Source organism: Amblyomma americanum, chromosome 3 (genome assembly GCF_052857255.1).
Source record: "Amblyomma americanum isolate KBUSLIRL-KWMA chromosome 3, ASM5285725v1, whole genome shotgun sequence".
In the NCBI taxonomy this organism is placed as follows: Eukaryota; Metazoa; Arthropoda; class Arachnida; order Ixodida; family Ixodidae; genus Amblyomma; species Amblyomma americanum.
In genome coordinates, this window is record NC_135499.1 from 138,739,005 (window position 1) to 138,811,093 (window position 72,089).

Below are 72,089 nucleotides of genomic sequence, written 5' to 3' on the forward strand. Positions count from 1 at the left end.
TCGTCTGCAATATTCGCCAGACGCATTCCTGCGCCTTCACCAATTGCTTGTCCGGGGGCGGATAAATTCTCCGCTCAAGTTCGTAGTGGTTAGTAATGTCGTGAAAGAACACCAGCCCATCTCTCGTGGACCTCCCCGGAACGTCCGGCTCACCTGCTCGGCTGACGAAACCTCGAGCATTCATGTGAGCCTCCTCATTCCCAGTGTTCCCAGAGTGTGCCGGTACCCAGACAATTTCCACCTCCGTAGTGCCTCGCCCTGTGGCCCGATTTAGCAATCGTGTCGCTGTGACAGATATTCTGCCCCTCGCCAAATTTCGGATGGCTGTTCTAGAGTCGCTGAAAATCAGGTCAGCTTTAGTACTAGCTATAGCTAGCGCTATCGCCGCCTCCTCTGCAGTTTCTTAGGAGCGGGTTTCGACTGATCCAGAGTTGACCAAGCGTCCCTATCCGTCCACCACCGCAACTGCAAATGCGCCCTTGTCCTTATACTCGGCGACATCTACGTAGACTGCCCAGTTGTACTTCCCGTACTTAGCATGTAAAGCGCTGGCTCTTGCCTTCCTGCGGTTCTCGTGATGTATCGGATGCATATTTCTGGGCAAGGGTTTTATGTACAAGCCCTTGTGCATTTCTCGCTTCACCACGAAGCCCACGAAAGAAGCTTCGCCGGAAAAAAAGAAGCATTATACTTTGACGCAACCACATGCAGAGAACGATACGGCTCGGTAGCCAGCGTGGTGAATCACCAGCTCAGGGAAATCAACTGCGCTTTGATCAAAACCAACAACATCCTCGAGGCTGAGGAAGCAGCAATCGCACTCGCCATCACCAACCAGGGCAAGGAGCCCCATGCACACATAATTACAGACTCGCAAGAGGCGTGCAGAAGGTACAGCAGTGGACGCATATCCACTGCGGCCATCCTCATACTCAAGGCGAGAACAATCACCATTAAAGGTCTCCTCCTCCTCCTCCTCCTCACCTTTACGAAATGCTTCATCACGTGGACACCAGGCCATGAGGCTGCCAAAGGGAACCAACGTGAGGACGCCAACGCCCGAGCATACACCCACCGGGAGGCGCACACCGAATGGGAACTAGATGCAGTCACTAGATGGTATGGAGCCATCTTGGAACACCAACGAGCCCTCAGGAGTACCTACCCCCTCTCCACAAAAACCTTAATAAAGAGCGGTCGGTTGCCTGGAGACAACTGCAGACTAATACATACCCCAATCTCAGTTTACTAAGCAAAATCTATCCTTCAACATATATGACAGCAAATGCCCGCTCTGCGGGGAACACTCAACGCTTTATCACGTTACATGGGCTTGTCAGAAAACGCAGGCAGCGCCAATAAACAACACGCCAACACCAGTCGTTTACACTTCTGAACAACAGCTCTAATTATACCCGCCACCGTGCTCCTCCATCAACTCCGGACCTTACATGGTGGCTGGGTCCCGGCAATCCTCACTGGTCTTGTGACGCAGACACCTGGGGCAGTGATCACTCCCCCATCCTAATTGACTTTGCTTCAAGTATATTGCGTAAAATTCGCCGGAAGGTCCATGTAACTTCTTGGGACAGTCTTCGCAAGGATGGTCGCCTCACCTCAATAACTCCTGCCTCAGCACTTTCTACATTTATGCTTGTCTTAACTCAGAACACAGTTTCTTCCACTGTGAACGAAGACCAACCAAATCCTGACTTTCACCACCTTAATCTCTGGGCAAGGCGCAAACAGCTGGGCGTGTACATCACTCAGCATCCTTCAGACCAGTATGCACGAACGGAACTTCATAGAGTCACCGCTAAAGCCCGTCGGTATTCTGAACGCCTTCTGCACAAGCGCTGGACAGAGTGGTGTTCTCAACTCAGTACTACTGTCGGCAATCGTCACTTGTGGCGTGTATTTCATTCCATGGAACGCAAGCCATCCGTCAAAGACTATGCCGAGAGTATTCGTCTTGCCCTTCGTCTTTCTCCAGATGAATTTGCTTCGCAAGCTGCCCTTCAGTTTTTTCCGAATTATGACTGTTCACCTGCACCTGTTCCGGTCAGTTACAAACATGAGCCAGAGGATAAGATAACATGCCCGTTCACCATGGCTGAGCTTATAGCTGCAATTGAAGACATCCGCCCTAACACTGCACCTGGTCATGACGGTGTACCTTATGCCCTTTTCCGGAATCTGGATGGTGAAGCATTGACTTCACTTCTCAGAATTTTTAACGAAATCTGGACATCCAGTGAGATGCCACCAGATTGGAAACATTCAGGGGTAGTTCCAATACCAAAGCCTGGAAAATCACCCACAACTCTTGGGGCCCCACGACCGATTTCTCTTACCCCAACTATTTGCAAGTTGTATGAAAAACTGCTTGCCACTCGACTCTCCTGGTGGCTCGACCATCATCAGAAATATTCGTCTTCCCAAATTGGTTTCCGACCAGGATACGGAGCTGAAGATGGTCTTGACCACTTTGCCAACGACGTGATACGTCGTTCACCTTACAGCCGTCTCGTTCGCACAGTCCTGGCAACAGATATAACGAAGGCCTACGACAACATTCTCCACGAAGCCATTCTCAACACTATGTCATCACTTGGCATGCCCTTGCAGATACTTCGAGCAATTCATGCTTTTCTCTCACAAAGGACATTTGCTATCCGTGTTAATGGTAAACCTACAGGCCGCTTCATTTCTAATCGCGGAGTACCGCAGGGCTCAGTTTTAGCCCCAGTTCTATTTAACATCGCATTCATTCCTCTGATACACAGTCTTTCCACCCTTCCTAATGTTCAAGTTCTGGCATATGCAGACGATATCACTCTCTGGTCCACAAATCGCTCAGCTCAGGTGCAGCAAGATTCTCTGCAAAATGCCCTCAATCTTCTACACAGCTTTCTTGCCAGCACTGGCCTCTCCCTCAACCTCTCCAAATCCTGTTACGTTCATGTGGGCAATAAAGCTGGCCGCCGTATTTTCAAAACCACTCCGTTCGTGCTCACTATTGACAACGCACCTCTTCCTGAAGTGGAACATACCAATGTATTGGGCCTGCATGTTCATTCTTCAGGCAAAGGCACGGCTTGGTTATCAGCTATGCGCAAGAGTACTATAAACACACTTGGCCTCATCCGCAGAATAGCCAATCGCTCTGGAGGTGCCCGCTCCGATACAGCTCGTCAACTTGTTCGTGCTGTCTTTCAACCTCGGCTCCTATACCAGGCTCAGTTTCACCAACTTACGAAACGACAGTGGTCTACACTCGAAGCACTCAACCACGAAGCCATGCGAGTCATTACTGGCCTACCCTGAGCAACTCCTATTTGTCTGCTGCAGGAGTATGCGCAGCTCAACACACTGGAAGATTTAATTACCCAGCGACAAACCAACAGAGCACGGAAAGTTTCTCCTCGTCCAATGTTCGAGCCTCAACCACCTCCATGGGACTACTGTCACATTACATCAAACAAGCCAGCTTGTCATAAGAAGTCGGAGTTCTCTCCGCCATTGCCATCAACTTTTTCTACCCAACATGATGACTGCATCCTGTACACAGATGTCGCCATAACCTCAACGGGGGATCAACTGTTTTTATAAGCCCGACACACCCTCAACTCTACAGCCGCCAGACCTACTGTACTGAAAATTCATCACCTCTTCTCTTGGAGCTCCAAGCGATCCCGACACACCCTCAACTCTACAGCCGCCAGACCTACTGTACTGAAAATTCATCACCTCTTCCCTTGGAGCTCCAAGCGATCTTAAATGCCATAGCAGCTTTACCTGACGACCCTCCTTATAAGCAGGTACACCTATTCACTCATTCCCAAGAAGCTCTCAAGCACCTAAAGAAAGTGCGTGGTACCCTTCGGGTTTCCCAGGACATACATGCTGCTTGCAAATCTTACCCGGTCCCTATACTCATACACTGGCTTCAAGCACGCACAGATGTCGATAGCATCGCATCTGACATGTCATCTCGTCTAGCGGACGTACTGCAAACACCTCCTGCCTCTTTGCCACCAGATCCACTTCTGACACATTTAACATCTTCAGCCTCCCTCAGGCGGCGTACACGTGCTCTTATTCCCCCGTGTACCCAACCTCTTCCTCCCAACTTATCACGGATGGAGGAGGTCTCTCTGAGGCGGCTGCGTGTCGGAGTGGCCGTTACGCCTGCAGTTCGCCACCAGTGGCAAAGTGAGAAGATTTCTGCGCCAGAAAAATGCCCTCACTGCGACACACCCGCTTCTGACACCAATGTTCACCACCTATTGTGGACTTGCCCAGGAACTTCGCTGGTGGGCGCTCGCGTTCTGCAAGAGGCAGGCCTGTCCTCAAACAATGACTCCAATTTCAACTTGTGGATAACGAAAAACATTTATGCCCGAGGATTATGTGACTTTTTACATCTTACTAGACTCCATGCCTTTTTGTAACGTATTAACTTAATAACGTACATTAATGGCATCACCTTTTATGCCGTGTGGCACATTTAGCGTCCTAAATAAATAAATAACACCGGAGCAGCGGGAAGCTGCGCTGTCCTGCTCGAAGCCTGAAGAACAGCTCAAGCTGATCGACAGGGCCCGCAAGACTGCAAAGGCCACTGGGGCTCTGTACTAAGTGAGCGTAGTGGGTGGATACGAAGTATATCACATGGTGACAAGGCCCCGCTCAATGAGTATAATCGCGAGCAAGGGTATCGGCCCTGATGTTTCCAGCCAGGCCCTCGTGGCCGGGGACACTAGTAATGTCATGATCTTGTTGGAGAGTATGCCCCAGGATGCGGAGTGCTTGCTTTGGGACGCGACCGCTGCCGATACATGAATGCCGTCTTTTGTACTGCTTGCACGTCAGTTTTGCTAAAAATGCCCATGCGAACATAATGCCTTCGGCTGTGCACCATACAAGGTGTTTCAGGGAAGCCCGCCACTAATTTTTAATAATTGGTTTCTTGAGGTAAAGAGACGTTTTTTGCGGCCTAGAAATGCCAATTTGGTGGGCACGATAATAGAAGTGAATCATGTTAACTTGTAAAGTGATTAACTAAATTCCAATTGTTCACTTTTTAAGTATTACATATAAATGTCTGGTTGAAATTAGAGATTATATAGATGGCCATTAGAAGGACTCTGGTTTATAATTTTTTAAACGCCGAGCCGCGCATTGCAGAATGCGTCGCCGTGAAGTGAAGCACATGAATAGGCACGCCTTCAGATATGTCCGCTCGCAAAGACCGGCGGGGGGCATAGTAGATTTACGATAGTGGACGGAGCGTCTGCTTCGAGACGCCGCCAACACCACGAAAACTGTGACACGGGAGAAAAGCGGTCCCAGTCCAGACGCTAAGCTAGTACACGTGATGGAAGCACAACGAAGTATGCACGCTCGATGGCGTAAAAATACTGGCGTAAAAAAGTAATTACTCCCTTATTAAAAATAAGCATAACCAACGCTTAAAAATTTGACTAATCCGACTTGAAAAGCATATCGAGGCATACACGTGGGAACTTCGCTTAGAGCAGTGGCATCAGACTTGCGACCGCTTTAATGCGCAACTGGGCAATAAGAACACGTGGTTTCTACTCAAGCATTTACTCGATCCTACGAAAACTAAAACCGAACCTCACAAGACCCTACGGAGGATCGCGCAAGTTTTCTGTTTTCTTGGGCAGCGACGAAGAGCTCATATGACCACATTAAAAGATCAGTTCGTAAGTACCTCCCAGGAAAAACCCACGCCAGATGGGTATTCAGGGCGGATAATCCTCATATGGATAGGGTCTTTACCAAGCGGAGGTCAGAGCTGCTCTTCATGTAATTAACCCTACCTCGGCAGCCAGGGAAGATCGCATCACCAATAAGATGTTGCGCAACAAAGAGGACATATCAGTAGAGGCCCTTACGGACCTCTTCAACAGATACGTGGACAGAAGGCAGCATCCCCGATGAATGGAAGCACGCTAAAATCATTTTCATTCCTAAACCGGGCAAAAGACTCGAGACAGGGAACCTCCGCCCAATTTCGCTATCGTCATGTCTAGTAAAGGTAATGGAGCACGTTGTCTTAAACAGGTTCCAAATGCATGCACACCGGCGGGAAAGACAAGTTTCCCCCGTCCATGTTTGGGGTTCGAGCAGGTCTCTCGACTTAGGACATCACGAGGCAGATACAGCAAGACATTCTAGATCCAAGTCGCATAAGAGCCACGCGTACCATCCTGGGACTCCATGTGAGTAAGGCCTTTGACAATGTGTCACACGCTGCCATCCGCTCTCACCTGCCACTGGTGAACGTAGGCAAACGGACATACGACTACATCACCACCTTTCTGAACCAGCGCACGGCTACGCTGCAGTTCTTGGACAATTGTAGCGACAAAATTACACTATAGGCACCAGAGGAACCCCGCAAGGCGCTGTACTTTCACCTTTTCTCTCCAACATTACTATGAGTGGCCTCCTGCGTCTTTTAGATGCTATCCCACATTTAGATCATTCTGTATACGCCGACGACATCACCATATGGACCAACCATCACCATATGGACCACCATATGGACGCTATGGCTTCAGTGGGCTTGGCAGCACGGGCGCGATGACATCGCCTCACCGCACACCGCTGTTTGCGCAGCTACTGGTCCTGGCCTACTGTTCCTGTGGAGCAGACAACTGGGCTACCGGAGACGCACATGTGCTCGGTGTTTACCGGGAGGACGGCGTGGCTGGACCGTGGCGATGCCACCCTGATGCCTTGGCTCCGACGCTTGGTTTATCCGCCCACCGGCTTCTACCTCAGCGATGCCCGCGGCTCCCTACGTCGCAGCGTCCCCCTGCCTACTGCGCACCCTCAGATCATGGCCATGCTCTTCCGGTTTATCTTCTCTGCCCAACCAGCCCTACATAAATCACCGCGACATCGTCATGGCCTTCAGTGGGCTTGGCAGCACGGGCGCGATGACATCGCCTCACTGTACACCGCTGTTGTTCCTTATTAACTAAGCGCGCGCGCTGCCGCGGTCTTTTAGTGCTGCCAAGCCCACACGAAGCTTTTGTCATTCTTAGTGACTGTGCACATGTCTTACAGGCGCTTCTGCAACTGTCCGGGGATGTCGAGCAAAAGCCGAGTCCCATTACTCGTACCTCTGCTGGCGACGAGCTATCCGCTTTATTAGAAGCTCTAACTGGACGAACTGAAGAATGGACAGGCGACGTTATTAGACGAAGTCAGAAATATTCGTGAAAAGAAGACTGAGAACGATAAAATGCTGCAAGATATCAAAGAAAGAATAACAAATTAAAGAAGAGTGCCAATTTCTAACGACAATCAAGGCAGACATAAAAAGTGTTCAGACGCTCGCAGAGGCAAACGCTTACCAGATTGAGCATTTAACTGCTCGAGCAAACGATGCCGAAGATAGGGCGCGGCGAAACAACCTGGTCTTCTGCGGGGTGGATGATGAGTGCGACGAAAGTTGGGCGAGCTCTGAGGAAAAGGTAATCGCCTTTTCCAAGGAACACTTGAAATTGTGCTTTGAAGCGAGGGACACAGAGCGTGCCCATAGGTTTGGGTCCTTTGCTCCGAATAAAACTAGACCAGTTCTAGTGAACTTTTCCCATTTTAAGGATAAAGAAAAATGCAGCACCCGACCCCCGGGAATCCATCGAGTTGCACACTGACAGCCATGCGACAACCCCGTTAGCCCCGAACAGAGTTCTAGGTATGTTGATGCAGAATAGTACTCACAACACGGAAGCGATCCGCCGGCTACGCGTCATGGCGCACCAAACAGGCGGGCTGGTGAGGCGCATTGCCACCCGTCGCAGGTGTATGAGAGAAGCCAACCTGTGCAGGATCATGCAATCCTTCATGATAAGTCGAATCACGTGCGCCTGCCCGTACTATCATCTGGCGTCGCAGGGACGTAGAGTCACTTAATAGTATCATTAGAACAGCATACAAGGCGGCCCTTGGCATGCCGGCATATGCCAACTCAGATCGACTGCTGCAGTTGGTAATTTTTAACACGCCCGCTGAGCTAATCGAAGCCCATAAGATGGCACAAGTGACCCGCTTGTCGCGCACTGTTGCGGGACGCGTAATTCTCGACTAACTCCACATCCACCCCTCTGAGGAGGTGTGTGCAACATCGCATTTATCGGTCGACATTACTAGTAGACTAGTTAAACCTGTAGCCAAGAACATTCTGCCAGGCAGACACGACGCCCGCTGGAAAGCAAGGGCGCAGGCCCCTGAGAAACAGTACGAGAACAAACCACGAGCAGTGTACGTGGATGAAGCTCAACACATCAAAGGCGGAACATACGTGGCATGTATGGCCACTCCAAAGGCAGTCCTCGTTAATGCCACAACCTTTCACGCTAGCTCTATACGCGAGGCAGAGGAAGTAGCTATCGCACTGGCCATCGCGGATCCCCGCACCAAAACTATTCTAAGCGACTATAAGAGCGCCGTTCAAAATTTCGCCAAAAACTCGGTAAGTGCGCTCCCAATGCGAATTCTGCGCAAACGAACTCTCGATCACAACATCAATCTCGTATGGGTTCCGGCTCACGCGGGTAACTCCGGAAACGAGGGGTCGACCGTCTAGCCCGAGGTTAACCAACCGGGAGACGGCCGGGACCTCTCGGGAACGGACGAACCCGCCGAGGCGCCTCGCTCGTACGCGGAGATTAAAACCTTTTATCTCGAGCTAAGATGCAGGTACCCCGCCCCCCACCCCGACCTGGACAGGGTGCAAGCCACGACACTCAGACGCCTACAAAGAAAGGCAATTCTTAGCCCCTACCGATTATGTTTAATTACAAACGGTGAATACAAACCTGCATGCCCGCACTGCGATGACTGGACCCACGCGCCCCAAGACCGTATATTAGGTTCGGTTTGGTTTACGGGAGTTTAACGTCCCAAAGCGACATAGGCTATGAGGGACGCCGTAGTGAAGGGCTCCGGAAATTTCGACCACCTGAGGTGCTTTAACGTGCACTGACATTGCACAGTACACGGGCCTATAGCATTTCGCCTCCATCGAAATTCGACCGCCGCGGCCGGGATCGAACCCGCGTCTTTCGGGTCAGCAGCCTGACGCCATAACCACTGAGCCACCGCAGCATATATTATCGGAATACGCTAGCAAACCCCCTGGAATACGTTAGCAAACCCCCGACGACGACACACTTTCCAGCTTCCTCGGCGGAGGAATGGGACAAACTCTTAGCCAGTTCAAGATAAAAAACGTAGCTGGCCCTCATCACGCGAGCTCAAGAGGTCGCCCCCGACTGCAGGCCACCCTGGACTCACCCAAGCCCCAACTAATCCCTCCCCTTTTGTGGCAATAAAGTTGTAACCACCCACCACCTTGTGTGGATGCGGCCTGCCCGTTCAAATTTAGCGCACTCTTAAAGCTAAACTAGTGCTGCTCCTTAGCGGTTATAGCAAATATTACCTGGCCGTCCCAATCAAAACATAACTGACATGACCAATTCAAATTTGAGATGCCAAATGCATAGCTAATTTTGTTGTCAAAGCAAGGACAGTGATTCCAAAGGACACCTTCAAGCGACTTTCCGGATTTGGTGAATGACGACCTACTACTCTGGCAACACATGCAAGCGCCATGTGTTTTTTTGCAAAATGGCCACAAAAATACTAACGAAGCGGCGCGTATGCGCCCTCAGGAATTTAAGGTTCACGAGCCACTACCCAAAGCTGCTTAACCCGGACATTGAAGCAGAATATGCGTACACTGAAGAGCCCAAGTACCCGCCGATTCTCGACACTTCTTACCCGGCCACCAAGTTGCGCGAGAGGGAAGAATGGCGAGACAGCATCAAGGCTATGCCCACCGTTCAGCAGAAACTGCATGCAATTGCCGAGAAGGGTCGTCAGTTTTGCTACGTAGTAAACCCAGATATTTTGTACTACAACTCTCTCCCAGCGTACCAGTACGCGACGCGCACGCACCTGATCAATGGGTTGCCCGATACATACGGGCAGGTGGATGTTGAAGATGCGTACGCTCGACTGAAGCCGCACTTGGTCGATGCCATCGCCACAGAGCTGGAGGCGCATGAAAGCGGCGGAAAGTTTCGGCGGGAATGCAGCGAGTCAACCAAGCAGAAGAATATCATCACAAGCGTCTTGTCTGTGCTTTTGAAGGGCCTAGCGAAGGACGCACCTCACCTCCAGTCGGCGCAGGTCAGTAAGGCGGAAACCAACTCAAGATGTGAAATTGTGAGCGTAATGTGAGTAGCTGTCTGCTCTCATGAAGTGCGCTCACGTTCGTGCTGCTGCTAGTCACAACTATTGAACAAATAGGGGTAAAATGCGTATAAAATTTATCGGCATTCGTGAACAGTACTTACTTGCATACGCCGCGCCTTGTTGCATGTACGGTAAAAAGCAAGAGAGCACTTGATAAAATTCGTCTTTCGCCAGCGTTGAGTGCCTACAGTAGACATAAAGCCGCGTAGTACCAACAGCTGAGATGGAAACGCGGAGAAATTTGATACAGTAAGCGGTGTGGTGTCCAAAAACCAACCCTGCTTAAAAAAAAAAAATGCTTAAGTTCAGCGAAGGTACAGTAAAAGCGTTCATGAGCCTGAGTGAATGGTAAACTAAGCTACATCTAGAGTTCTTAACGAGCAGTGTTCACTTCAGCGCACATTACTTTGATGGCTGGAGCTGCTGCCACTCTTTGAAATTATGTGATGCACCCATGACAAGAAAGCAGAATATTCTAGTTATGCCTGACCATGTTGTGTGTTCCATTGTGGCAAAGTTCATGGATCATTTCTTTTTCAGGTGGACTTGACGCCACGTTGCGATTCTTTCTGGGAGCATGGCCGATACTATCCCAATGAGCGGAGATTATACAAGGGCAAGGAAACTATAACCATGAATTTGCAATACATGGACAAACCCGATGCTCAAGTCAGGATCTCAGAACCACTTGTGCCTGTGAGCAAACTAACTTCATGTGTCTTGGCTAATTACTGCACCGTCATTATGAATTTTATTTGTCTAAGCAGTCCTTAAATTGAGCTAACCTTAACCTTTCCTTTTTTTGGGCAGCACACTAGGTGTGGGTCATGCAATTATAATGTGCGCTGGGTTGAACATTTTACTACTGTTGCACAATATATGGCCCCATGTACTAAGCTGAGTTTCTCAGCTAAAGAAACAGCTGTCCGCACTGAAAAAATTGGGAAATAATTTGAAGGTGCTTGATTATTTGACAAAATTAGATGGAAAGTTGAATTTGAGAGCCATAACCACTTTTCTCAGTCGTTTCCTGTGCTTCTGTGATAACACTTTGCTTCTATTGTGTTGAGACCGGCATCGTTGCATTATTGCATAATGAAATACAGCCTTTGGCTGGCCTCCTTATGCCAGAACCCCCAAATTGATTTGCCTTTGGCTGCTTTGCTAAATAGCACCTTCTTTGCTGTCGTAGCGCTCTGCTGGAGGCAGTTTCCACTTCTGCAGTGTGCTCTTCCTTTGCGAGAGTGAGAAACGAAGGGAATGCTGACTTGGAGGGCATGTGTTGGCAGCACTTAACTTGGCACTGCTGAATTTGACTTGTTAAATTTGTCACCTTCAATAATATTATGTGCTTGTATTTGCACAAGGACAATTTACATTATTATACCTGCTGAGAAAGTGGTTTTTTACCATAAACAATATTACTTTGCATGAGAGCATTAAGGAATGTGCTTCAGAGCAGACTGATGAAAAAGAGGCTGTGAGAGATAACATAGTGATACATGGTTAAGCACTATAGCTTTGTGATTGCTGTTGCCATGCACCTACACACGTGCCTTTCACGACAGTCTCTAGAGCCAAGCAACAGAGGTGAACTGCATTTCATGTCCACGAAACTTACTGTCTAAACTGGATTGGAAAGACAAGCTGTGATTCTGGCCACTTTGTGTTCAGTACCACAATGCATTACTGATACGGCTCATGTTTGATGCACATCACACTGTGCCGTTTTTAGATGCTGACAATTTGTGCCGCAGAGGAACTGCTTGTGTTCATAGAGTAACATGCAGTGTCCTTGCGTTTTTTGCTCGTTTTTTTTTTTTCGAGGACTTGCTTAAATCTGTTTTGCGGATCCTACCATTCATACTTAAGAAAAAACCAATACTAATGGTATGCTTAAAAAGTAGCATAGTGCTTATTTCCCATTATCTTTTTTTTTCCATACAGATAGTGAGTCTGAATGACCCTCTTGTGTGCAGTAAAGAAGTTCCGGATTTTCCTTACCATCCATCATACATGAAGTTCAAGTGGAAATATAAGATGCAAACCAGCTTGCCTGGTAAATTTCCTTGAGTGATTCCGTTCTCTGTTGCCTCAACGTACAGTGTCCGGGGCAGTAACGAATGCCATTGCGTTGCCTCTGCTCTTGTATCAATGAGCCTGGTAATGGTTCATGTAGGTGCATTTTGCTTACTCTTAAATGTTTGGCAGTGGAACAGATGCTATTTTTGTACCTGGGTTAGTTGGCTAGAATTTGGCTGATCAGTTTGCTGTAATGGTTCACCAGCTTGAGAGCATGTGTCCATATTGCTTCTGGACTAACCCATTTTGTAATGTAAACAAAAGCATGTGCCTTGAACTATGTATAATCAAAGTTGGCACAGAGCCCACATATGTTTAAGCAACTATGTATACTGTGTTTCATGAGGTCTGTACATCATGGAGGAGGGTGACATGCTGTCTGCCTACGGCGTCACGCAAGCTTAGGTACCAGATCTGATGATGGCTTGTACGCTAGCTAGCAAAGCAGAACTGGAAACAAATGGCAGGCTGGTGTGGCTGTCAGTTTGGGAAGGGGATTTCATTAAGCTTTGTCGTGCAAGTTGAGTGGCAGTTTTGTTTATGGAAATATTGAAGTATTTGTTTACTACAAAAATTTAGCCAAATTGAAACCACTTAAGTATTGGTCGTCTCCATCTCTGCCGTAAAGTACATGCCTTATTGTCTGTAGTTGGGAAGCCATTTGGTGTATTTAGCCTACTATGATGTCCCAGTGGTTATGGCACAATGCTGTCTAGCACAAGTTTGTGAGTCTGATCCCTAGCGCTGCATTTCCACACAGGGAAAATGTGAAAAAAAAAAAAAGTTTTTAGTGCGTTAAAAAAAAACTACAGTTCATACAAATCGACATGGATCTTTACGCTGCAATGTGCTTTGTATTCTGGGTGCAGTTCTGGCTTGTAAAAATTGTCTAAAGGAACACCAAGTACAACGCCACCCACTTAATGTTGTCTGTGAAATTTGATTCTCTGGTTGTTTCTGGGTATATCAATGTTTGTCCGGCTGCAAAAAGCCCATTTATGGTAGAGAAAATTGAGTTTTAAAAATTTCCTCGACACATGATTCAAACTTATCATGTCCATACTGAGGAGGACTGGTTGCTGCCATTTTAGAGTGAATCACGACATAGTATAGCCTCTGGGATCCGTTGCAGAAATTCAAGGTCGAAGCACACAGTTTGCTTGCAAAATTGGCTATTGATGGCACCTGTATTTTGTAATTGGTCTTTTCTATTTTATAAAAGCTCCATTTTCTGTGAGACCAGTCTCTATGTCATTAGAATGCTGTAGTCGATCGATAAAGGCTGTCTTTTATTTGTCCTCGGCGTCCATTTAATGTAAATATACCTAGTTAGTTTCATATGTTTAGCCATATGGCCTGGTAATCAAACTGCAGACAGAATTCGTGCGCCTGGCACCAGCGTCTGCTTACTAGAGTTCGAAACAGCTGGCCACATATTCGTTTCTTGACTGGTATGGTCTGTTTATCTAATTTGCCTGCTGGCCAATTCAGTGCCAGTTTAATGTCTTGAAAGTGGCCCTGAGCTGAATACAGGGATCCGAGGTGTGCTCAACCACAAAGTTTTACACTATATTTTTAAAGCTCTGCTTCAGCAGTCACGCAGTATCAGTGTGAAGTGATATTTCATTACATACCTGTAAACCTGAAACCTGCTATGAAGCATTAAGTAAACTCGAGGAGTATTGCCAGGTCAGTTCATACAAAGTCTGCAGCTGTATTTCATGCTCAAACGATTGCTCCTCAAATCCACTACAGTGCTGTGAGAAATTAACATTGTGTCCACTTTCACTACTGCAACTTAAGAAGTTTTTGTTGAACACAGCTTATATTATTTAAGCCCAGTTGAGACTTGCATAATTGCCCCCTTTTGTTTGTAGCTGCTGACCGCAGAGCCAAGTTCTTAGCTCTGTCAAAATTATGTGGTGGTAATTAAAGGGTTAAATGTGCGTAAACATCCAAAGAAGCTTCTGTTTTGTGCGTGCTTATCTAAACCTTCTTCCAGGCACTTGGCCGCTTCACAACTGCAACTTTCCCTTGCTGAGCATACGGCAGCGCGACATGCTGACCAACCACCATGACTCCCCATTCAGAACAGCCGAGGAGGTGCAAGACGCAACGAATGCCGCAGCTCTGCTCACAGGTTTTGGCTGGCTCAATGGTGTGGCAACGCAGCTGGGTATGCAAGCACTAATTATGCGACTTTTGACTTATGGTTGCCGCTAGGCCAGTAAATAGTGCCCATGCTTGTTACTGTTGCTGAGGCGAGGTTTGACCGAGTAGAACTTGCATTTTGGTACCACAGTTGCATCAGTGACCACTAACGAGAGCTCACTAATGAGCCGGTGACTAGTGAAGGATTACAGTTTGTTGCTGCATTATGATAAAGGATGTCAAGTCTGCAGATACCGACACACTGCACATAATAATAATTGGTTTTTGGGGGGGGAAAGGAAATGGCGCAGTATCTGTCTCATATATCGTTGGACACCTGAACCGCGCCGTAAGGGAAGGGTAAAGGAGGGAGTTAAAGAAGAAAGGAAGAGAGAGGTGCCATAGTGGAGGGCTCTGGAATAATTTCGACTGCACAGCTAACTGACGTTATTTTAGTAAACCAGTAACAAAAGCAGGGGCATGTGGGGGTGTCCTCCAATCCCCCAAGCAAAAAATTTTACACAGGAAAACCATTCCGAAGTGCATGTTTTGGACCAAAGCATTTGAAAAAATACACCCCCTTCCCCTCTCGTCTGCCCCCTCTAAGAGAGACCCATAAATCTGCCCCTGAGAAACATTATAGTGTTTCTTGAATTGATATGAGAATAAGCTGTATGGCAAAAGGATGGGTACATTGTGAATGTTATGTTGTGTTCTTGCAGGATTCACCATATACCACGATCCCACCTACCCTCTGGTTACCCAGATCATCAACACAGATGGGCAGCACTGGACATTTGCAGTATACCAGCTCAACACGCTTCGTTTCCACAAAGACTATTATGAAAGCAACCCACTTCGCAACCTTTGCTGGACATCTGGCAACCTACGGCTTTTTGAAGCCTATGAAAATGGGGAGCTGAAGGGCGTAGATGATAGCGTGTTCAAACATCTGCTCCGGTTCATGCTTTGTCAGCCCAAGGTGCCTGAAGGGGTGGAGCTTCGTCCATACTTGGGCACAGATGACCGGCCTGAAGAAGAGATGCTAGAGCAATGGTCGAGATGGATGAAACGCTATGACTGTCGGTTCAACTTGGGAGAAGCTATCAAAAAGGAAGTGCCCCTTTGGGTCAAGATCTACAAGTGGCACCCAGATGCTCCACCTTCGCCACATATCAAGCTAAAATAACCTCTGCAACAGTGGGGATACATAGCTGTATTTTCTTTTTCCTAGTAGTGACCTTGATGAATTAAAATCTGAGTTTAGTATACATTGACCCTTTACAGCACAGGTCATGTTGTGATCATAGCTTTTTGGCTTTGTTTTTTGCAGTTGTTGGCACCAAGAAAAAGCAGCTTACTCTGGGCCTCGCAGTAGATAATGAGCTGTGAAAGGAGGGATATGTTAGTGCTACAAAGGGCTCGGTCATGGCTAGATTATGCCCGTTTGTCTGCATTGATGCACGCATCAATAATTTTTTTACTCACTGAATGCTGTTTCTTTTTCTCTCATGCTAAATTTGTGAGCTTTATAAACATTTGTGGCATTTGTGGGTAGCTAACATCCATCACCCTTCGAGTATGGAGAGTACGGGGTTGGTCAAAAGTTCCCAGGCCACAGGGTCTGCTTTTCATACTTATATCCTGGCACTTATGACGCCGATAAAGCTTTCAAGGCTCTCAGAGGTTAGAATGATACTACTTCTACCCTGTAGAGATATTTTGAGCTTCGGTGGTGTCGTAACATCCCGACTATGCTGCTCAAAAGCAGACCCTGCATTGACCTACCCTGTACATTCGGTGGATAGAGCTTGAGAGAGTGAGAGTAATATGTTTATTATGAACCTTCTCTGCTCTTGTCATTTGACGTGATTTATGGAGGAGAACAGAAGGGCACCAGGAAAAGGTAGAGAATGTTGTTTTGAGCATAGGGTTTCACCTAAAGGGAAAGGTTGCTTCATGATCGTTAACCAATACAGCAATCATTCATGTGTGCATTTAGTATTTGATTTGGCAAGTAACTGGATGAAAATCTGTTTTATTTTCCGAGACATACATTCATGAAGTGCTGTTCAGAAGCTCGGAAGCCTGCACGAACATTTTAGAGGGGCACTAGTTTATTTTGTTTTTGAATTAATGTATTTTGGATAAAGTAACCTTCATCACGGCACTGCTGTGATTCCACAGCTGAACCTACTCTTCTGGCCAAACACCAGCCGAGCCAAAAGCCAAGTTTTTACTTTGCAGCATTGCTGTAATGAATGAAGCACAACTGTCTAAGAAACTTGCATAGGTGGTGTCGACCTTTTTTTCCTCGGAAAATTTTCACAAACTGGTCTGAAGTGGTACGTAGCCCTCACAAATAAAATGCAAAGTCAACCCGTTAACTTTTTTTTTTGTTCAAGCCTGAGCTGAGAGAACAGTTAGGAGATGTTTAAATAGAGGGAAATCAGAAAGAGAAACTACACACTCTACCTTTAATTTATATGCTCATTCAGAGCATTTGGGGAAAGCTCCTTCGAGATAACTTTTCAGAAGCACTCTCTTCAGGAGCATTTGTGTGAACCACTACAAGAGGAATTAAGCAGCTGTTATAATCATTACAAGCATTCCAAGCCATTTACAGTCAGTCACTCTGTACATTGCAGTCTTCCTGTACACTTAACATTGGAAGCTGATGTGCGATCAGCTTAACATCTGAAGCTTCCAGCAGAAGTTTCTTCGAAGTGTAGGTGGTTGCCGGAGAGCTGGATCTGAAACAAGTTTCAAAAAGTGTTTTCAGCACTTGGATCCAGAAGACAGGCCATCTGATACATACCTGAAATTACATGCTCCACAATCTTCTGCTTCTGCACTGCTTCGGCAATCAAAGTGGAAGATGAGTGCGGGCCGAGAGGCTGGGTTTCAAAAGAAACGTAGTGATAATTATGCATGAACCACTGTGACAGCACAGTAAGGTGCAAGTAGCAGTTTACCTGTACAGGATACATGTTGTGTGAAAGCTATTTGGAGAGTCTCAAGCAAATCTATGAACTGTGCTTTGCAGTAGTACACTTTAGCAGCATTTACAAATTGCATAATGGTTTCCTCTCCACAGTGCAGTGTCTAGTACTCTCAGCAAATCTAAAAGCTGCATGACAAAAAAATGTTTGTGGTACTCTTGGAGCTACATTCTCAGCACCTACATCTTCTAGCATGTAAAAATCACTGCTCCTTTCACACAGCACTGTAGACATTTTATTGCAGTTTGAGTCCACAAATAAGGCAACTACGTTTACGTTTTCCTCAGAGCTACCTTAACGTTGTGAAACTGTCTACAGCTGCTTCAGTCACAGTGCCCTCATATGGAGTGCTTTCTACTTGATTTAAGATCGCACACGAGGAAGGAGAAAAAAACTGGAGGGGACACTTAAGCTCTGCCTTAAGGGTATGACGCGATAGCGTTAATGAGTGAATGCCCATATATGCAGAATTGGTCATTCTCTATTTTACGTTCCTAGATCGCTGGGAGTCCTCATTCCACTTCTGGAGCAGTGGTGCAGCGGCAATGTGCCACTGTCCCGGCAGGTGGCTGTTTCAAGCACAGCCACCGGTGGGGCTTGTGAGTTGTTCTTCCCGAGTAACCTCTCACGATTAATCACTGACAGTTTGTTCACGGTCCGGTGGGCAAGTTGTGACGACGTCACAAGGTCATGTGACCCATTTGGCAGGCACCACATTCCATCTGCTTTTTCCGACATGAGGGTACTAACGCTATCACGTTAAAAGAGTTGCACATTGCCTGCATCAAGCCCCCTAAGTAATCAATGGCCATTTGGCAGAGCATACCCGTCCACTCTAAAAAGGTGAACATAGTACATGCAATTAGCACTCTGAGAACTAACCTCTTAAAATGTTGACACTACCAAAACATAGCCAAAGAAACTGCAGATGAAAAATTTGTCTATACTTCTGTTACCCATCGCCGATATGCTAATCCTAGTGCGGAACTGCTCTAATAACCAAAAAATTATCCGCATGCCTCTCTTTGCAACCAAATGCATTTGCACATCTGTGTGCAACTGTCTGACTTGCGACATTCTTACGAGGTGCGAGTAAAGGACTTGCCAGGGAGCTTTCAGCTGTCTCTGGTGGCCAAACAGAGGGAATGCTTTTTTCTATGGTGTCCAGCAATGCTGCAAACCCATATTGCAGGCTCCTGGCATCTTCGTCCAGGCCACAGAGCACCAAGGCACGCAGAAGGTCTCTGCACTCCTCTGGAAATCATAGCAAAATTTTGTGCGGATGAAAATTTCATGTTCAAAAGACGTTTTATCAAATATAAGTAGGGTTGCATATTTCGGTTGAAACAAAAAAAAAAAATAATAAAATACGCCGAATTTAATTTTTTAAACCCTGTTTTAACAAGAAATTTAGTATTCTTGACATATGCGACACTGCTAACTGCTATTTAGTTCTAAAGTTCGCTCTCAAAGAAGAGCAATAACGTACGGAAGCCAGGGGCGTGGTGACATGGTGTACCGTTCGATTGAATAGAGCAGTTGTCCATTTATTGTTCCACTAACCTTACACGTCTCTGCAGCTCCACCTCGTCCCCAAACGTCATCCACTAGTGTAGCACTGTTCACTGTGGTCTCTCACTTAAGGCAGCCACTTGGTTAAGGACGTTTCTACACTGAATTTAAGTTTGCTCAAAACCCTGCATAAGTGTCATGAAAAGGTGCTTCAGCTGCAGTTCTATCGCTGTCAACACACAAGCCACGCGATTCCCTGCGCTCTTGCCCAACAGCCCAGTGATACGATGGCATCCCACTTGTCGAACTAAAGTTTCACTTGCATTTTTGTTCAATGGTTCTATCATTCGACTTACATCACCGATTTCTTTTTTGATACTTCCTTCTGCAATTAAGCACCGCTATAAGTGCGTTTCTGGTAATTATGAACATTAGTGCATTAATTACTAACAAATTGAATGTTCATGCTGACAAAAAAGCCTAGGCAAGCTGCAAGTGACTTGACCACACCTAAAAAATAAAAATGGTAATCCATCTGTAGCAAAGCAATATTTGCCAAAAAAAAACTGCATTCTGAAATTAACACTGATAACAGTCCCCCCAATTTTCAGAAAATAAAAACCGAAAAGTCCAACCCCTTAAATATAAGCAACAGCTGCATGCAACCAATCGCTCCAAGCATAGAAAAACATCAGTTGGGTGTATTTTTAACAGGCTTAAGAAAACAGCGATTTTCTGGTTCGAAGCAAATTTAAAGTGAGTAGTAATTTCCTTCGAACAACTTAAATAATTTTGGCACATAGAAGAGGCCGAATGGCACAATCATGAAAAAAGAAATTAGCTGTGGTTTAACTACTGTTGAACCTGGTTAGACAGCGAAAGCTGTGGTGTATCGGGCAACTATATGCGGCTTGGCATCTGTAACATTGAGTTCCGGAAAACTTCACTACTAGCTTAATTCACTCATAATTAAATTATTCACAAACGCCTCGGTACATAACTCAAAGATACATTTCTAAGACATCTGCACATTCATTAGACACACGCCATCTGCTGGACCATCGCCGTACATCGCGTGTTGAGGTTTTAGTGGGTGCAGCATGATGGCACTACGACTGCACATCATGCATGAAGGAAATTCACCGGAAACGTACTTCGCTATTCGCCTAATTGGGATGTCTGTAATTTACATGCTCGTAATTAAATTATTCATGCACGTCTCGGTACATATCTCAAAGATACATTTCTTAGACACCTGTGCGCCTTCATTTACTTCCAATAGTCAAACAGTTGTGGCGGAGTGGAAGTGTCCCAGTCTGATATGCCGGAGGCCCAAGTTCGATTCCCACCTACACCACAATTTTTGTTTTTTTGTAATTGAGGCCGCTTCAAAGTCATATCTGGGTCGTAACATGACCTTCAAGGTTTGTATGTGAGAAGTGGAGCTTTCGCTGCAAAACAAGGAGCACTGCACTGAAGCAGCGTCGGAGTCACTGAAATTATGACATATCAGCATTGAGGCTATGTCGACCTTTAATGCAAACTGCATTCCAAAATTGGGGAACACGTGGAACCGACCTATTTGCGGGGTTTGAGTAAGTGTAGCCAAGTAGTGGGTATTACGCCGCTCGAGCTGGTGCCGTTACCGCCATGACCCGTTGAGCTCCAAGTGAAAAAAAAATGGTTAATTCGTATACAAATTGGTCACATTAAGGAAAAGTTAACTGTGTGCCATATAACCGGATTGCTAGCGCTAGCGGGAAGGTAACACAAGAGCAGACTTCCAGTTAAGGCTTCCTGTAATCTCCAGAGTATGTATTGCGTCGGGATTTGAAACTAAAGGACTGCTGGCAGTATAGTCAGTTCAATTTCCCGCATGGTCAGGGTGGCCGGACACAAGTGGAAGGTATGGAAGTGCCCTGTTTTATCGTTTTTAATCACCACTTGCCTCCGACTGCCGATTTTAATTGCAACTGCATCACTGCACCGCTGTTGCTTTTAACCGTGCACGCACTCTGCAATGCCATCCTGCAAAAAGTATGTGGAACCGCAACCATATGAAACAAGCGTTCCAGAAAAGTTATTCGTTTGAGATGAATCAATAATTAGGATCGAATCGAATATCAAATACTTTACAATTCGACCTAATATTCGAAATTATCAAATATGTGTTCACACAAGCCTAACTTTTAAACGCACTGTAGGAGCTGGCTTATGCCCTGCATACTTTATACAGGTCAGTGGACAGTACCTGCATCTCCAAGTTTCATACATATGTAGTCTTCACACCATTACCAAAATGAGATATCAGTCTGTGTAGTAAAAATGAATGTGCATAGGGCAAGATGAATTATACTTGGGCGCCGCTCTTAAAGGTGTGGTAGGCAACAAAATTGTCAGTATTATTTACAACAACACATAAAAACATGCTTTCCCTAATAAGGGCTCCAAATGGATTTAAAACAAGGTTTAATAATTTAACATGCATAGAAATCTTTGTATTATGGCATGAATTAGAGTTGCAATGGCTGCTGTTGGCTGTCGTACCACTGTTTGCAGTGCTGCTGCCAGAACAACATATAACGCCGTTTTTTTTTTATCTTAAAGGGCAACTGCACCACTTTTCGAGAATTCCATGCTATTCAAGGATTCAAATCTAAATAGGTTGTAGGTAAAGCATGCAAAGAGTTCTGGCGCTAGCATTTAAAATAGTGACGTAATCGACGATTAAATTTCGGGCTTCTCCTCACAGCACCAGAGGAGTGTGGAGAAGCTTGGTACGACATCGCGGAAGGTAAGATTTCAAATTTCTGCTGCCGCCAACCACACCCTGCCATGCATAGTTCGATGCTGCCAAACAATGCTCGGAGGCCTTTGCCTTCGGTGGCGGTTTTTTTTACTCGAAAGCAAGCATTTATGCGTTGGAAAACATATGCAGTTACCCTTTAAAGGGATACTGAAGACAAATTGACGTTGGTCTGCATAGGCAGATTAGACAGACACTGCTTTCACTGAGAACTGAGCTTATATAAGCTAAAAAAAGGCCAAAATATGAAATACATCGTCATCGCCACAGGCCAATTTCGCAAGTAGACTGCGGTGCATCAACATAGATTTTTGGCATGAATCCCAGAGGCTAGGCTAACCACCATTCACTTCAGTCCATTGATATCAAAGTCCCTTTCGGTGTGGACATCACGAGTTTGAATTGAGTGGCGGAAAAATTTTCACATGCAACTTTCTAAGCAATAAATGTGTTTTTTGCTGTCGGGCAAACATCAATACACCCAGAAAGAATTTCAGAACAGATTTTTTACAAAGAGCGAAAATTGGATGGAGTTTTCTTCAGTGCCTCTAGAAAATCTGCCTCCAAAGTCCTCGCAATGACCGCTCGGCACACTTGCCTTGCAGTTTGTCAGTCGATGAAGCCACTTCTGCAAGTGCGATGACGAGCGCCAAGTCCTCGTAACGAGAGCCCTCTTTCAACATGTACTTCTTCCGCTCCTGTTTTTTACGATTCCTTGATGTCCTCATGGTGGCAATCGACCTGAAGGAGTACACATGTGAAACCGGTGCTACACAGACACCGTGACAAGCGCAGTTCCTTACCCTGAGAGAGAGCTGCCACCAGCCACACTTCCGCCAACAGTCCTGGATGTCACACTCGCGACGTCGGAGAATGCGCCATCGTCAACGTCTCCTTCCCCTTGACCGTGCCAAAATATCAAAACACAAGCTTATGAGGGAAGGCAACATTTTCAGCAGAGATCTGCCTGGCTAGGTAAGACACAGTACTATGCACTGGAGCGACTCTAGCCAACCTAGAAAAAAAGAAAAGCCATGCTAAGCCAAGCCAGGGTAATTAACACTCAATCTGACGCATTAAAAAGGCTTTCCTGAGAACTGCAGCACATTCAAACTGTCCATGAAACTATCAACAGGCCAGTGAATGCACCAGTGGCTTATATCATGTGACTGGCCAAACAAACCACTGTGCTTGGAGGCCATTCAGTCACCTCAAGAAAGAGGTTGGCTAGAGTCACTCAATCTTTACAATTTATGACTGAACAAAGATACTGATGATGTTGCAAATCCCTGGTACAGTAAACTAAAATGTCATTCCTAGGCACGAATTGTGTCGTGTAGTAACACTACCCGCAGTTGAATAAGCCGCCAGTTCAGTGCTAAAGCAGTAAAAAAACAAGTAAATATAAAATACGAAAAACACTGCAGAGAAGGTCTAGAGCCCTCTTTTACATCGTAACCCAACTATGTAAACAATACCAGCCATGCGGACCACATAGTAAAGTTTTGTACTTGCATCGAACCCTAGCTTCGAACCCCATCTTTGTAGCTTGCATCGAAGCTAGCGTCAAAATAAACTTCACTGTCCATGGGTGAGAAGCTTACAGTCATAATTATGGGCAGGGGTAAGCTTGACCGGGAAGGACTTTTTCAGGGCGCAGTGACATCATTACTGGATCAAAGAAGTGCACTAGAGAGGCTGACTGGACAGGATATGACATGCGTTTGCTCACAGTTGAAAAACAAAAGAAACTTGCTTGTGCACTGCTAAAAGATATTGATAAAATTTAAAACACTTATGCACATTTTCAACTTCCACACTGCACACTAAATGTGCAACATGCCAGTGAAGGCTTTGTAAGCAGTACTGCATTTTACTGTGTGTGAGAAGTATACCTTCACAAAGGAGGCACCTGGCACTTAAACAAAAATGTCAGTGGTCTCAGTGCCATGCCCTTTCTCTGAGTGATGATCTCCGAGATAATGCATAAGAAGTGCACGTTCCAAAATGTACAATAACAACAACAAAAACTGCCATGCCATAGCAAAAGCATATTACTGTTCCTGGCAACACAACTGTATCCCTTTGAAAAAATGACATTCAGGGAAGCATTGATTCTCCGATGACATTATTTTCACGAGCTTGAAACATGCAATGCCATTTATTGCAATCCCCTTGCTGAATACTTTGAAGCATTTACAGCGATGCGCAGTGCCTGAGCAAATAAAATAGCCAGCAAGGTATATGCAATTTGCATAGCTAAACAACATTTTTTCACTAAATCATAATCTTTGCATTTACCATTTATCAGAATTCTTGCGTTACAATTGAGTGGAATTGCCCAAGATGGTATCTGAAACTAAAATGTGGCTGTTCTACACCAGGCAACATGCCTAATTGAGAACAAGTTCACTTTGTTTAACAGGGTAGCTCTGTACCATATCCCATGCTTTAGTGTAGATTCATGTCAGTACTTGTATTAGGTCAACAAAATAATGAAATATGTTTAAAAAATCCTAATTCAGAAATTCTATGGGAGCTGTGCTTCTACTAACAGGAGGAACATCTAGACTAATGTCAGAGTACTGATGGGACGACAGAATCTTCGTAACTATAATGTGTCACCTTGTTCCTCATTGGCCTTGAGCTGACGAACTAATGCCAGCCTTGTCGCATGTTTGGACCATGTGCTCTTCAGGGAGTCCACAGTTTCTAGCATACTTTCCGCCTCACTCTTGACAGCTGGCTTCCACAACTGCTCTCTAATCTCCGGACGGCCAAAGTGGTAAATCTGAAAAGGTGAAAAGAGAATGAACCTTTTTCTTTAGGTCACTTAAAGCATGTGCTAGACAATCTAACACAAGCATTCTCAAGCTAGGCTGCACAGAACAATTGTGTTCCGTAGAGTGCTTTTTAGGTTCCCCAAGCCCCTTGATCCATGTGTGCCTCAGACCCCATCTTTCCTTTACCTACTTTATTCTGGGACTGATCATCCTCTAACTGCTTACAGCAAATTGTTTCACTCTAAAGCCAGTCACCGTTACCAAATTTGGCCCTCATTTTGAGGGGAAGTACGTCTTCATGCCTTTTTTTGTATACATGTCAGACAGTAAGTGGTGGGTGGGGGGGGACCACGACACATGGTTTCCTCATTCCCTTTTGAAAGCCATCAGGGTTCCCTAAGGCTAAAAATTATGAGAACCCCTGCTCTAGAGCACACATATGAATCTAGAACAGTTGCTCATGTTTTAACTCAGCCAGAAACTTTCGCATTTTTTGTCTCTGTAAGCATTGCCAGTGTTAACTGCACTCGAAGATTTAATAGATCAAATGTAAAGTTTTTGTGATTTACAGAGCTAACACTTGTGCTAACTCTGCCTCCTAGGCACAAAGGATGGCACCATACTACACATTTGAACTTTTCAGGATTCACGCTTTTATTGTACCCATTAGTGGGCAACCCCAAACAAAAATGTTACTAAACAAAACTCTCGAATCTTCGTTATAACAGCGTTATAACGGCTGCCTGTGACGTTTTTCTAAAGTGCACAGTACATATTTAATTAGGCATTTACTACAGTGCAGACACAAACCTTAGCCAGTGCAGCATCCCACATATGTGCTTCAAGCAAGATGTGAATGGTTTGCTCTTCATCCTGAGTAGAGGAAAGGAAAAGTGCATCATCACTGTCATCATCAGCAGCAGCAGTTGGTCTATGAACATTGGCCTCTCCCAACAATCGGCAATGATCGCTGTCCTGCACGAGCCACCAGCTGTCCTATCCCCCCCTAGCAAAGTTTCTCCTAACCTCATCTCTCAACCTGATTTTCAGTTGTCCCCGGTTATGTTTTCTTTCCCTTGGAACCACACTGTTACCATAACAGCTCACCAGTTATCTGTTCGCAACATGAAGCATCTATCCCAGATTCATTTTTTCTTGTTGATTTCCAGTGAAACATCATTAACTTGAGTTTATTTTCAAAGGAAAAATAAAGCATGAAGTTCTACAGCAATAAATGGCCTTCAATATTCAAGCTACACCTACCTTTTGCATGTGAAATATAAGACTCTCAGAAAACTATCAAGCCTGGAATGACCTGCACAGCTTCCTCATTTAGTGCTGAGGCTACTATGGTTTTTATACCTGTATATAACGTATAAAATACCACAGTTTTGTTATCACTCCTCATACCTTCAGGCAATTCTCAATCTCTGGCTCACACAGAGAATGCCCCAATAGAAGTGTTTTGAAACAAATACATACAAACCCGATAGCACTTGTCTAGAGCGCTCGAGCGGTATGCTACTGAGCAGATAAAGTGAAATTTTAACACAGCTGCTCTGCTAGGGGCACGGCACTTGTGTCTGTGTGGTCCACATGTCTGTTCAGCTGCGCTTGAGTGCAAGTATTAAAAGTGAGAGTCAGTATTTGCTTTAGAATTTCGCTTTATTTCCTCCACACAGCACTACTCGAGCGCTCTAGATGTGTGAGTGGGTGTGTGTACGTGCTCTCCAATACAAACAAATACAGACCTTTAAAAAGGCCTCGGAAATCTCGGCAGCCTCCGCATGACGTCTGGCAAGCAGCAAAGCATCTGCAAACACAATTACCATTTGGTTTGAAGGCATGAAGTCAAAACAACAGGTACTAAAATAATGTCACCCTTGAGGGCAGAAAAACTTGGCGCAATATTACTGGGAAAGTAATATGTACAGGGTATTGCCCAGCGCACAGTCATAAGTTAAAAACAGCAAAGAATTACAACCATGTTTTTGCACTGAAATTACGATAGCCTAAATGTATGAAAAAAATTGATGGCTCCATTTACTCTCCAAAATTATGTGCAAAACAGTCAGAAAAAAGATTCAATTGGCGCACCAAGTTCTTTAACCATGTTAAAATACCTTTATGAAGTGAGCTTATAACTGTATGCACCCCAAAACATTAAAAATACAAAAGTCAAAGCACACTAGAATTAAATGAAAATTAACTAAAAGTTGTTCCATACTCAACATAGGATGGCTTTATCGATCAAAAACTCACTGAACTCAGAACAGAGCCAGGGGCAGGAAACTTCCATTTATACCATTGCCCAGCCAATCTAGACGTCAGCACCAATTCCTCCCATAGCGGCCAAAGGAAAGCTAAGTCGAGAGTTGTAACGTTGTCATGGCAACGATATCCAACAGGAAAAAAGTACATCCCGGAGTAGGATTTGAACCACCACCAACGAAAACAAAGCCGCTTCGTTTCTCAGCACCTCAGACAATTAGGCCACCGCCGCAGTCTGACACGCTACGTACATGATCATAATTTATTAATTTTTTAAGCATCGGGTCTCTTTTAACCACTAGATGCTCTGAAGTAGTTGAATCAAAACTAACTGAAGTTTCCTGCCCCCTGACAAAGATTCTAAACACATGCTTTAAAAATGGAAGGCCAACTCAGAATTGAGGTGCTTCTCTAACGGAGCACCAACTGAATTACAGCTTGCAGCTTTTACTGAACTTTTGAAGCTTTTAATTACCAAATGCTTAACTTAGCTTTTCGACTGAGTAGAATGGAGCAAAGTAGGAGCCCTATTTAATTAACTGAAGACTCCTTTGCATGTAGCTTTATTGTGGTGGAGCAGCCTGATTTCCAGCGAGGTTTTTGGAAGCTTGCGCTTGAAAGTAACTTTAACGTTTTTATGCCTGCCAACTGTGCACCAATGTTCATCTATTCATCTCAGCTGAATTATTTCAGCTGAATGATCATCAAGAAGATCTATTTTTCCCAACACACACGCGTACACGTGCATGCACACATGCAAATCAGCATGTGTTCATAGGCTACTAGAGGACTGAGATCTGAATTCAGCAGTCAACATAATAGCAAGCAAAGATCACAGACACCATTAAAGTAATCCTAAATCAATTCTGAAAATCGGTTATTCATGATCTAGCAGGTTTGGCAGGAATTTGGCAGGAGAACCACTGTTGAGTCAAAAGTGGCATCCCAAGCGCTGCCAAGCCGAACACACAGCCAAAACACAAGCCACTGGAACTTGCCAGTCATCCGGCTTGCAAGGGCTCGCAGGCTCTCGCCATCATACTGCAGCTGATATGCTGTTGAGAGCAGCAGGTTCCAGTAGAGGCAGATTTCAAAGGCTCTCATGGCCTTTTCCAGTTTTCCACAACGCCTGTAGACAAGTCCAGCTTCCTCGTAATGCTTCTTTTCGAAGAGGTAATCACCATAGATTCCCCACACTTCCTGCAACAGTGAGTGCCGCAGTTGTTGCTCAAGCAACCACATAAAAAATTAAATCGCTCTTAGTTATCGAAGGATGGGTACAGAAATAGAAAGTGGATTGGAACCTGGTTGTCTTCAGCTAATCGTGTGATGTACATAGTTTCTAACAAAGTGGATATGCACTGCAGGCACTTCAATGCCACTGACACCAGAAAATACACTGTGGTGATTAACAAAAAAAAATAACAGGCATCATACATGCAGCTTTGCTCAGATACCAGACACAGCTTCTGTAGTGAAACTCTGTAATGATCAATTGTAAGACTGCTGATTTGCCAGCAGCCAACTGCCAGCCCCCTAGTTTTAGAGAACATGTGGTGCAGGAAAACAGAGTTGGCTAACCTTTCAATACATTTCAAAGAGTGAAAAAAAGAAAAAGAAAACAGAAGCTCTAATGTCCCTAGCATGTGCTGTTATAAACTGAAGAGGGGAGGCCATCACACATTCCGTATTAGTCTGCTGACATCTCCACAATGCACACCTATAATAGCACTTTCAAACATTCATTACAGGAAAATGCTAGCACTTTTTAACATAAATGAATATAAATTCATTACATTAAATTCATCACTTGCATTTGTTCTCTTACCCATTTTTCTCTCTTCCTGTCTCTAAACATTACACCTGCCATGTTCCTCTCCTTAGCTTACTGTGCTCTCCTCAATTTAAGTTCTACCCATTTCGTTAGCCACCACACTCCTGCCCCATAGCTTAGTACTAACAAGACACAGCTGTTATATACTCCCCTCTTAATTAATATCTGTAAGCTGCTATGCACCACCTAGAGTGCCTGCCGAATGCACTCCACCTCATTCTTATTCTCCTATTTATTTCGCTCTAGTTGTCCAGACCTGCGGTCACTACCTGCACTAAGCAGATAAATTTCCTGATAGCTTCCAATGCTTCCCTGCCTATCATGAGCTGTTGTGCTCTGCCAAGACTATCAAACATTACTTTAGATGTCTTCGTACTAATTTTTAGACCCACCGTTCTCCTCTGCCTGCCTAGGTCCTTGACCATACTCAGCAATTCAGCCCTTGAGTTACTTAGCAAGACAATGTCATCAGTAAATCGGGGACTGCTAAGGTATTCTCCATTAGCTTTTGTTCCCAACTCTTCGCAATCCAGTTCCTTGCATACCTCCTACAAACATGCGGTGAATAGTACTGGAGATGCGTCTCATTGCCTGACACCCTTCCTGATTGGCTTTTTATCACTTTCCGTTGAAGGGCTATGGTCACTCTGCAACTGCTATAGATATTTACCAGTACCTTTACATATGCCTCTTCTACACCGTCATTATGCAATGCCTGCATGACTGTCAAGGTTTTGACTGCAACAAATGCTTTTTTTTAATCTATAAAGGCTATACATATATAGTGGCCAGTTATATTTTGTGCATTTCTCTAACACCTGATTGATGGTGTAATATGGCCCACTGTTGAGTAGCTTTCCTGACTGCCAGTCTGGTCCTTTGGTTGACTGAAGTCTAAGGTCGATATAAATTGATTAGAGATTACCTTAGTAAATACATTGTAAACAATGAACAGATTTTTCAAGTCTTTGATGTCCTTCTTTTTTTGGGTTAAGGTGATGCCAATGTAATCCACTTCCATCTTAAAATACCCACCGATCTTAAAGTTTACTATATTTCACTTAGTAAAGTTTAAAACGATCTTACGACAGACTTATCAGGAACAAAGGGAGCATTACTTTGAACACATCTTATTTAAATGCTAACTACAGCCTTGTTAAGCACTTTTGGCTGATACTGCTTGGTTTATTCTGTCACTTCATATAAGAGGCATGCATACATCTTGTGACAGTCAGGTATTATACTGACCGAGCAAGGAAGCCATGAAAAAAGTGGATTTCTTAAAAATCAACAACCTAAAAGAGGCCCACTATTATATTTGTTGCACGTATAACTGCAGATTGGGCCTTAAAGAACTTGGCTCCATGCCCGAACTGCAAAAAATTGTCTTCTTCACAATCCCCACGACCGAAAAAGTTTTGTGCTCAAGAGTACACGCATACATAACATAATGCACACAAAACGCCTTCCAGTCAAATATGCAAGTCGATTAACACAAACATGGCAGCTGAACCACAAAGGCTAACAAAGAAGCCATGCATCAGCAAAAATATAAGAAATTTGTTAATACGATAATTTTTTTCTAATCTCACAGCTTTTAAAATTTTAACAGCGGTAAAATGCTGCGGTAATGCGGTACCTTGCATTCATGAGATCCTTCGGGAAAGAGATTAAGTGCTGTGGTGTACAGCCTCTGAGACTTGATGAGGTTGAGGCACTCGCTGAAGTGTGCTTCACCTAGGTGGCAGGAAAGAAACATATAAACAATAGGCAATAGTAGACAATGCTAAAAAAAAGAAACAATGGGCTAGCAATGAAGTTAACACAACTACTTTGACAATTTACTGCAATCCAACACTAGGAAATTTCACCAGAAACCAATTGCAGAACTTATGACGATGATGAATTTTTATGGCACTAGGGCAGCTTCGGCCAAGAAGTGCCATGGTACAAGGTATTTTCTTCTACACAAAGTGGGGTCAAAGACCCATTTCCCAAGCATTTCCCCCCATATAAGCAGAGCACCAGATTAGAGGAAAGCTTGTACCCACTGTATATCACCGGTGGGAACGCGGCGGCACTGGGTATCGAACCCCGCACCTCACACATGCGAGATGAATGCTGAAATCACTCTAAACTATCACTGTGCCAGCTTGCAAAACTGAAGCACTGATTCCAGTGTAAGCATGGCAGTAACAACAAAACTTTGGCACTAGCTGTGAGGCAACAAAAACCATATAGTAAACAAGGGGTTGAGAAACTTGAATACTGCTCTTTAGTGCAATGATCAACAACATCTAGAAGTTCTTGCATGAAATGCTCAGTAAGTGCATTTTCTTTTCACAGACACTAGACTTTTGTGATTCTACATGTAGTGAACTGAAGAAAGGAAACAACGAATCATGAGTGGAAAATAAGCTTCATGGAAAACAGCTACTTGCCACAAAGGCTAATATTCTTGAGGGCCTTCTTGTAACGTTCCAAGTGCATGTCTATCTTGAAACGGCGATAATTCGGCTCAAGCTTGTTAAGCTGGTTTAGGAAAGGAACATATTCCTTGGGGTCCTGGAATGAGCACGGCACACGTTACACACCACCATGCAGTGCTTCCGAGTTTTCCCGAGCGAGCAAACAAGATTTTGAAAAACACGGGCTCCTAAGCACACAAAGGTGCAATGGTTTTGCACTAAGCCCGTCTTTATATGGTCATCGAAAACAAATCCACCCATTTATTGCTCTCAGTAAAAAATTGATTCTTGCTTTTTCAGGCTCTGCCGACATTTGTCCAGCAGCAAAAGATGCATTTATAGGCAAAAAAATCAGGATTTGAAAATTGCCCCGCCACATACCAAATTCAAATTCGTGACGTCCTGGCCGAAAAGGAAAAGGTTAATGGTTTAACGCATCATTTGAAAGAAGAAAACATGCACACAAATATTTGGAGTCTACAGCACCTTTAAGTATATATGCTTGCACCAGACATCAGAAAGCAACAACATGTAGGGTGCTCTACCTAATGGATTTTGGCTATACTGTAGTGGGACAGTGTTCAAAAGCACTCATGAGTGGCAGAACTGCTGAATGTTTGACACATCTTCGAACTAAATTTTGCAAGCTGACATTCAAAACACAATTCAGCATTATGCTTCCTGGCAGATTATTTGCCAATATTAGTTTTTAAATAAGGTAATATATGATATCCTCACACTCCTAGCATGAATACAATGTAATGAATGCAACTAAAGAGACTGGCAGACATACAAATATCCATGCAAGCATATAAAGGCAGATAAGTAAGAGATTCAACAAACTGGGACTCCTCCTACATTATGCTGCTTCTAAGCCGGAGCTAGCTAGCATTTCATTAAGAGGAATACCTTTTGAGATTTTTCTGCAACCATGAGAACAATGTCAAAGTTGTAGGTCCCCAGGGCCACGCCAAACAGGTCTTTTCTGTCCACAAGGTAAAAGAGGTACTTGAGTGCTGCTTCACATGTTATGCCCGCTTTGTTTGCAGAGCCTGCATAAAAAGGATAATAAGTATTGTACTGTGGCATTACTGCACGACAGGCTGTGCTTCTGACAAGAAAATGAGAATCTCACTTTTCCAATACTTACTGCATTTGTTTCAAGCTACCAGAGACTTTCTTGAATGAGAAACGACAGAAAGTGAATGCTATAAAATAGTTCTGCACGTACCTTTGAGGTCATATATCTTGGATAGTGCCTCATCCAGTTCTGGTTCTGTTTTCTTAGCATGACATGTCAATATGGACAACAGGTACCTGTTAAAAGGAAAAACTTTCTCTGTAAAAGTGAAGCAATCCAACATGCAAAATGGCTCATTACCATAAATACTGTGTCACTGATTGAAATGTTACTTTATTGTAATCCACCTTTTCATAGGATGTGGTGCCCTCTGGGGAGTTTGCGAAAATCTGTTTTCTACAGAGAAAAGTGGTTGAAAACAAGTGCACGTGAGCGATGCAGGTGCAATTCGGTGCCACTAGTCGCAGTGAAGTGGTAGTTGCGCACTTGGCACCTGCCGCCATTTATAGTTTGCAGCAGTCGCTAGCATGAATAGCACGTGCGCAGTAAAAGCTCGTGATTTGTTTTTAACCAGTGCAGCACGGGAGAGAGCCAAGAAGAAGAGGCATGCACGTGGGGAGTGGTGTGGAAAAACACAAAGCAGGCAAGCACATGGTGTGACACTTACGGGACACAGCTTTATGAGCAGAATATGAATAAACACAAAAAAGTATGATTATTTTATTTGTTCACCATGCTGTGTCAAAGTAGCATGCGCAGGCCTCTCCATGCAAGCAAAAACACAAAACGAAATCAGACAGAGCACTGTGCTGATAACAGCCAGCACTGTGCACGCTGGCTGGTCCCTATTGTGTGTAAATTGAGGCTCAGCAAATTCTTTTCATCTGCAAGAAAAGGATGCGGTGCAAGAGATTTGAGCGTTACCTGTCACGGTCCAGATGCTCAAGGACACCTCTCAAAGCATCACAAACCTCATCTCTTTTGCTCTTTTTGAACGCAAAGGGCACTCGATTTCGGGCTCGATATGCTGATGCATACATTGTGACTGAGATGTCTTTGTCTCTGGAATTAAATGCAAGGAAGAGTTGATGGCAGAGTATGTATTCCTTCTACTTGTGCAAGACTGCATCAAAGAAAGCAGGTTTACGTCAGTGCTGTTAGGAAGAGGTTGAGGTCTGCTGGCTCCTTTACTTGCTTTGCAAACTCTGACAGGTTGCTCAAGAAAGCCTGAAAAGAAAGCAAGAAAAATCACAGAGTTAACTTATGCACATGGCATATATATTGTTGCAGTCTAATGTGCACATCCTCAAAAATATGAGAAACACACAAGTCTGTAAAATGCAGCAGAAATAGTTTTGTCGAACATGTGTTACAACTTTTGTTTATGGGCAAAATTTTATCTCTACCCTTTACGCAACCATTTCATTTAGGCAACCAACTTCACCAATGGCACGGATCTTTAACATATAAAAAATGAGGCTTCAGTTAACTGCATCTCAATGGCACTATCGTATTGCCCACTCATAATGTTCATGTGTGCCAGAATTGCTGCGATGTTTCAAATACCAGCACTTTTGCAGATGTATAATTTTGTAGCACAATTAAGGTTGCGAAAAAACATGCTACTGTGTCAACTTTGGTAGCTGCAAACTCTGTCAAGGCAAACAAAGCTTGGGAGGAGTAACAACTGCTCATTAATACTATTAATTGAATTTGTAAAAAGTGGAGCACCCTTTGTTAAGCATGGACCAATCATTGTTAAGTCACAATGATAAATATTTTTGATGCATCAACTCAGCTTAAGGGGTCTATATACAAATATGAATTCAGAAAACGTACCGATGGGTCATGGTCACAAAGGAGGTTCAGGTCAATGCGATTAACCTTCATCAAAAGGAATGCATCGCCATATTCCCTTCTGTAACAAAAAAGATGACGTCATGGAAAGATGGCCAATAATGAAACTCACTAGGCCTGCACAGAAAACAGGAGCCCAAAGGACTTCACCAACCTGTCCAGATGATCACACACCCTGTCCAGCACAAGTGCTCTTGGCGATATGGTCTCAAGGTTTCCTCGTGGAAGCTGCATAACAACGCGACCGTTGACTGGGACACTCGTCACCAGCAGGGAACCGCTCTCCAACTCACGTGGGGCATCATTCAGAGACTCCACCGATTTGCCATTCAAAAGGTCTGCAAAGGACATGGTGTAGCTCAGGGGTGCTCACTGCCAAGAACAAACCACACGCTGCAATTACATAGCACTAACTGGGTTCCGCTCACAGCAATTAACACGTCTTGCTCTTGAAACCTTGCAAATGTTTCATGCTTCTTATGAAGCATCGCAGTGAAAACAGTGGCTGTGGTGGCTTTTAATATGCTTAAAAAAATTAAAAGAGAGCAATAATGCTCCACAATTTAAGGGAATAGGATTCCTTGTCATAAATTTTCTTGCAACAGCAAAATTTAGGTGAAGCAGAACAGTAAGGTGCTGCAGACAAATTGTAATACATAAGAGGCAGTGCTGTAGCCTGAAATTCCTTTAGGAGTAGGGGCTAAAGATGTGCCCAGTGGTTTGGAGAGAAGGCTAGAGCTAGGCGCCCACAGAAAATATGCTGTATATAGAGATGGTCAACACTAAATGGGAGCCTTAGCGGTCTTCAGATCAATCAAAATTCCAGTTTGGACTAGTTGGTCCATGCTACAAAGTCTTCTAAGAACGGCACGAAATGGACACATATATAGGTAGTACCTGTCCTGTCTTTATGTGTTCCTTCTTCATTGTCCCATCGACTTCACGCTGTTCTTACAAGACCAACAGCTAAATTAACCACTCTCGTGCTACACCTTTGATAAAAAAAAGGAGGAATAATTGTTCCCACAATCTCTGAGCCTTCAGCATTCCATTACTAAAAGCCAGTTTGCATAGAAGCACCTAGTACATCTGCTTTCTTATACTTTGAAGATGAGCAGAAGGAGGTAATGAGGAAAGGAGAGGCATGGTTACTGCCTCACCACAGTTGGGTATGCGAACCATGGAAGGGATGAGAAGGGTGAAATAATAGAGGACAGGAAGAAGTACAAGGTTTGAAAATTTTAAAACCTTTCAAAGTTTTGATAGGGCCACAGTTATTAGCATTACCCAAGGGGCCCTGAAACTTTAAGGCTGCATGCATAAAAGCAATTTCTTTACTCTTGAAGGGCTGGAAGTTGCCACTTGGAAGATGCGAGTCTGAAAGAATGTACACAGGCAGCCTTTGTAACTGCCAGCTTGATGCTTTTATGAGGAACACACAGGAAAAAGGAGGGGAGAAAGGGGAAAAAACGGGAGACCCAAGAAACAGCCATCAAGACAGTGTTACACAAGAGGAGCCGGCAACTAAGGTGCTGATCCCAGTCATGTCAATTTCATCAACATACTTGCAAGGTCGAAATCCAGCAGCAGACAGCGCAGTGTATGATGGTGCGTTGTGAGGAGAAGGAACTTCCCATGAAGCTTGAATGAAGTGCAATCATCGCATACCTTCACATCATCGCAGAAAAGTTCAAAACGATCTGACAGCGCTATCACCTTTGGCTGCAAAAAAAAGGGGGGGAGGGGGGGGGAGAAATTCAAAGACATGCTGTTTACTGCCTCAAAAATTTATAGCGGTCATGATGCAATCATAGTTTTCTAAAACCAGTTACCTAAATATCATACAAACATTCAAACCAAAGATATTTCTAAAGATTTTATAAAATTTCCAGGCTTTCAAAGTTATGTAATAGTATGCCATTAATACAAACTCACCTGTTTCAGGACCTCGCCAACAGCAGCTGTAGTGCATGGCCTCGGAAGCTCAAGCTGAATTCCATCAGAGCGAAGCCATGGAGCCAATGTTCCCTCTGCCACAAGTGTCACTGATAAGTATGGTATGTAACACTGTCGCCAATTATACAGCAGCAGGGAGCAGAAAGAATTACAACAATAAAGGTTTCCTTTTTTTTTTTTTTGAGTACACAGCCATATGGTTCAACTGAATGTTCAGTTAATTATACAGCCAAGTCCACCTACAGCGAACCCACTTATAAAATCAACACTTCCTTAGTACGAAAAAAAAACCGACACGACCATCCCTATGTACATTAGGGCCATGGCGCTGAACCAGTTGCAGTGAACTCATAGGTGCAGAAAATTTGTAGAAATTTCCGGAAATCTGTGGAAATCTGTGGAAAATTTGTTTGCTTATGTCTTATGGTTCCCAAGAAAAGGTACATAAACCTCCAAAAATTCTGTTTTGAGAAAAATGAAAATAATGCTTCTGAATACTACTCCCATTTTTCTGCTTGACGTGGCAGTGAAAAAGGATAAAAAAAAATTTTGAAGTCTCGAATACCCAAGTGTAATTTATTTTCTGAAACCTAAAGAAATGCTCTATCAGAAGGTTGCAAAACCTAAAAATCAATTTTTTTTTGACAAAACAAGCTGTCACTCCACCCGTTTCGGAAAATGATCTCGTGGCAGAGAAGCAGCAGCACACTCATGTGTTGTCAACGGTACCTGTCTTCCCTTTCAAACGAGAGACTCTAAGAATCTTTATAAGCGGGGTCATAAAAAGAGAGATTTGCAATGCCTAAACAGATGTAGCGGAAGACGCTGATCTCATACTACACTGGAGAAGATTCATCAATTGCACCAGTTATCGCCCGCACCACACACACTGATCACCAATATCTTAGAAGCCAGGTTAAACGTTGCAAGCTGAGAAGCTCAAGCGTCTGCGTCATCAAATCTACATGCTTGTATGGTTTCTGGCCAAGAACATGTAGGTCGTTGCGCCTTGCGGACATCAGCACTGCATTCAAGCTTCTGACACAGGCCCGTTCTCCTGTATTGAGCCCGTGCTAACCTCACCAAGCCTCGCTACGCTTTATTTGGCCCCAAAATTAACCCCAGCTAAGACTAAAGCTGTAAGGTTTGAAACATTCTCTGCATGCGAAAACCAACCAATACTGCCGTTACACCCACAAGCAGCATCGACGCATTCTTCCACAAGATGCTGTCACCGGTTTGACCTGTATTATACTTAGCACTCAATTTGCAAAATGAATTTGAGCATATGATGCTTAATGATATGCCAAAAGATCACATTTATCACATGTTTTCACTGACCTGGAGTGAGAGTGGAGCAGCTGCCATCCTGGTACTGAAGGCAAACAACCGTTCCATCCAAATTTGTAGACAGGGTCAGCACAGAGTCTTCTAAAACGCAGAGTGACCTGAAATGCCATTAAAGACATGCAGTGATTGCCTTACGAGTTCCAACTCCGCATGTTAAACCACACTGTTATAAATCTAACATTCAGGATGCTTTATTTGTCAATATTTTTAATAAAACCTCCCCAAGTTAAAGCTAAATGGGACAGTAAAGACAATATCGATAGACTATGGTATTCTACCAACAAACAGACCACTCTCAATGAAAAAAAAGCTTTTATAAGCTTGAAAAGACAAAAAAAAGTGGAGCACAGGTGTCATCAGCATTGGCTGATTTTGCAAGTAAAAAAAAAAGAAACAGCAAAAACTGAAAGGTGTTGTCCTCGGATGACGACCTCAGCTCGTCACGAGTGATCGCCACTTTCTTGCTTACGACAAGCTCACCTCGTCATGGGTGTTTCGCTGCTTTCTAAATGGCTTTTGACGAGCTGTGCTTGTCAAATGGTGTTTTTACATTTAAAACATAAATGGCAACACCTGTTCATTCATCCGTGGTTTTATTGAATGCGAGTTTCCGCACTAGATGGCAGAAGGCGTTCCTTGTATGCTGAGGCTCACCCTGTTAGCATGAGATTTTCCCGCGCTATCAAACAAACATGGCATCATTCCTAAGGCGTTATAATGCGGAAGAGTGTTATCCATCGGGTTACGTTAACACAGGCGATGAGGATATCGACTGCAAGTTTTCTTCTTCGAGTGAAGAAGATAGTGATGAAACTTCAAAAGAAACAGCAATAGCAAGAACATCTGCAAGGAAACAAGGATTTGGTGTAAGTAGTACAAAAAGGCCCTCTGCAAAGTGCCATGTTTTGAGCACTACCACACTATTGGTTGTCTCCAGTAGTTGGGAGGGAATCAGTGCAAGCATATTTCCAGTACAGCTATTCAAAACCAAGCCTTTCTTTTTGAAGTCCCAAAAATGGACACTACATGATGGCAAATAAAACATGAATCTTTACCATAAAATGTTTTCACAGTTATTTTTGTGTTTTAAACATGTTCCTGGAGCATTTCACGTCATTAAAAAAATAAGCCATTTTGGTACTTTTTTTTTTTAATAAGCCCTTAAGAGGTTAAAGGGGCCAAACACTGAATTTTAAACACTCAATTTTTTTCGCAGAAATGGAAAGCTTACAGTCTTAGGCACTCTATCCTCACTGGTTTTGTCAGAAACACTGCAGAAGATACCAAGATTTTTTCAATCATTTTTATGTATCCTGATGCTGGAAAACATGATCAGGAAACAAGATGACAATTGCACGCCAGCAAAAGTGATGTAATGAAAACTGAAAAAGTCTCACCCACCAGATAGTAATTAGTCTGTTTTAATATACAGAATAACGTCCATTTGAGTTTCCACACCCAAAGCTGTAACGGCCCAGTGACGTTTGCCTCGTCGATGAAAGTATTAGTGGATAGTTGTTACCACTTAATCCATGAAATGCAGAACACTGTGGCGCCATCTAGTGAAAAAGCTAAGCGCACTTCATCGGCGATGCAAAGAGAGTGTTGCTTTTTATCAAAGGGCACACTAGAGAGGGCGTAAACTATAATATAACATGCCGAACACTCCTGGAAGAAAAAGACACTATGCACTTAAGAACAAATGAGCAATATTTTACCGAGATATGGCCACGTGGGGGGATACACCGATAATGACAAGGTTCAATCACAAGACGGCACTTCAGTTTGTTTTATGAGATTTGCAATGCTACATTGAAATAATAAACTGTCGTTGCTTCAACACTGCAAAGCTCAATTGTTACAATATGATGCAAGATTGTTACCTTTCCACCATAAGCTCATGAAACATTTGGTCAGTGGTCGGTGCCTTTAAGTTAAGCTTTTACGCCATTCTGTTCAAACAAAACATGACCTGGCAGGAATGGTTTCGTTTCTAAACAATACAGCTTTTATGCAAGGCAACATTCTAGGCCACAAGCTGCTTACAGTTCAAGAAAAAGAGCACATGCTATTGAAATGGAAACAATCTTTGTAGCGTATCTAACTGAGTACCAGAAATGACTTTTTAGACGAATGCGTATAAACACAAGTGGCAGTGCCGCTGACCTGGTCTGGACTCATGGTCTAATGTTATGAATCTGCAATCTAATGTCTAAGAGAGTAGAGAAACAAGCACTAACTCTCAATCGAAGATTTATTTTAAAAAAAACATTCAATATACATACTGTACATATTAGCAACCCAGATGAGCTTGTATCTTAAGCAGTAAAAAAAATAACTTCTTCAAATAATTATGAAAATGTATATATTCCATGTTTTTCGCAAGCAAACCTTATCCTTTCGCCGATCAAAAATTCAGAGATCTGATTAGCTGGACTTTTTCACAGCACCAAGACATGCCCTGTAGAGCCAATATAAAGAGCACCTGAAAATCTGGATGCATCGCAACTATTGCTCGATTTTTTGGTTCCCATTTGCACTCGCCAAAGTACTGCCACAAGAAGCCAAGCCACAATATAATGTGCATAGTGAAATCTCATTAATTCAGACTTCATGAGGGATCGAAAACTTGAATGAATAAAGAGGAATTTACACTAAAAGAAGGATGTTTAAGCCGGGCTAATATTCTGTGCAGGTTGGCTCATTGTGCATGCATGGTTGCGAGCTCGTATCGTTCTTACACATCATCCGTTGCTCAAACTTGGATTGTAGTCACAGTTTGCATACTGATATGTTCTGATTGAATCCTTTTGCCCCGAACGCAAAAGGCAGCAGTGACGAGTGCAAGAAGCGTATGGCTTCACAGAGACAGCGAGCAGAAGAAAATGGAAGTGCTGTCATTCAAAACTGCCATTCTGATGACAATCAAAATGCAATTATTATGTGCAAGCAACCGTAGAGTGCACACAATAATGTGCTGCAACCTCTGAGACTGGTGCTCGCCTCTGGCCTTATCGAGGAAAATGCCGAATGACCGCTTGCTTCAGCCATCTGTTGATTCTTTCTTTTCTATACCACCATCTTCGCTTTTTCATTTTGGCCCCTTCATTTCATTTTGGACCCTGTGTGGCGCGTTATGCGCTTATCTGGGCTACAGAGTAAGAGGTCTGGACATTAGAGAGATTTAGCAGAGTGGTGATGTAATACCGCTAACGGATGCATACTGAACATTTCTGCACACCCCGAGAACATGGACAGAATTGGACAGCATCGCTCACGCAGTGTTCCCTGAAGGTCCGCAAACTAACAGGTACACGGTAGTGAAGCTACTTTTGAAATTCTTAGTGGCCATGTCTCTCCTTTCTGCTTGTCGCGCATCATAACCCTCTTTCTTCTCTTTTTTCCCAGGGTTAAGTAGCGTGCCAGATAATGATCCTTCAGGCTGAATTCCCAGCCTTTTTCTCTCTTTTAGAGGACACTAGCCTTCTGGAGCAGTGGTTGGGAGTTATTTTGTTTAGACTACGTGACACAGACAGACCAGTTGTCGGCATATTCAATGCAAGGCTAATCCCATTTGCTGCTTCACCCTGCCACCACCACCATCATGCATTCGGTGATTTATTTATTTAGTCACGTTTTCCTGAAGGCACTCACAAGGAGGGATCATCATGCTTCCAGCCATTTAGACTTGTTGCCACAAAAAAAAGTACATCTTTCTCAAACAAAAGTTTGCAACTGATGCCAAAAGAGACAGTAATGCAGTTATTGTGGATATCTTACTTTGCGACCAGACGTGTCTGTTCTCCATGCCTGATATCCACTCGCAACAGATGATGGGATTCCTCAGAGGTGCACACACAAAGCACGTAGTCCTTCGAGGGCCATGTCCAGTGATGCAGGCTCAACGTGTGTTGAGGCACCTCGATGCCATCGAATTCTATTCTGTAGCAGTGCAACATGAAATCTAGTTAGCATCACAGCACAGTTAGGGTTAAAAATGAAATGTGTATAACTCTTCCACACTTTAAACTTGGCTTTGGTATAAATAAATTAATAGAGCTTTCAAGAAAATCTGCACCTTCCCTCACATAATGAGCTCGGATAAATAAGTAATGGCACAAAGAAACCTGTGTTCGTCTGTTCTTATGGAACGACACCTTTTCTAGGCACTTTAAAATCACAACACATCAACGAGGATGAATTAAATATTTCAAGTGTACAGTCCATTTCGAACTCCTTTGTGCAGGAAACAAAGGTGCTTCAATGAGGAGTTAACGCAACAACATGCAGTAAATAACGCATGCATTACATCTGTTCTACACAGATACAGATAAAGCACTAGGGTAAACGATGACGACTGCACTTCGCATTAACTTACTAAGCTCGTCAAGACACAAGCATAGTAACAAATAAATTAGTCAATTTACAAGATTTAAAGGCGAAAACAATTCACAACAAGCATGACAGCAATTTTAATTATAAACGTTTGCACACTGAAGTTAGCACCTCAGCTAAGAGTGGCTACCTCTAGACTGAAAACCTTTAACCACATTGAAATTTTTAAACCGAACTGAAATCTCTAAACTAACATTTTTGCCTCTCCTGAAACATAACTTCTGGGGCTGGGGAATGATCCAGCATACATGTGCTTAGCAGCAGACATGACAGCATGGCTGCTCAATAAGTGTCTACCGAATGTGTTGGGTTGAAAACCCTGGCCATGCTTCTTGAGGTATATCTTTAAGAAAATGTAAGTGGATACGGTTGTGTCCCTAGTACATATTAGACGAGCATGTCGCTGTGACGTAATGAATGCAGGAAATCAATCCATGCATGAGCTAGTTTGGAAACATTTGGCTTCACAAAGCAGTGCAATAAGCTCCTATATATTTTATAAGAGTGCATTTGGACATGAAAATGTGTCCAAAGAAGAGGGCATGAAAGTAGGAAAGGTACAATAAGCACCGCATTTAGTTGTGCGAGGCATGCACATCTAAAAAAAGTAGAATGAAAATAATGCAGCAACAAAGATTTATATTCATCTTGCAGTCCATTTTCTAGCAGCCAGGAATTTCTGCAAAGAGTACTATAAATATCTAGTTGTTATGTCACTTGTTACATCTATATTGTCTTCATTGAGCCCATATTTCACAGATTTTGTTTCTATATAAGCCTGAAAATAAGTGCACATTAGTCCGCCGACTGGTTCTATAATAATGAATTAGTATAACTTTTAAACCATACAAGTAGATCATGGTTAGTTGAGGGCAACATGAGACATGAGAACGTGCACCTGTAAGGGCCGTAGCACTCGGGGACAGGTGATGTCACCTTGAAGCCGTTCCGTCCACCTGCACCCTCAAGCTGCAGTGTGCAGCTTTCAGTGTGTGGCTTTACAAAGCCCTCTGCAAGCAGAAGACAGAAGTACAGTGGTTTGCTCAGCTAGTGAATGCACGAATGTAATGTGCGCTTCCATTAACAACTTGTTGCCCTAAATAAAAAATAAGAAAAGTATGCTCCTTTTAAATAAGAGTAGCACTTAAAAGTAGGAATATAGTAGCACAGCAGTATAATGATATCGGTGCAAAAGAACTTGATGTCAGAAACTTTTTCTTGTGTTTTAGTACTAGGAGATTGTTAAAGTTAAGCCATGGCCTGTGTCAGCACACCAAGGTTTCACTAAGCAACCACATGCAGAGATACCAATGACTGAAAAATTAATGCTCAGATTACTAAGAACTAATTGTGGCAGTGAAATTCCCATTGTTTGACACATCAAGCTTGTAGCTCTGCAGTGCACGTGTGCACTGGTTCTCTAGTTTTCCAGTTCTAGTGCAATTTGAGTGAAAGGCAATGGGCGAAAGATGACAGATACTGATGCCGTAAGTGCCAATACGTACCGGTAGTGCTTTACTGCATGGCAATTTATATGCGCGGCAATTGCATTACAATCCGCAATGCCAAAAAGTATGGTTTTGTTTATGGGGTTCAACGTCCCAAAGAGACTCAGGCTACGAGGGATGCTGTAATGGAGGGCTCTGGATGATTTTGACTACCTGGGGTTCTTTAATGCATAATGACATCACATAGTGCACAGGTATCTATAAGTATTCTGCCTCCATCGAATTGTTATCGCCGCGGCCGGGATCAAACCCAGGTTTTTCCAGTCAGCAGCTGAGCACATAATCTGAGCCACCATGACGGCTCAAATGTCAAAAAAGAAACTGTCAAGACAGGCATGCTATATGTATTAAGCTCCAAGTGGTGCCAGATTTCTCGGATCAGTTAAGTTCTTTGGAACATTAGTTTACCTGAATTTGCTGCAAGCCATTAAAGCAGGCTCAGGAGCCTAAGGGTACACTGACCCCTTTGGAGTGTGCCAGGGAGCCTGACACAAAAATGAGGGGCATACCTGTCCACCTCATTTACAAAATACGACAGAGAGCCTCGAAATTTTTTTTTCATGGCCAAAAGTAAAGGACTAAAGGCATTTTCCAAAGTACTTCATAAACCAGACAGACATTTTTGTATGAGGCTTTATGGGAATAAACATCTGCCAGAGTATCACCTTCTGCCAACCATCTCTCCTCTTGGAGGTCACTGTTTCTTGCAACAGGCTAACAATAACAAAGAATGCCTGAAGCAAGTGAACAGATAGTCAGACATACGCAGCGAAAGAAGAAACAAAAGGTACTCACCTGGGCTAGAAAGTACAAACAGGAGGCTGTTATGAACCCCTAGCGCAATGACAAAATCATCTCCATGTTGCCCAACCCCAAATGCCACCTGGTCGATGAATGCTGTTGTCTTGACCCTGTAGCTACACATTGGCGGGGGAACAACAGCAACCTTGAAGAGTGTTGTCAGCACCGCATCTGAAGGCAGGGAAAATCAAAGGAGTAAAAAGTAACAACATGAACCATCCCAGGAAGCATGAAACAAGAAAAGGCAGCCAACTCAGCAGTGTGCAAAGGCTGCACACATAATAAGAGGTGCATGTTTATGATGTAGCATATATACATGCATTTACAACATAAAACAAGCAAAGCACAAAGTCCTTTCACGAAACATAACATCTTGAGAGACCTGCCATCACAGAGGTTAAAAACAAATCCTATACACAGTAACATGTGCATTTTGCAAAAATACAGGAATATTTGGATACAACTACCACTCCCATACTGTCACAAGCTGATAGTTAGGTAAAATTCAGAAGCTTAAATAAGCATGTAAATTTATAGCGGAAAAAACAATGAAAAACTCGTCTAACACCCAACCTGAAATGGCCTCATGGACTTTTAAACTGAACCTAAAAATGTATATAAGAAGTCACTGCTCATTTCAATGCTAAACTTGTTTCTTCCAGATTAAAACAAAACAAACGGCCTTGTGACACCAGATTAAAACAAAAGGAACAGCCTTGTGCCACATAATAGTAGGCCGTTTCATTTGTTGCTTAGCAAATACAGCCAGTCCACACATGTAACAAAAATATTTTTAAAAATTAATCACAAAGATGTGGAAAATGGACATATGCTCCACGGCTAGCCGAAGCGTATTACACAGCAGATGTGTCCATTCGATATGACCCACCGTGCTTGAGAGGCTCAATTATAATGGTAGTACTAGCCTGCAGCTTTCTTTTTTGCATGCATTCGAGGTGTTAACATTATGACAGCGGAACTGCAAAGGGGCTGAATCTGCTAGGCCGCTAAACCATTCGAGAAAAGGTGAGCTGTTCTCAGATGTAACAACACCCCCAGAATTTCTGGTTTTTGTCAAGGCATAGAATGCCTTTTGTCAAGGCATAGAACAGACAGCATGCCAAACCTTTGCCCCACAAGTGTAATCAATCCCACTCCCATCTCAACGTGACCACAGATGGCACATTCTCAAGAACACCCACTCCAGAGCACAGATGTTCTTCATGGCTGAGGCCCACCTGGGTGGCTTTTGCTTCGATAAGTACATCAATCTGGGAGCTTTCAAATACAAGTCCTGGCATACTATGACACTGATACCACATTACGGCAGAGAAAATCCCTCAAAGAGCGACTGCTGCAAAATAATGGAGAAATGAAGGCTGTTAACAGTTACTAACATCTTTCCAAATTGTTAGGCCAGCTTCACCTCAATATCACTTATTCCTCTATTTCCTCTAAAAATAATTATTCTGCAAAAAAAGCACGCTCTGAATCATATCGAAAGCCAGAATCTATGTAAATGTCATTAAAACATTTGTGTAGTGTTTTCTAAAAATTTAGATTTATCAACTACTGAACAGAGGCCTGGTTTCATGCCTCTTCAAAACATTGAAATTTTGCTCACCTCACGACTAAATTTTTTTCAGCAAAAATATTATACGCTTACAGATTCTCCAGAGAAAAGACAAGCTCATGCCATTACTGGAATCCAAGGGTGCTGCATGTTCCCCCAGCCTGCCATTTAGGCAGCACCCTGTCTGTCCTCTAAAAACAAGAGCCCAACTAAAGGGAGTCTTATAAACTACACCTATAGTACAAGCGACATATTTGATGCAGTGTTTGATGTCACATAATTCCTTTTCAGTTAGGCGTGCACTGACCAGAGTGCATAAAATACCTAAACAGTTTGCAATGTGCCATGGAAAAAAAAATGTTGACGCCCAACACTTTTGTTACTCTTTTCATATTATGCAAACATTTGTGCAAATAAAAAAGGGTTCCAACTCGCTTTTTTTTCCCATCCTGTGCAGAACAGGTATCATTAGTCCCCCTCTCAAGCTTTCACAGTTTCTCCAGCAGGATTTTTTCCACCAACCGGTGCGCTGAATGCTGATAACCTGCCTCTGCTAAGGGTTCCACATGGGGGTAAAAACTAGTTTAGCTTTGTGTGGGCAAGATTTCAAGAGGGCTAATCTCAAATAATGTAGATTGTGGCTGAGGGATGTTAAGTAATGGCACAGTTGTCGCCGACACCTGTTGGCACCTGTTGGCACCTGGCAAAACTTCAGCATGTCTTGTGTGTTTCTCTTCTATCTGCAGTTTCTCTTTTTGGTGTTTTCTCATAAAAAATGGTGAATCAACTGGTCGAGAGATACGCGTGAAGTTGCCACATGACATGTGATGATTGCTCTTTATGAGTAGAAAAATCATCATCATCATCATCATCAGCCTTACTACACCCACTGCAGGGCAAAGGCCTCTCCCATGTCTCTCCAATTAACCCTATCCTTTGCCAGCTGCATCCACCCTTTGCCTGCAAACTTCTTAATCTCATCCGCCCACCTAACCTTCTGCCGCCCCCTGCTACGCTTTCTTTCTCTTGGAATCCACTCTTGGAATGCCCTGCCCAAGCCCATTTCTTTCTCTTGATTTCGACTAGGATGTCATTAACCCGTGTTTGTTCCCTCACCCACTCAGCCCGCTTCCGATCTCTTAACGTTACACCTATCATTTTTCTTTCCATGGCTCGCTGCGTTGTACTTAACTTAAGCTGAAAATAACCTTACCTGATTCGCATCCACCAAAATCTTTCTGCTTTTACACTAGAATTTAAAACATATTAGTTGTGATTGATATGCCAAAAAAGCAAACTGGAGTGTGTGAACAGATGCAAGACATATACAACAATAATTTAATAAGAGTACAAAGTATGTTCAAGAGGGAATCCCCACCTCCATCAATGACAGCAACACTAGCCGTGCTTTCCTGAGCGCTACACTGGCTCCTGTGCACAGCCCAGGCCCAGGCATAGCACCAGTACTGCCCCGTGACAGACAAGGTATGCAGAGTGAGTGAGCTGCCTTCGTCCCAGTAAAGATCGGCCAGCCTCCCTTCCTTGCTTGGATTAAATTGCAGAGTCTGCTTCAGGTACCAGTGATAGTTCTTCATGCTGTACAGGAGCACTGCACAGAGAGCAACATTGTGACACTCAAACAGGATGCACTAAAGACAGACTGCAATTAATATTCCAACGCTGAGATAAAATGAATGGAACCTCCCATTACAGTATAAGCACAGCAGCAATAAAAATATAAGGAACTGGGAATATAGAGAATACTAATCGTAACATAGTACTTGTTGACGAAGAGTGCTTTAAAATCTGGTGCAGGGGAGATGAGACAGCAATGGTGGCCAATATGTGACAGCACAAGTGCTATGTCATTGTCTTCCAGGTCAGCTATGCGCCACCTGGCAATACTAAGTGGAATATTTAATGGGGTATGTGGCTTTCAGCACAAGCTTTCATACTTTTTGAGGGATTTAGATGAAAATTTTTTTGCATGTTAGTAATGCTCCCAAAACTAAGTGCCCAAAATTATTGGCATTACATTTCAAGAACTTTGTTTTCTACTAATTGTTTCTCTTCGACACCTTGTGGAAAGCCTGAAGACTAGACAAAATGTCTAGAAGGCTAGTTCAACCTTCACTGGATTTCTGAATGTATGCTTTGTGTCATGACAATTATAGATTTGTTTTTTTCCCTAGAAACAAATTTTAGCAGCAATTTTTGCGGTGTAGTTGCCGCAGACATCTGTAGACTGCGAACAAAATATCGTACCAAGAATTCACAATTCATCAAACTCAGACCCTAAGATTGTCATCAGATTTACAGTGTTGTTCTGAGAGTGCAACAAAACAAATGGCATCAAAGTAGACAAAACCATTGTGAAGAAATTAGCTCCACATCGTGAGCAACCAAGAAAAGCAGTATTGAGAAAAAGACATTCAAAGTTGAGCGCCATGTTTACTTCTCCAGAGGCACCATGGTTCTAGCCCTTGGTGTCATTTTCAAAGCAGTATTGCTTGGCTACCTGGCCTTTGACCTAATATGCTTCCAATGAAGCCATTCTCTGTATGTCACACTTTTCAGCTGCTTGTAGCAGACTGTTGAGTGGCAGCAATGGCCCGAAGAGCTAAATGGAGTATACATGAATTTAAACCATATAGCATGCATCGCAAATCAAGCCACTTTCCGCACATGCTCAGAGCAAGGCATGAAGTGTTCTATAGACAGATAGGTAATTAGTAGCATCCGCTTTGCATCGGTGTGGTGATAACTGTCATCCAGCCATTAAATCCTAGTGCGCTACATTTCTTTGGGTTAAATGCCAATTTTATTCTTCCTCTATCTAAACTAATCTCTCGCCCTTCTACACCAATCCTCTAATCGGCTCTTACTTGCTTCTACTTTTTAAATGTTCACCACACCCTGGCTGTTCCTAAACCCCAGTGCAGCTTGGATCTCTGTGGTGACCTTGTGCACTGAGGGCTGGATGGCCTTACACTGGATAGGAATATGTTCTATTGTTTCTCTGTCTCGCATGCAGCAACACTAAATGTTATCCGTAGTGTAGAATTTTGGACAGGAGCACTTTGCCCTCAAGCATCCAGCCCTAGCTTCAAAAAGTAATCCGCCTCCTTTGCAGTTGTTTCAAAAGTTTTCGGTTTTAATTTTAATTTTACCCGTCCTACAGAGCTCCAATGTTAGCTTGCCCAGCATTTTCTTTTGCCAGTGAGCATTTCTGAGGTTCACACTTTCCGTTAGCCGCCACGGTGGCTGAGTGGTTATGGCACTCGGCTGCTGGCCAAAAAGACACGGGCTCGATCCCGGCCATGGCGGTCAAATTTCGATGGAGGCGAAATTATAGAGGCCCGTATACTGTGCGATCTCAGTGCTTGCTAAAGAGGCCCAGGTGGTCGAAATTTCCGGAGCCCTTCACTACAGCGTCTCTCATAGCCTGAGTCGCTTTGGGACGTTAAACCCCCATAAACCATAAACACTTTCTGCTTCAAGGTTATCTTAATATTTTTTCCCTTCCCTTTGACATTTGTGTTCAATTAGCAAGCCACTTGCTGTGCTTGCTGTACATTACTACCAAACTTCTGACTTGCTAAAAATCCTATATCATGATCCGTGAGCTGACCTGAGCTTGTGAAACTCTTTATTTGTTTCACATTTCAAACTTTGTGACCACAAATTTGTTTATTACTTTGCTTGTTTACACTTGAGTTACTGCTGCTATTTTTGTGTAGTAATTCTGAGGGTAAGCTGAAGCAATCTAGTATTTTCCATTTGAGCCAAAATACCACTTCCTGCTTTCTATTCATTCCAGTCATGGACACCCTTGTGAAGGTTTCTTACAAATCAATTTAACGGGATATGGTTACAGCCAATTCTTGAGAAGTTAGAAAAGCACACATGCATGCACATATCCATGCACAAAGAAGATATCAGGACCTGAAACCAAACTTTTGCTGCATACACACTGAATCTTAATACCTTTCTGAAATTTTGCAATTATGCAAAATGCAAACCTACAAAATTCTTTCTGCAATCTTAATCTTCACTTCGTATAGATGAATAGTGGAACAAAAAGCAACACAGGAAAAATTCCAAGACCTTCTGTCCTCCGTCACGGCAAAAATCAAAAGCAATAGTTATGACACGATGTGGACTTCTTTAGAGCTTCAGCTCCAAGGCTTGATGAGCATGACCCCTTTTGAATACATGACCATGACATAACATACTTAATGGCTACCAGGAGATTGTAGAGAGTTTTTGGATAGGACACATAAGGCTGATAGTGATGGTAATATCATTTAACCTATATAAAGACTGATAAGCAGCTCTATTGCAGTAAAAATTGTAAATCCTTACAGCTTACAAAGGTGATTATGTACAAAACTGTTCCTACATTATACCGGGCGAAAACAGATGGCTGATAAAAATGCCTCATTAGTACAATCATAGCTGGCGAGAATTCATGTCTGTTCTTATGTGTAAAATGGCTGCTAATAGAAAATGGCTAACAGCCCTCTTCCAAGCAGGTTCCAGCTGGACATTTTCATGAGGATTAAAGAGACTGTATTTACCTAATCCCTTGGCAACAGCAGATGAGCTGTCAGATGGAAACATAGAGCCAACCACAGCCAAGACAGAAGAGTCTGGACTCCATAGCACTTCTTTAACCTTAAAGGAAGTACAATCACAGGTTACAAACACTCCGAGGACAAACCAGATGAGTATAATGAGTCCATTACCCGAAAATCGTTGGGACCAAAGGGTAGTTGGAAGCCACCATGATTAAGGCCATTTTTCTCAAAAAACACAATCATGTGCTTGTTAGGAAGCCGCTGACTTGATGCAATCACACTTCCAGAGGGCCTAAAGGCAAAAAAAAAAAAGTATGGATGAATCCCCACTCCCTCTTTGGAGCTCACCAAAAGAAAACATCAACATGCTTTGCTACTTGGTTTTCCTGGAAGAACATGGCAGGTTCAGCATAACAAACACTAAACAAACATGATAGCCCTCATCAAATTAGGCTTTGTTTAATAATAATAATAATAATAATAATAATAATAATAATTGGTTTTTGGGGAAAGGAAATGGCGCAGTATCTGTCTCATATATGGTTGGACACCTAAACCATAATGGAAGGAATAAAGGAGGGAGTGAAAGAAGAAAGGAAGAAAGAGGTGCCGTAGTGGAGGGCTCCGGAATAATTTGGACCACCTGGGGATCTTTAACGTGCACTGACATCCCACAGCACACAGGCGCCTTAGCATTTTGCCTCCATAAAAATGCAGCCGCCGCGGTCGGGTTCGAACCCGAGAAATTTGGATCAGTAGCCGAGCGCCCTAACTACTGAGCCACCATGGCGGGTAGGCTTTGTTTCAGTGCAGTCAGCTTTATGGACAGACAAGCGTGCATGGGTTCTCTGTAATGAGCAGTGCCCCATAGAAACAAGAAGGGGACGGAAATTTGCAGCCATCCCTTGAACAGTGACGGTTAAAGATACAACACGTGCAATAATGAGTTATTGCTGTGCAGAAACACCAACATGTATGAGAGGCATTTTTTTTTTCTTTTTATCTGGACAAACTACCTGACACAAAATGGGTCACATTGATCTTTTCACAACACAGCCCAACTTTGAGCTAAAACATCCTAATCTGGGCAAATGGTGCTGCTTTACATTACACTGCACCCTTGTCTAACTTAAGAGATAACAGTGCCTGCCACATGTGCAATGCAAATTCTCGGAAGCAAGGCAGTCATTAAATGTATATAAAGCACAAAATGTTTCTAAGACAACGAAAGAATTTGTTTCAGCCTGCTTTGTCAAAAGCAATACCGTGAAGACAACTACACGTGGTTGGCCTAAGAATGAAGCCAGGAGATAACAGCTGCTAGTAATGATCAAGAGAGAGCCTTGCGTAGTGAAGTTCTGAATCACTAAAGCGGAAGTAAAACTACAAAATCACACCCCAAGTGTGGGGGCAACAGCCCACAAAGCCGTGGAGACTACACATCTACTGGCATTCTCATTTATTACAGCAATAACTGCTTCTATTCTCTGTTTCTGATTTATGCAGACTGCTCTGGGCACACTTCAGGAATGCCTCACGGTTCCGTTTTGGGTTCTCTTTTGTTTCTGCTTTACATCAGTGATATAGCTGCAGATGTTGCGTCACCATTCAGAATGGTTGGTGATGATTATGTGGTTTACAGGGTGATAGATAATGCATGTGACTGTGAACATATGCAAAATGATCTTGATAGAGTTTTGACATGGTGCAACAAATGGAAAATGTCGCCTAAGGTGGAAAAATGTGTACACATCACTTTTACAAAGAAGTGGTCACATCAGGTGAATATTTTTGCAATAAATAGTGCATTTTTAAAAACGACTGCAGAATATAGACACCTGGGTGTCCCTTTTATGTCAGAGCTGAGGTGGAAAATACACATTAGCTACATAAAGACTAAGGTTGTGCGTGTGTTGGGATTTTAGTCAGTTGCCCAGTAGTCTGAAAGAAAAGATATTAGACTCATGTCCACTCGTTATTAGAATATGTGTGTGCTGGAATCAGTACACTGCCAAACTTGTTGATAAACTTGAAAAAGGAACAAAACAGGGCAGTTCAATTTGTTCATTGCAACTGGAATAGAAATATTAGTGTCCGAGAAATCAAAAGTGGATTGAAATGGCAGGAGCTGAAAGACTGCAGGAGAGATTTGAGATTAAAATTTTTTGACAATATATACCACTCTAATACCGGAATAAATAATAAAGATCAATACATAAAGCCCAATTCTATGTATCGCAAAAGCGCGACCACTCTCAAAGGTTGTGAACGTCCTTTTAGAGGTGACATCTATGAAATATACCAAATATTGTTTCAGTAGTAGTAAATGATGAGTTTTGCCACGCTTTGAGAATGTAATTTCTGTCTGTATTTTTGTTACAAAGATGCCCCCCCTCCCCCCTGCTAAAATGATTGAAACTGGCAATGCAGGTAACAAACAAACTAGTAAGCAAGTAAATAAACAAAACCTGCTGTAAAGTGCTACAGCATTTGTAAGAAATCAAATACAACCTTAAACGCATTAACTTAACAGCCATAACACAAGAATCAGCAACAATGAGAAAAACAGGCTAAATGCAGGTCGCTAATCTTTCTTCATTTAGTTAAGACATCATAAAATACATGGTATGGGTCATGTGCAGCAATCTCGAAGGGATAAACGTTTCATATGAGTAAAAAATATTCAGGTACTCACTTCCAAGAAAGAGCTTGCTCTAGGCCGTTCATGTCCTCCCCTGTGTACTGTAATGTCCCATCTCGGCTCCATGTCCTGAGCTTACGATTTCCTGTAAAAAGTTCATTTAGTTAACTGATACAACTTACTTGGTACAATCTCTGGTGAGGTGAAGCAGCTGCATGTCAGCATCAATCGAAACACGAACAAGACAGGTGATATGAACAGGAAAGCATCTTAGTCAAGGGAGGTGAATACTACAGCAGCAGGCTTTCGCTTCGATGGAGTGAAGAGTGCTCTTTGAAGTGTCGAAGAACCTGGCCTGCATTTCTTTTCCAGCAGTTAATATTTATGGATTTATGCATTCTGTTTGCATTCGTATGGCACTAGTGGCACATGACATGGGCAAAAACGATTATCTTTTTCTCATAAACCTTAAATATAATTTTCCCCCAACTCAAGAAGCAAGCCAAAATCGATAGGCCTTGTGAACCACAGCCAGCATACAGACTAGTTCAGCAAGCCTGCCAGGGCACTTACATTCCATTGTTTGCACAGATCAGAATGATAAGTAGGGAAAGATTATTACCGCAGTAAAAATTAAGAAGTATAATTAATTAAATGCCCAATTACTTCCTAGGTATATAGCAACAATGAAAATGGTATATAAATAGGCACATACCCCCCACAGGGTTAATGCATGAAGTGACAAAGTACTGTCCATCACCGCGCCATGAGACTCGGGGCTGTTTGTCATCCCATGTGAAGGCAGGTTCAGGAGGCTGCAAATGAAGCATAAAACTAGTAACAGTAGGCCATATGGTTGCACAGGTAGTAGTGGATGCTGTCATTCAACTATCACTAGCAACTGTCGTTCAAAAAGGACATGCCACGTTAGGTAGTGCCTTAATGTACCAGCCAGTGTCACCATACCTTAGCTTCCACCTTGGCAGCTTGCTTCCCTTCCGAGCCATGAAACTGGGTTTCTTTAGAACCCCAGCCTGCAGTAATGGGAACACCTACAAGAACAGAAGGTTATGAAGAAATGATTACATATATTTACTGAGCATCTGCTTAACCACTTTAGGAGAGTGGTCATACCTTTCTACAATACACAGGTGCAATAGAGCCCAGATATACTGAACCCGAATAGTCCGAATTATTGGACATACCGAACACACAGATTGCCCCCTTGAAAATCCTGTGTAAAAGTATAGAAAAGTCATGCGGCATTTTGAACTGCAATTTCGCCGATCGTTTGATATATCGAACCACGCACCGGGCCCTTAGGAGTGACACTTCTCCTAAGGGTGCTCTCTGATCCCTTTACTCGTGCCCAGACTGGATGGCTGGGTGGCCTTGGGATAGCACTGTGTGACTGCGCAATGAGGTGAATGTAGGAAGTGCTTGAGGGTGGCCTTCAGCCTCTTGTACTCAATTTCCATGCCACACCACTCCCATGTGGCGAAGCCAACCTAACTAAAGCCTAGTGGCACAACTTGTGTGGCTTGCTTCGCTGCCGAAAGCGCTGGGAAAACCAACTGTATGTTAATTTTAATGAGCAATTATTTTATTTGCAGTGCACTAGTAACAGGATTAGATGTGTTACGATAGGCAGTGGCTAGTTCCAGATAACCATAATAATAATTGGTTTTGGAGGAAAAGAAATGGCGCAGTATCTGTCTCATATATCACTGGACACCTCATATATCACTGGACACCTTAACGGCCGCCGTAAGAGAAGGGATAAAGGGGGGAGTGAAAGAAGAAAGGAAGAGAGAGGTGCCGTAGTGGAGGGCTCCGGAATAATTTCGACCACCTGGGGATCTTTAGCGTGCACGAACATCCACAGCACAGGAGCGCCTTAGCGTTTTGCCTCCATAAAAACGCAGCCACCGCAGTCGGGTTCGAACCCGGGAACTCCGGATCAGTAGCCGAGCCCTCTAACCACTGAGCCACCGCGGCGGGTTATAGATAACCGTCTAAAGCGGCTTCCATGCAAAGCAGGTTAGACATAGAGATTCCTAGTGATCGGTGCGCTACAAGCAGGCTGGCAGGCAGTGCATCACGCATGAGGCACATCACTAGCGCGGATGCCACGAATTCTTGCTTCTGGCTCACACACAAGCTTATCTATTTCCACTTTTTATATACTGATTTATTATATCGAACTATTTAGCGATCCACTTCGAGTTTGATATATCCGAGTTAGACTGTACATGGTTATTCTAATGGTGGACTAACACTGAACTAACACCATTCCCACTTGAAGTTGTTGATCAATTCTGCCTTGCTCTGGCACCTGCTAGCCATTCTGGTTAGCTTAGTTGGTAGAGTGACAGCCTCGTATTGCCTAGGAGGCCCTGGGTTCGGTCCCTAGACAAGGACAAATTTTTCTTCAGCTGCGAAGTTTCTGTGAAAGCTGCGTAGATTTCCTTTGTATGCATATGGTTGCATTTGGGTAGATACTAATGAGTAATAATCCCTTATTTCAGAGATGCATGGTGCTGCTTTGAGACACAAGTTGCATGAGATTTACATGCCGGCAGTAAATGCAAAATATAAGACAAAGAGAAGAATGTAAGCTGTGCAAAAATTCAAACCACCACTCTGAGGAGGATGTCCCAATGATTATGGTATTGGCACAGCAAGCATAGAGCTTCCCCATTGGCCGAGAACCTTGCAGCAGCAAGTGCTGCACGGGCACCACACAGAACGACAAAAATGCCTAAGGTTACAGCAGAGAGAGGAAACACCCAAGGAAAAGGTGTATGCCATGGTGCAATAGGGCCACTGCTCTCTGTTGAGTGCTCAGTGTTTGTCTGCATGCTTTCTTACATGTGGCAAGAAAATCGAGAAATTAAAAGTGGTTTCTCCATCAAAACCATTTAACAACAGCTTTGAAGTGAAGTGATGTAATGGCAGTGGATGTGAAGTCAAGGCATGTGAAAAGGGGTAGAGATATGAAAAGGATCAAGCAATTAACAATGGTTTTCAGAGGAAGACTGTAGGTTCCTTAGCAGCATTCTTTTAGCAAGAACCGTGGACTGTAAGCTTTTGCTTGTGGTTGTGCATGAAGCATAGACAGTTATGTAATAAACAACTATACGAACTTACATTCACCAAATTCTTCAGGGTGGAGGTCCTTTTCTGAGATTACATCAAAGTCCTTTGTCATCAGCAGCAGCTTTTCTTCGCCTGATATTAAAATAGAAAATTTGTGTACGGTGAATTACAACAACACACACGTCATAGAGATTTATTATGATGCAAATAGCTAACAAAAATGACAGATAATTTTTGCCAAATTTTATAAATGTGCGAAAGCAAAATTGCATGAAAGTAACGATGATGATGAAGACACTTCTCTGTCTGTGTCTTCGCGCCGCAGATGAATGTTGATGAAGACAACGATGTGCAACGCACAGCGCGAGAGTGCGCTGCAGTTTAACACAAGGCATATTCAGCTGCAGCGATAGCCTAGTGCTCTCATGCATTGGCCAGCAAAGCTGATTGGTATGCGCCACCGTGGATTCAAATCCCAGTCGCAAATATTTGTTTGATTTATTTTTATTCAATTCTTTCACTTGGCACAAACCCACAAACATTGCAAAATCTTGCTCAGAGTTAACCTGTTGGAACAGTGCTTTCACACTAATAGCAAAAAGACCAGTTAAGCACAAACTGTGCCCAAGTATAGTAGAAAGTTAAGTAATAAGCCTAACAGAAGCCAACCATGAGACAGCCTAGAAAACAATTCCTAACAAACAACCATGCCTCATGATCACTTCATATAATATTGTGAGAGACTTTTTATTTCTTTGCGCTGATGTGTAGGTGTATCAATTTGGAATACCTGTTCGCAACAAAGATCACATTCTTTAGTAAGCAGTATTTTCTTGAGGCCAGGCGCTCTTAAAGACATCGGCTTATTTTCAGCAATCCCTGTTAGAATTGCAAGAATGCACAAAGCATGGACAATCACTGTTGGCGACAAAGATCGCATTCTTTATTAAGCAGCATTTTCTTGATGCCAGGTGCTAAAAACAACAGTTCATTTTTGTAATTGCTGTTTGAATTGCAAGATTACACAAAGCTTGGACAGATGTGACCAGCAGACAGTATACTATTTGACAGTCATGCTGATGGAAACTGTCTGTAGTAAGGCCCTTTGAGCTGACTACGAAACAGAGGGCACACAGGGATGCCCAAAGCATCCCACTGCAAATAGCCATGCATGGGGCATTCATGGTATCCTTTTCATGCTTCATTAAGATATATCTGATTGCCTATTCCGTATACTAGTGCGATAAGCCTGGGACATGCAACTTTTCTCGCTGGGACCCTACATGTCTTGGGTGCGTAAAGCAATGAACATCATTAGGCAAAAGGCAAGGCAAAGATGAAAAACTTGTACGTACCTGACACAATAACAACAAGCTCGTAATCTGGGCTCCATTGCATGGCAACGATTCCGCCCGAGACACAACCAACCACCTCAGCCTACAAGGGATGGATAGAGGTTCAATTAAAGAAGCTCGTCACTGCTGTATTCTCACACTATCAGCAAGCACAAGTTCAGCCCTTTTCCACTGATGAGCGTTGCGTCACAAGGACTACATTCACCCAAATTTACCTTGCCATTAGCCACGTCGTAAAGCAAAATGTCTCCGGATTTCTTCGCAATGCACACTGACTGGTATTCCGATAAGAACACGAAGCTCGATATTTCGCCACACTTATCGCCCAACTCGTCAATCGGGGTCTTGGTCTCCTGCACAGCAAAACATGCAAAGTTATCACATTGCCACAGTAAAGCATTGGATCAATCCTCTTTTTTCGCACTTTTTTTTTCTTGTACCTAACCGCATGCAAACTGATGTACTCAGGTACTTGCCTCTAAATCGCGTCCAATAGAAACGATGCATTTTCCGCTGACGATGTAAGCTGTTCCAGAATCGGCGTCGGTACAGATGCGACTGTTCGCACCGGCTAACGATAACCTTTTAGTTAATGTATGCCGAAGCTGTAAATTCCGCATCGCTGAGCCTTTCGGCGCACGTTTTCAAAAGCCTCTACTTGACAACCTCAGATTCACACCAGAGTACCAGCAGCCAGCAGTAGCAGAACACACAAACACGCGGTGCCCAGTGTCGTTGCCATGGGTCGAATATTCTGCCGTACCTGGCTGCACCGTCTGAAAAGTTTTAAAAACTTAATTTTGGAGAGTGGTTTTAATTTAAATTACTATTTTTTTCACTACGTTTGCCGTGCATAGGGGCATAGAGTTTATTATTATTATTATTATTATTATTATTATTATTATTATTATTATTATTATTATTATTATTATTATTATTATTATTATTATTATTATTATTATTATTATTATTATTATTATTATTATTATTATTATTATTATTATTATTAAAAGGAGCTAGAGGAAGACCCTCAGTTTCGGTTTCAATGGCTGGGAGACTGATGCGCGACACCCGATCATGCTGTTTTATCTTTCTTTTCGGGCGATTAACAACAACTTTTATTTTTTTAACGATAAAAAACATGTTTTTCAAGGAATTCAAGTGCAGAATATGCTTAAGAAGTCTGAGCTGACTTCTCCATAACACTGAAAGGGGATCACCAGTTTCGTTTTCGAAACCTGAAAGCGTGCTGTGCACGCCGTTCTATCATGTTGTTAGGACCTTTTGTCTGCTGCATAACCAGTAACTTTTGGACGGTTTACAACAAAATGAACATGTTCGAAACATCCATCCAGAAATCAACTACTTCGATCGGACAAGCAAAATGGGAAAATAATCCATGAGATAGAATAAGAACAGGAGGAAGTCCGGAATTACCTGAGCTCTCAAATGTAGAGGTGACCCCTGGGAAAGGAGGACTGCATGGCGCTCAATGGATTGAAGACGGAGACGTCGCGGTAACCTGCCTGGGGAGTCGTTGGCCTGCGGGCCCGGGCACATCCCTCATATTTAATGTTCTTAGAACTTTGCGAAGCGCGCGTCGGTAACAATCTTGCTGTGGAGCATTGCGAGAGATGTTTCGATCGGCTGAATCAGATCTTGGAAGGCCCAGCCTGCGCTGTTTCTGGTCATTTTTCCGACGAGCTTTCGCCGAATGGTACCTTCTTGAATAACGTTGACAAATTTCAAATAAACCCATGCCCCTCTTCTCTATTCTTTCCGCAAGAAACAAAGCTAACTAGGTTCCTGTGTGATGCACACGCGCACAGTGACTTTGGGAGTAACACAGCATGCCTGACTGACCGGATTTCTCCAAACGACAAGCACGTGCGTTGATGAAATGACAACTGGAACAAGGGGAGTAGCAGTCATGGCGAGCGACTTGTTAATATATAAAAAAACTGCGCTTGAAGGCACAGTCACGTGCGCACTTACAAGGAAAAATGGCATGCGTCGGTGTGATGAAGGTGGCGGAAATCGTTTCTTAGTGCAGTTTCAAGAATTTTTGGGAAAGAGGTTTCTTGTTGTACATCTTCGCAACTGCGTTCTTGTCTGTTATATCAAGTGCATGGTTTGTTAGCAACGGTTTGATGAACTTCTTGCATATAATATGCAGCAGTGCTTCTCTGTGGCCGCTATCCTTGTTCTCACAGGTCAGGACAGGCAAACCCGCGATTTTATTCACACTAGTTGTGGAGCAAGCATGTGTCTAGTGGCATTTGAAGATGCGTTCGGTCTTTGAGCATGATATTAACGAACTTCTTGAGGTCATGTAACACTCTTCGGTGCGCTGAGGTCGGCTAAAAGAGTCCACCCCTGTCTCGGTGGGCAGACAAACTGTCTACAGTATATAGCATTTCCTTGGCTGGAAATGCAAGCTACAGACTGCAGAATAATTTGATGTTGTGCTTGGCTGCCAGTTTTTTCCTCTAATTACCTTGAGCCGTCTTTCCCGGAGTTCTAAGTCAGCTGGAATTTCATTGAACGAAACGCCGGTCTTCTTGTTTCGTTGACTGGACATAATAATAATAATAATTGGTTTTTGGGGGAAAGGAAATGGCGCAGCATCTGTCTCATATATCGTTGGACACCTGAACCGCGCCGTAAGGGATGGGTAAAGGAGGGAGTGAAAGAAGAAAGGAAGAGAGAGGTACCGTAGTGGAGGGCTCCGGAATAATTTCGACCACCTGGGGATCTTTAACGTGCACTGACATCGCACAGCACACGGGCGCCTTAGCGTTTTTCCTCCATAAAAACGCAGCCGCCGACGCTAAGGCGCCCGTGTGCTGTGCGATGTCAACGCAGCCGCCGGCGGCTGCGTTTTTATGGAGGAAAAACGCTAAGGCGCCCGTGTGCTGTGCGATGTCAGTGCACGTTAAAGATCCCCAGGTGGTCGAAATTATTCCGGAGCCCTCCACTACGGCACCTCTCTCTTCCTTTCTTCTTTCACTCCATCCTATACCCTTCCCTTACGGCGCGGTTCAGGTGTGTCCATGCAAAACGGAACGACCAGCAACGCATTTTCTACTCCCTACAGCAACTGCAGTCATCGACGCGTCACTTGTCAAATGGCAACATTAAACACACCACACTAATAATATAAGAAACAGCGCACCAGAAGGCATACTTTTTGCTGCAACGGCAGACACAAGAAAATTCTGTGCTGCCTGCGTGTCGTCTGCTAGAGGGTCATCTGACAGCGCCGCCATATGGCAGACGCGCGCTCTACGGCGGCCAGAAAAACCCCTAATGCTTCAGGCATGTTTTTCGGGAGGCATTGATGCGGGACAGTCGGTTTTTTTCAGGATCAGTGTGCCGTTACTGAGATGTCACGTTCCGTCCACGGTGCAATAATAGAAAGGTGCCTAAATGAGCGCTCGGCAGGTGGCGCAGAACTCCTCGTAGTTCTCGGCTCTCGGCCAGATGGCGCCACAAAACTGCAGGCCTTTTTTGAAGTTAGAAACACTGATCTCCACTAGGTGGCTGGATGCCGCATTCCCGCTTTCTGAAGTGGGCGCAAGTGAAGCCACCGAAAGTTGATTGCATGTCCTGGAAGTTCGGTGTTTGCTGTGTATTTCAATGCAAAAAGTCGCGTCTTTCGCCCTTCCGTTCTCAGTTTTTCGCGTTGTTTTCGTGTAACGTCTGCTGTAATATCAAAGGAATAAGCAAGCTGAACGTGATAAATGTGAGCATTGTTCGGGGAACACTGTAATTTCAGAGAAACCGAAGTGAACAAGCATGCATGTCTCACCATGCCGCAGCAAAGGGGTACGTGCATTAAACATTATTTTCTGACCTGGTTCTTGTCTTCCGAGCGCAATTAAAAGAAGTAGTGGAATGAAGATAAGCCTAGGTCATTTTGAAGACCAATTTTCGCGTACCAAAGAACATGCAATGGCGCGGAAATCCTGACACTCGAAGAGCCACTCGTTATACAGCTGCCGCTGTTTCAATTTCGGGTTGGTGGCGGACGATGTCTCTTCTCATTGAAGACAGGTGATCTTTATCGCTTTAGTGTGCCATTTACCTTCCAGACGTGCTTTTAATCTAACTCTATAGCACAGTCACGTTTCATCAACACAGCACGAGAGAAACGACTGACGAGAAAGACGAATGCAGCAGCGCATGTGACAAGCGCTGTTAGAAGTCAACAGCACCAAGCATCACAAATAAAAGTCCATTCAGGCATAATTTGCGACAGTAAGAAACAGTACTTGATACACTCCGTCGAAAAAGCAGTACCATATACATGTGAACCAGCAGAACACCGACAGCACCTCACCAGATTGTAGCCTCGCCTTAGCTCGCTCCGGTTCGGTCTAAACATAATTCGGTAAAATGGTCACTGCAAAGCCGGCTGCCTAATGAAGGTTTCCATCTATTCTTTCTTAAAGTTATTAATCATTGATGGTATAACTTGGGCTTAGAGCGCGACAACATTCATCACAACTAAGAGCAGAGTTGGCGACGCTAGCGCAACAGGACGACACAGTTGAGCAGACGAGGCTCCGTACGTACTGTGTGCAGCGACGTTCTGTCGTCTGCTGGTGTCGTCCCATAGCGATGCAATGGACCATTATTTTTGAAACGTCTTTCCTGATGACTTTCCTGCTCTCCTCATGCAGTTGACGGCGCAACAGGTAGGCACTGTCATGAAAAAGGACGAGAACGTCGAAAAGACAAAATGCTAAGTGGAAAACGAAAACTAAAACGGAAAAACTGTGCTGAGGTCTGATTTCGTGCACTGCCAAAGGCTGACTTCCGGGACATGCAGCCCAACTTCCTGTGGCTTCACTTTCGAGCGCCCGATGCGGCATCGAGCCCCCTAGTGGAGATCAGTGGTTAAAGCGAAGTAGTAAATTGAGCAGGAATAGACGTTAGCAAGGAAAGGTTGGAATATTGTGGAAATATACATTTAAAGGCACTGAGAACAACTAGTTTAAATACAAAGCGTAGCCAGAATGAGTAAATAACAAAAAAATAAGACGAATATTTTCCGATAATTCTCTGTTTACCAGTCGCTCTCGTGCCCGTCAGGTTATTTAGCGTGTGCGAAACATTGGGACTTCCAACAATTCGCTTGCCATCCGTCCGATAAAAAGTGGATGCCTGTATAGATAGGTCATCCGTAATTCATCAACCCGCCAAACCGAAAAACATTCAGGAAATTTAGTCCAACACGGCGTGCAGAATGAGCGTTGGTGCAAACCGCGGTGAGCGAACTGAGCAGAACCTGATAGCTGCTATTTGCTGTACTACAAACATCCAATAAATGAAACTTGAAATTCTTGGCATAGTGTAAAAATATCGCACGCACGCCAAAAGAGCTCAGGCCTGACTGTGAATCAGTCCGCATGCTACTGAAACTGCATAATATTGCACTCGTAACCTCATTCGGCATTTAATGACTAGCTTTATTGTCAAAGAAAGAAATGCACTCTAAAATCGGTGGCACACATGAGCGAAAGAGCACATGGACGACCTACACGACAAGCAGCACGGAAATTAGTCCTCGCTTTTCTCGCTAAAACCCCGGCCTTTCTATCCACGCTGCAATCAAGAATATACTTAGGAAAGCTTTGACAGTTTCCTCAGTGTTTGCGTCCTGTTGCCCATTTCTTTTTTCTTTGCTTTGCAGTACTGACGCATCCTCATTGACACATAGTAGTGTAAAAGCGGAGCCATAATTATCTCCTTGTGATCAGGGCAAGGGAAGGAAAAACTAGCTTTCAACAATTTCTTCTGTTGTTTTTTCACACACACATAATAATAATAATAATAATAATAATAATAATAATAATAATAATAATAATAATAATAATAATAATAATAATAATAATAATAATAATAATAATTGGTTTTGGGGGGGAAAGGAAATGGCGCAGTATCTGTCTCATATATCGTTGGACACCTGAACCGCGCCGTAAGGGAAGGGTAAAGGAGGGAGTGACAGAAGAAAGGAAGAGAGAGGTGCCGTAGTGGAGGACTCCGGAATAATTTCGACCACCTGGGGATCTTTAACGTGCACTGACATCGCGCAGCACACGGGCGCCTTAGCGTTTTTCCTCCATAAAAGCGCAGCCGCCGCGGTCGGGTTCGAACCCGGGAACTCCGGATCAGTAGTCGAGCGCCCTAACCACTGAGCCACCACGGCGGGACACACACATTCCTCTTTTCAGCATTCTTTTGGAATTCTGTCTCTTTAGCCTGCAGCAAGTAAAAAATTGACTTTTTTGTATGCACCAGCCCTCCACGAGTCTTGCAGTTTACAACCTCGGCCTCTGGCTTGTCAATGATCTCACTAGCTTCGCTGAGACCATTCCTGCATGGTATGCACTGCGTGAGCTTTACCAACCTCCGGCACATGAAGCCTGTTACATAGTGCACTATGCACTCAACGACCTCAGAGCGGGCATAAACATGGTCGAATGCGCGTTCACATTCGATGTCACTTGATATGAGGCCATTGATCTTTACCTTCATTGCGGCAATTTTGCTTTGCTATGGCTTACTGTCTTCAAATAGAGATGTGAAGTCGCTCAAAGCCAGCCGTGGTGTATCCTCGGATGTGTCAATTTGAATAATAATTGGTTTTTTGGGGAAATGAAATGGCACAGTATCTGTCTCATATATCGTTGGACACCTGAACCGCGCCGTAAGGGAAGGGTAAAGGAGGGAGTGACAGAAGAAAGGAAGAGAGAGGTGCCGTAGTGGAGGACTCCGGAATAATTTCGACCACCTGGTGATCTTTAACGTGCACTGACATCGCACAGCACACGGGCGCCTTAGCGTTTTTCCTCCATAAAAACGCAGCCGCCGCGGTCGGGTTCGAACCCGGGAATTCCGGATCAGTAGTCGAGCGCCCTAACCACTGAGCCACCGCGGCGGGTCAATTTGGCAGTTTCCGAATTTCGGAGGCTTCACTAAACTGTATATGCACAGCATGTTGTAGAGTTGGAGAAATGTCGGCATTGAAGTATGATCCTTTTGACCACCTACGTGGCGGATCACTCCGAAGAACCTCCCCAAGACGTCCTGGTTGAACTTCGCGGTCAAAACGTACTTAAAACCGCGGTTATTCAGTAAGTATCTTAAGAGCTCTAGTGTAGAAAGGAGAGTCACCCTCAGGCATTCGGCTGTTGATGGAGTTAAAAAGCTGGCCGGCGTAATTTTACCTGACTGAAGATCCTTTTCCCAACTGTTCAGCCAATGAAGGAATGATGCGAGCACGCGAAGGTCTTTTGACCCAGTTCCGATGCCTTCCTTGGGATGGCTGCGGTTAAACGCATCGAACACGTTGTTCATTCGCAAAGTGAAGTCAATTGTTCCCTTTACGTTCTCGAGGCCTTGAACGCCCCTCTTTTAGTAAAATTCCAGGCCTTTTGCAACACTTCGGCTGAATACTTGTGTAGCGAGGTTCACGCGCATCTTCTCTGTGCTGTATGCGCGCAAGTTATCTTTGGACAGACTCTCAAGTGTCCGGGATGCTTCGTGTCTGAAACGTACAAGTTTTCGTAGTGGGACCATTTTACATACTCGCCGTTGACTTTCAGAACCTTCTGTGCGTGTAGACGATTCCTGACACATTTGACAAGGTGCGCCGCATCTGAAAACACGTAAACATTGCGCTGATCGTTCAAAGGATGCACAAAAAAGTTCTTCGTGTTCTCAAGACACCCGCTAATGGAAAGCTGCTTCCACATTGTCCTGTTTGTTGCAGCCCCGACGCAGACTACTGCGCCTACAAAAACCCCGGCTTCTTCCAGAAGTAGGATTGCCTTCAGAACAATCTGTGCAAGAATTCTTACCTTACTGGGCCCTTTGCCCGCGAACTCGCCCACAGGCTGAGCGTATTGTTTTCCAAATGAGCGGAAACTCAGCACGAGGCCATGGTCTGCTAGTTCATCAGGGGCTGGCATTTCTTCGCCAAAGTCCGCGAGACTGCTGTATGTCATTGTCTTGGAGTTCACTCCAAGCTCTTTACGCACTTGAATGCGTCGAACATCAATATTCCATGCGTTGGAAGTCGTCTTCGCGTGAAACCGTCTTCTTGAATGCGACGAAAAAATGTTTGTCAAATCCACATTCCACTCGCACCATGGAGAGGTACTCTCTTACGGTAGTAATGCTTGGTAGCGGCAATATGTCATTATTTCTCAGGGACGAGAAGCCACTGGGACTGCGTATGTGCAGTAGAAGACACATCAGCAGCCAGCTCTCTGTGTATCGTCTATTTCTTTTGTTGGTGCATTTCGCGGCAGATATGCACTCTTTGATTGGTGTCAGCTGTGGTTCTGGCAGGTAATGTTTGCTAAGTTTCTCTTCAAGTGATTCAACATCAACACTGTGTATCTTGCTTCGGGCTTCCTTGAGATCTTCCCTTGCGGCTTTCAATCGCATTCTAAAGCGGTTCGTTGACCTCTTGAGTGCGTAGTTCGCCCTTTTTAGTGTCGCTATTTGTCCAGCATTTGGTGGAGACTTGAAACGAACTCTGCATGTTACAGCTGTCTGGCCACTCTTCGCTAACCGCTTTTCGCGGAGCCTCAAGGTGTCCGACAAACTGAGGTATCTTGGACAGGTGCTTACACCTGGCTGCAGTATAAACTTGCATTGCTTGTGCCGCCACTGGCATCTTATGTCAAGAAATCCACTTTCAGGGTGAACTCTAGGATAAACCTTTGGATTTGGTCCAACACGACAGACAACAGCGTCATCCACTTGTTTGAGCAAAGCGGCCACATTTTCGACGCTTCGCGTATCACTTGGCAGCTGGAATTCATCAAGTGAGATTTTCCTTCCCAGTATAACAAACGTTATTGTCATGTCCTCAGTGACGTCTACGATACTTGTCGACATGACTGGAGGAGACGGGATTGGCGGTGCTGACAAGTGGTCAACTTTGATGCGCGCAGCTTTTGAAAAGTAAACGCTTCTGACACCATCTAGTTCGAGTCGAAGGCAGCCCCAAGAGATAGAAGGTAAAATGTTCGGCGACACTTAAGACAAGTAGTTGGAAGTTGCGCGATGTGGTGTCCGAGAAGGATGATTCCTGCGGGCCCTCCTCTGTAGACGGTTCTTGATTCACCGCATCCTCTTGAGGACCGTCGAGCGGCTCGTGAACAACACGGCGTTTAATTGGCACCGGAATATCGTGCCTCTCAGCAGGCCTTTTTCGTTCCTTCCTGACTTTCGACAGGTGTGCAGGGCAGTCAGGGAACCTTGTTGGCACCGCGTCTTTTCGAAAGACACGCTCGCCGCGGTGTACGTACGAGTACATGACCCTTGTGCGTGGCTTCCCACGTTTTCGAGACGAGATGCGGCTCGAAGTGCTTCTCACATAAATAGTCCGAAGGCTGTAGCAAACGGTCCTTACGTGGGATGGCATTTCTCCACAGCTTCAAACGTCCTTCGTCCTTTGGGGCCGAAAACAGCGACAAATTTTCTTTGCACGGCTTGTTGCCTGTCGTGCATCGCGGAGCAAAGCACTTTCGTCTCATTGTCGAAGCACCGAAGCACCGGCGACAGCACCATACACCACCAGAATCAAAATACAGTTATATTTTAATCAAATAACAATAATACAGACCAAATTGGAAGTCCGTGTGGAAGAAAATTTGTGCTCAACGGCGCGTTCATTGCAAGCAGACGACAACGACACGAACAGTGGGAGGGCCCGCTGTTGTGTGCCGCCATCTGTCGGCAGGCACCGAAACGACGAGACTCTTCGGTGAACATTCGGAGCACAGGACAAGCGGCGCCGTTGGTACACCTTTCTATTCTTACACCGTGGTTCCGTCCATGGCGCCATGCATGGCCCAAACGACTTTGACTTTGGCGCAAACGTAGTGCGCAAAAGCCACAGTAGCGAAAACGCAACAGCACACGACGCCAATAAAAGGTTTTTGGTTCACGAAGGGCCATTAAAAACCTCTTAAAGTGTTGAAACGACAAATTTTTTTTCCAAAAACATGTTTCTTTTTTAAAAAGCGCCTGTTAAGCACGAAATGTTGGTTTTTGTGGTCTGCAATACTTGGCCAATAAAAGAGCAAGGCATCGCTTATTTTGGGAAAGCTTTATATTTACAAAATTTTCTGCTTGTTTGTTGCAATTTATAGAGAGGATATTAACTGTTAGGACATTCTTGATTATTGAACAACGTTTGTTTTTTCATTATTTTTGGACAAAAGTTGTGGTTCTGCAGTAGGTAGCTCTCTGCCCCATGATGCTTAGAGCGCCCATGGTGGCTCAGGTGGTCTCGAAAAAGCTCCACGCAAACTCCCATAGGCGGGCGCCAGCTTTCCCTCTAGTTAATAGTAAGAAACTTCATGCATAGGGAAGATCAGCGATTTAGGCCGTTTAAGCCAACGTTAATGTTAAGTCTCTATTATAGACCAGCTTACCTAAGGCTTTAGTTTATTCAGTTGAGGTAAGTAGCTTCGGTTTTTCATTTTTTTAAGGCGCGCGCGGAAATCAACAAACAATATTCACCACATTTCAGCGTGCAGCTCTGTTCATCGTGCGGAAGAAAACTCCGAGCCCTCCGAAATGCCGCCAACATCCGCGTGACATCGGCTGCAAATCAATGCTTGTAATCCCGACTTATTGCAGTGTTATTTATTATTCTTAGATGCGACAGAGTTCATTGGCTAAATCTGGGCGCTATCGGCGTGGATCTGTGTCTGAGTGAGAGTCTGGTATTCTGAAAAATAAAGCAGTATAGTATTAATAACTTTTCCTTCTCAAAACAAGACTATGGAGAAAGGTTATGTGAGCAGGACCTCAGAGGTGCAGGTGAGAGCAATCAGAAACTGGGAGGGGAAAGGGAGAGTGTGGCTGGTGAAACGACAGCTTTGCATACGATGCACAAACAAGCGATCGCGGAGCGGCAACTCTGACTGCAATATACGGCGCCACAAAAGGACGCGAAAAACGCGACTTCGTCGACGTTGTGAGTGAAAAATCCTCGGAAAAGCAGTCTAGGTGGGCCACCTATGTCACGTGACCTTGCGGCGCTAGGGTGCCTCGATGCGCATCGAGGCACCCTGGATTGTGAGCAAACTGACCAGTGTGGCTGGGGGCGGCTAAATTGATTGGTCACGAGAGGTCGCTCGGGAAGAGCAACCCGGGTCTCACAAGCCACACCGGTGACAGCGTCTGCCATCGAAGGCCAGTGGCACATCGCTTAACCGGTGCACCACTACGCCAGGAGTGGTATATGAGGACTCCCAGTACAGTCGAGTATTACGAGTTCCGCATATATGGGCATACCCTTAAGGCGGGGTTTAAGTGACCCCTCCAGATTTTTTTTCTTCAGCTGAGCTTTTTGTGGTGCTAACTGTCAATCATATAGCCCAATGTAAATACAGTTGTGTTTATACTGATTCGCTCAGTTCTGTGTTGGCTTTAGAATGCATCACTTCTAGGAAGCACCCGCTTGTTGTATTGTCACATATAAAGGTTATTGTATTGTTAATGTTTGTGTTGCTCTGTGTTTTCTCTCACATCCGACTAAGGATGTTATGAATGTCTACCAAAAATTCACACATTTTTTTTCAGCTCCTTTTGTTCGTTTATTCATTCATTTAGTATCGTATGAACCATGGGATCATTCTTGTTAGCATATTCGCTCGACTAGACAAATAAAAGTGATGTTTACATATATAGCCTCTCCGCCTGTGTAGATCTCTTGGCAAGGATAATGCGCGGGTGGGGAGGACGAGTGAAGAAGAGAGGGTGCTAATTGAACCCCTCCCTTATCCCCACCCCCCTGGAAGATTGGAAACTTGGCCACTGGGCGCCTATGCCAGCGCGGAGGGGTGAGGGGAGTGTGTGTCTAGTCTGGACCAGAGTGTTGCGTGTTTGTTATCTAGAGAGTGGTGAGGTGGGGCTTGCCCCCCACTATCATCCCTCCTTCCCAACTCTTGCCTGCACCCTATGTATGCCCAAAACCCTTCGCCTGTTTCCTCCACATCCTGTCCCTATGCCTGGCGGACCCTCTCCCACAGGGCCTAATGTACGAGACCTGGGATGACTGGCCCAACAAACACAGAACCTCCTCAATATCTCCCCAAAATAGCCCATCAGGACATTTGGAATCTCCCCAGGAGGTGCTCATTTTTCCCGAACACATCCAAAAAACTTCTCCACAACTAGCCGTGTCCAAAAAGTTGTGCCTCCCAGGGAAAGCCCCAAAAGGTTAATGCTCGATTTCTCGGCTCTGGCTCAATAAAATTGTTTCTTTTTCATGCAGACTTCAGGCACCTAAGCGCACAGATTTGCCAAGTTTCAGGCACACACTTACGTTACAGGTGGTGTAATACATCTGTCCACTCGCGTGAATGCATGCTGGCTTGGCCATTCGGACTTACCTGTTTACATGAAATGTACTTTATAGGGCCACAGAAAGAGGTCTTTGAGCTTGGCTTTAAAATGCTTGCACTATGTACAGGCCACCGAGCGTCCATGCCGCGTACGAGACCTCGAAAGCGAGCGGGAAATTTACAATACATTTTTAAAAATACCCGCTTTCGCACCTCGCGGCGACGCGCGGTGCCGGGCTTTCACACGAAAACCTGGCAGACGACGTCACGTCATGCACATGACGTCAGCAGCCGGGGGTTATCATTGGTTCACAGCGCCAAATTCTTTCAGACGTCACGCACTACCACGGCCGAGGCCACTCCGCGCGCGCAGCAGCCGGCGGAGGTAGGGAAGGGGCCGAGTGAGTGGGGCCGGCGGATTGATTTGATTGATTGTAAAACATTTATTGCGTCGAGAGCAGGTTGCAGAGGAGCGCCGCCGTTTTGTTGTGCGAGAGGAGAGGGAAAGGCGCCAAGACGCCATAGTTAAAATTTTGTCTGCATATAACTCAGCTTCCACAAAACGCATTAAAATGATTCTTGCTTGGGGATAATTATGAACCGTCGTCTTTTAACATCCAAGACATATCGCAACTTAACTGAGACCCCCTTTCTGGGTTCCTTTAACAAAGTGAAAAGTTGCGCTGGTTGGTGCATGATCTTGTGACGGGAGCTAGCAGCGCAGCACGAGACAAGAGAGAGGCGAGACACGACACTGACTAACAACCAGATTTTTAATGCACGTTCGTCGAATATATACATCTCGCTCGTATAAGAATGAAAGAAAAGAAGCATGAAAAACGCATAAGGTGTACACGTACAAAGCGGCTCTCATTGCTCTTTTTTTCTACCCCCGCTTGATGACCTCGGAGTGCGCAGATGTGTAGGGGAGCAGTCCTTCCTAGCTTCGTGGTCCGTACCGCCAGCATAGTGAGCACCTGGAAAGGTTAGCGTCAAGTCAAGAAATCGCATAACGTTGTTTTCTGGGAGTTCACTCGTTATTTCTAGTTTTAGTTTTCCTAGTCCTCAGCAAAATCAGCAAAGAGAGCCGCATTGACGAGATCTTGTCATCATGAAGTTCAAGGCAGTCTTGACGTCCAGAACCGTCGGTTGAAAGCAGCAGGTTACCCGACGAGACTGCTATCCAGTGTCGCAGAAGTGATTCTGAAAGCACTTAGAAGCAGAAAATATGTCACAACCCCATCAGAAGAAAGGAAGCCGTACGCGGTCATTCCTTACATTAATGGCATTTCCCAAAGTCTCAAAAAGGTAGGCGCAAGAGCTGATGTAAAAGTGCTCATGTCAGCACCCAACAATTGTTAAGAAGCCTGTGCGCCAAAGTCAACAGCGAGCAAAGAATGAAATCAAAGCAAGAAAAAGCGCCGGGAAAGACATGTGAAATGTGTGATAAGCGGGATGTATGAAATACCTCTGTCATGCGGACGCACCTACATTGGTCACACAGGGCTTGTCAAACAGGGGAGTGAACGGCTTCGAGAGCACAAAAGGTCCCTAAAGCAAAACATTGCAGAGAGCACGAATGTGATCCGCAGCTTAGCAACGCAATGGTCATCACGTCATATTTTGATCAACGGACCAGGGAGATTGAAGAAGCCATCAACATCCGACAAAAGGGCGACGTATGCGTCAGCATACCTTCGATAGCGTTTCGTGACAACGAAATTGATTATTTGCTGAGTTGTCCTAATCTCTTGCCACGTGTACATCTTATGCGTTTGTCATGCTTCTATCGTTTCCTTCTTGCACGAGCGAGATGTATATATTCGACGAACGTGCGTTAAAAATCTGGTTGTTAGTCAGCGTCGATTCCCGCCTCTCTCTTTGTTTCGTGCTACGCTGCTGCAGACACAAGAACATGAAATGTGCTAGAATTTGACACACAAAGGAAATATGAATTCAAAAAGTCGCCCGATCCCGCCCATTTAACAGAAAATAGCAGAGCAATACAGATGTATTTTCAGTTTATTAGATGTGCTCTTTGCATTTGAATGAATGCAAACAGGAGGCGCATATGTATGCACTATTTAACACACAATCTACGTAGCTCTACGGCACCAGCATATAATAATTTCCAAATTTTTCTCTAGTTCTGAGAAATCTGAAAAAAATGAAGCAATAAAAACATAATACAAGCTGAAAGTTGATGTACCTTAAGCAAACATTCTAAAGGGTACAAAAGCAGATATGCGCACTCAAAAGCAAACGCATGTAAAGAACAACCTGGGTGCCAAAAGAAAAGACG

The 72,089-nt window shown here is 44.1% G+C and overlaps 2 protein-coding genes across 2 annotated transcripts; one reads left to right on the forward strand and one right to left on the reverse strand.

Annotated features, from left to right (window-relative positions):
• The first annotated feature begins 9,603 nt into the window (after positions 1-9,603).
• On the forward strand, positions 9,604-15,806 carry mRpS30 (mitochondrial ribosomal protein S30). Its single transcript, XM_077657994.1, has 5 exons — positions 9,604-10,236; positions 10,843-10,998; positions 12,250-12,361; positions 14,387-14,560; positions 15,258-15,806. The coding sequence occupies exons 1-5, from the start codon at positions 9,619-9,621 to the stop codon at positions 15,722-15,724; spliced, it is 1,527 nt and encodes a 508-aa protein (XP_077514120.1). The 5' UTR covers positions 9,604-9,618; the 3' UTR covers positions 15,725-15,806.
• Positions 15,807-16,553: 747 nt separating this feature from the next.
• Positions 16,554-58,149, reverse strand: Elp1 (elongator complex protein 1). The gene is made up of 33 exons (XM_077657993.1): positions 57,884-58,149; positions 57,623-57,760; positions 57,408-57,489; positions 56,104-56,184; positions 53,920-54,005; positions 53,669-53,768; positions 53,008-53,098; positions 50,481-50,604; positions 50,313-50,409; positions 47,111-47,341; positions 44,154-44,330; positions 42,749-42,860; positions 41,236-41,397; positions 37,447-37,553; positions 36,085-36,179; positions 35,715-35,871; positions 34,304-34,487; positions 34,132-34,210; positions 33,440-33,519; positions 33,217-33,354; positions 32,443-32,528; positions 32,121-32,263; positions 31,185-31,308; positions 30,383-30,480; positions 27,908-28,109; positions 26,390-26,451; positions 25,449-25,511; positions 24,481-24,646; positions 22,659-22,755; positions 22,454-22,596; positions 18,643-18,791; positions 17,354-17,432; positions 16,554-17,288 (listed from the first exon to the last, which is right to left on the reverse strand). Exons 1-33 carry the CDS (start codon positions 58,025-58,027, stop codon positions 17,221-17,223), a joined length of 3,945 nt encoding a protein of 1,314 aa, XP_077514119.1. The 5' UTR covers positions 58,028-58,149; the 3' UTR covers positions 16,554-17,220.
• Positions 58,150-72,089: the final 13,940 nt, after the last annotated feature.

Bases quoted from the DNA above. Each gene is read 5' to 3' on its own strand.
- Elp1 (XM_077657993.1), bottom strand. From the start codon at position 58,027: ATGCGGAATTTACAGCTTCGGCATACATTAACTAAAAGGTTATCGTTA. The intron at 50,410-50,480 runs GTAATGGACTCA...ACTTCCTTTAAG, and splicing joins TTGGTCCCAACGATTTTCGG to GTTAAAGAAGTGCTATGGAG. The intron at 44,331-47,110 runs GTGGGGATTCCC...CCCTGCCTTCAG, and splicing joins TGTTGCTGTCATTGATGGAG to ATGCGGTGCTGACAACACTC.
- mRpS30 (XM_077657994.1), top strand. From the start codon at position 9,619: ATGACGACCTACTACTCTGGCAACACATGCAAGCGCCATGTGTTTTTT. The intron at 10,999-12,249 runs GTGAGCAAACTA...TTTTCCATACAG, and splicing joins TCTCAGAACCACTTGTGCCT to ATAGTGAGTCTGAATGACCC. The intron at 14,561-15,257 runs GTATGCAAGCAC...GTGTTCTTGCAG, and splicing joins TGGTGTGGCAACGCAGCTGG to GATTCACCATATACCACGAT.